We start from the raw sequence: 57,362 nt of genomic DNA on the forward strand, positions 1-57,362 counted from the left end.
AAGTCTAGGTGACCATCATCATCATCTAGCCCTTCCGTGAGAATCCTAAAGCCAAAGAGGACTGTTTCATTTATGTTAGGTAGAATGCCCAGAGGGGACTGGGCGGTATCATGGTCTGGAATCCCTACAGATTTTATTTTTTTCTCCAGCCGTCTGGAGTTTTTTTTTTTTCTGTCCCCTCTGGCCATTGAACCTTACTCTTATTCGATGTTAATTAATGTTGATTTATTTTGTTTTCTTATTGTGTCTTTTATTTTTCTATTCTTTATTATGTAAAGCACTTTGAGCTACTGTTTGTATGAAAATGTGCTATATAAATAAATGTTGTTGTTGTTGTTGTTGTTGATCATAAACAGAGGTCTGACAACCAACTTCTCTTTGGACAGTTGATCTGAAGGGAATACATCCAGAAAATGGCTGCATGTCAGTGGTCCTGATACAAGGGTGGTCCTGAGCTGCTCGGTGTCCAGAGGCTGCATGTCTGAAGATGTCTACGTAACTGTAGTTGTAAATGACTTGCCGACGCATGTTCATTTCAATGATGTTGTCACAAACCGCACACACAATCATATTCAGTGTATCTTGCAACGGTTCAGCAAATGTTATTTCAGTCCTGAAGTTGCTTGTTTTGGTGAGTGAATCGTGTCCTGGTGATTCCATATCAGTGCTTAGGGTGAATGTAAAAAGTGAATAACCTCTAGCAAACTCTTCACGATCGACTAACAGGGCCTTATCTTTCGTACTTTTGTCTGCGGTTTCCACCAGTTGATAATATTCCTTGACACAGTGACCATTAATAAAATCAGGCTGCAGAGGCTGCTGGGTATCTGCTCTCCATTCAGGTAAAGAGCCATGAAGTTGATGTTGTTATGTTTAAAATTAAAGGGCTTGTGTGTGAAGTTACCACTGAAGGCCGCGTTGTCAACAAATCCCAAACCAACCTCCTCTGTCAGCTGTCCCAGAAACTGGTTTTCCTGGTTGCAGACTCGACTCCCAGTAGGTATGCTGAACACCTTCATCTGAACCCGGTCGATTGGGTATTTTGTATTACAGGTCATCAAGGCCTCAGCATGACTCAGTCTGATTCCAGGGTTCACTTGAACTCTTTTCACAAACAATGATGCTTAAATCCTTAAATTGATCCCCATTGCTCATCAGACCAAAGTCATCCTTATTCCGTACAAACTTTATTTTCCCATCAACCCCATTAATTAATAATTTCTCTTGAAAGAACAGATACGCATGGATGTGACCCAATAAATCAACCCTGCGGCTTCTGGCCGAGTAAGCAGCCCTTTTATTGAACCTCAAATTTAGTCCATCCAGAGCAGTGGCTTCATGTTGACCGGGTGTGTCTTTATAGAACATGCCAGCTGAAAATTGTGTTTTCAGGGTCTCGTCTCCGTAATTTATTACAGTTTCAATAAACACTCGATATGGGTAACAGTTATTACTCTGACTGATCAGTCTGTCCCCGACGGTGATGTCCACCTGAAGACAGAAGAGCAATCGGGTAGTTTACAAGGGCAACACGTGCATCGGCGGACAGAGTTGTTCCATCATTTTTATTTATTTTACAGTTTAAGTAGAGGAGTGTGTTGTTGAGGTCCAGGTATTGATCATCTCCGGCAATCGAAAACTCAAGTGTTGCACTTTCTGACAATGCGGTGAGAGGCGGCACTTCGACATAGTAGCTTTATTTAATGCTGGTTTGTGTTGGTGACAGCTGAAATACGTCCAGTTCTGATTTAGCACATTCATCTGACGCACAGTGTACAAAAGCCATCTTTAAAATATATCACCAGAATTCTGCTTAGTTCTGGATCTTCTCTTGGTTGATTTTCTTTTTCCTTTGGCAGAGTGTCGAGCTTTTTTCCTCTTTGCTCTCTTCCTGGGCTGTGCAGTTGGCCCGAGCAGTGCTAGATGTGGTGTGTGTCTTTGTCTTTTAACACCTCTCTTTATAACAATCATACCAGAACCTTCTTGTTGGGGTGTTGTAACTTTATTCATTACAGCACCGGCCATGTGACTCATGACATCATTAGCGATGCTTTTCACTGCAGACTTCACATGAGGTTTAGTAATTTCTTGCCCTTGTCTAAATAGAGGCACTGCTTTACTGAAGAGAGCTTTAAAAATACCACCAATACCACCACCGTACTGGACTGGGAGACCATGAAACACCAGTAGACCATTGTCAGCTTGTATCTTGTAATCAGATGCGTAGGTCTGAGGATCTCCATAGTTTTTTGTTACAAGCATGTTTAAAAACTGATAGATCTTGCTGGACAAAAATGCAATTCGATTATTACCTTACCATACTGGAACGGAACTGGTTTATTCTGGTCCGTCTTAATTTCAATCCTTATAGTATTGAAGCTTTGCACGGCGAGAGGTATGTAGTGTGGCTTTTCAAAAAATATGGTGACATTTGCACCGTCTTCACCTTTTATGTTTACACATCTCAGTAGTGGCGCATGCGTATCTCCAACAAGTTGTGGTTCGATAATATCTGTATACACGAACATGGTGGAAAAACCACCTGGGATATCAGCCGGGTGAAGTGACTTGTTAGACGGCTTATCAGGATCAAACCCGAGAATGTAAGACAGCTCCCCGGACACTTGGAGCAAAATGCTTTTATCACCATCAGGCGAACGGTTCTCCTGGCAGGATTGTATTTGAGTATTAGCTTAGGTGATGATGGGTTGGTGTTAATGACGTGATTCATTTATGACAACAATGCTTCTATATTCCTGAAATAGCCTTTGTTTAAAGTGTATGTCCATTTTGTTGATCTTGTTTCCTCATTCATTAGTATAAAAGGTGCTGGCTGAGTGATGGAATTGAACGTTTTTGGGTAAGTCAGTTCCACCAATGCCACTTCCCAGTCTCTGGCCAGTTCTATTGTCTTGGCTAGCTGAATGGTGAATGATGCTATCGTGTTGTTGGGAAAAGTCCTGGCCGATGAATTAATCAGCAGTGTCACATAAAAGCCATTTCTGACTGTAGACATTTTTGTTTCTTGCTTTCTCAACTCCTTATGTCTTTCACTTCTGAAGCCTTGACCCAACTGTTAAGTTTCTGGTCCCAGCCAAGCCATTTTACCAACACATGCTTGTTTCTACCACGCCCTCGAGTGACTAGAATTTTCTGGATGTGGTACACCTGGTTAGTATCGGGGTTTATTTTTGTAACTCTTCTGCATAAAACGTCCCTTGAATTTCATCACCTGCGTAATCTTTTAGTTTATATTCAGGTTTGAGTCGTTTAAAACAGTCCACGATAATAAATATTTCATCTGTAAACGACTGCTCATAGCCTTTTTCGAATACACCTTTTAATTTTGAAACTCGGACATGATCACCTATTTTCAGAATTTGTTTGCCCGGCCTTACCATAGACTGTTTTCCAAACACTCAGAGCATTTTCAGGAGTCACATCTACTGGTCTTGTTTTAATCGTGATGTGAAAACTGTGGTTATAACTCTGCAGAAAGTCTGACAGGACGTCTATGTACCGAAAAGTATTGATTGACCTATGTAAAATATTTCCACATTTTGGACTTTAAGGTTCGTGACAAAATGTACAATATTGTTCTGTCTTAGAAGTTTTTGTACCAATGTGTTATGAAATTTTTTGCCTTGGTCTGTCTGCCCAGAGGGGACTGGGCGGTCTCATGGTCTGGAATCCCTACAGATTTTATTTTTTCTCCAGCCGTCTGGAGTTTTTTTGTTTTTTCTGTCCCCCCTGGCCATTGAACCTTACTCTTATTTCGATGATGATTAATGTTAATTTATTTTGTTTTTCTTATTGTGTCTTTTATTTTTCTATTCTTTATTATGTAAAGCACTTTGAGCTACTTTTTGTATGAAAATGTGCTATATAAATAAACGCTGTTGTTGTTGTTGTTGTCTGTAGCTTCTTAGGAACTCGACCCTGTCTAAAGATCAAACTAAAACCCCGTGAAACTTCTTTCCCTGTCTTGGCCTTTAATGGCACAGCCCAAGAATATTTTGAGAGCACATCGATACACGTGATGATAAATTTATGACCATCATTGAATTTTGAGTAACAAGACATCTCGACCAACTCTGCTTGCCTCTGGTCATCAATCGTTGAAACAATTGTTCTGTTTCTCTTGAACCTGATCCGTGCTGGTTTGTGCACACTGTAGGTATATTGTCCACTCATCCACTCCAATACGTTTTTTCGCTTAACATTTTTCCGACGACTTGATACATTTCTCAACAAGCTGTTAACACCACCAAAACTGCCAGGCTCCTTGGGTGTGTAATAGATTCTCTCTAAAGTTTTCTTGTACATCCTCTCGCTGGGTCTGTCACTCACTATCTCTGTACTCTCTGTACACACACCAGCGCTGTACACAGATAGGAGCAGGATGTCTGCTCTGCCCCATTGCTGACTTACCTTTTTGACACTTTACAGGTTTCTGAAGCACTGTCTCAGCTTACAAAACCGATCACTCCATTTTTAGGACCAAGCCAAGATCGGCCGACCCATTTTCCTTACGCACGACTGACAAAAGGTCCAATGCCTGTCAAACATCGCACCCAGGACAAGGGGCAGAGACACCTAAGAGAACCGGGAAACACCCCACCCAATAACCAAGTTGGCACCAGGTGGGTACCGGAAATGCCAGGGGGGCGGGACATACACCTGTCAAAATCTTATGATGTATAATAGTGACATACCTTTACTACTTATGTCATCATTTGTAGATGTTTTGTGATGACTGCCATCGCGTGACTCTGTGATGTGAACACATGGGCACATTTAAATGGTGTCACAGTGGCCTGTGTATGCCAGCTTTTGGACAATCTACTGGATATAAAAACGACATTTACTACAGGCACTAGATTATTGTGGTTCAGGCTCTGAGCCCTGCTTAGATGTTTGGCTTTCTGATTTATTTAGCCGTCATCCTCTTGGCTCAGGATAGTTGTACCTGACCTTTAGCTACTAAATCTCTGCCTGGCTGTAGAACACAAGTCTAGGACTGTATCTTTGCTAATTATTTCCTTTCATTCCTGATGCAAACTTTCTCCAGTAATCCTCGTTAAGGCTGCTTGCCTATCTGTTTATAACACTTTCAAGGTCATGTTTCAAATGGAAACCGCATTGAAAATATGCATAAATGTTCAGTTGGGAAGAAACAACGGATTTTAACATTTTGGCAAAAAGGGGAAGAGTGGAAGCAGGACCAAAAATTGACAAAATGACTGGGATTGCCATCACCTTTTTAACAACCCTGGTGACAGCAGTAAGTTTATGACAGTCAGGGACACAACAGAAAGAAGGGAAAAAGAATGAAAAACAGCAGTCGAAAGAGGAATGAGGAGAGTTGGACAGGCGTTAACAAGACAGTGCGAATAGGGCAGAGAAGAAGATGAATTAGATTTACAGATCATCTCTGATCTGGAGAGAACTCTAAAAATATATAAATAAATAAATAAATAAATAAATAAATAAATAAATAAATATGTAGTCAATAACCAAGAGGATTTAAGAATTCCCTTGACCTCTCATAATATTAGAAGAATAATAAGCAGATGTAGCAACTGATAACGCATATTTATATGTGATATCTGTAAATATGATAAGATGGCCGTGTGCTCAAAGAATACGCCAGTCCAATGGATGGTGTCTTCACAGACATCTTCAACACATCTCTGAGCCAGTCGTCAGTCCCAGGATGCTTCAAGTAGACCACCATCAAACCAGTGCCGAAGAAGTCATCAGTGACATGTTTGAATGACTACTGACCAGTTGCACTCACGCCAATCATCATGAACTGCTTAAAAAGGTTAGTCATGTCACACATAAAGACTAATCTCCCTGCCTCCCTTGAAACACTCTAGTTCGTATACCGCTCAAACAGGTCAACTGAGGATGCCATATTCTCTGCCCTTCACCTCTCCCTGACGCATATGCATTAAAAGACACATACTGTATGTCTGGATGTTATTCAAAGTCTTTAGCACCGTCTTCAACAAAATTATCCCTCAAAATCTGGTTGTAAAACTGAGCAGGTAGGGCCTGAACACCACCCTCTGCAATTGGATCCTGGACTTCTTGAGCGAGAGGCCCCAGTCAGTTCAGATGGGCTGCAACACTTCCAGCAACATCACAATGAGCACTGGAGTGCCGCAGGGCTGTGTGTTTAGTCCACTGCTCTTCACCCTGCTGATTCACGACTGCACAGCCACGCACAACACCAATCACATCATCAAGTTTGCGGATGATAAGACGGTGCTGGGACTGATAAGCAGAGATGATGAAACAACATACAGAGATGAGGTCGAATGGCTGTCCACATGGTGTGAAGACAACAATCTATCTCTCAATGTGGACAAGACAAAAAGAGATAATTGTAGACTTCATAAAAATCACATCCCACTCAGCATCAACAGTTTAAATGTGGAGACTGTTAGGAGTACCAAGTTCCTCGGCGTGCACATAACTGAGGAACTTACGTGGATGCATAACACCTCATCACTAATCAAGAAAGCCCAGCAGAGACTACACTTCCTGAGGCGGCTGAAGCGAGCAAGTCCTCCCCCTTCCATCCTCACCATGTTCTACAGAGGCACCATTGAGAGTGTTCTGACCAGCTGCATCACTGTCTGGTATGGCAAATGCAACATATCCGACTGCAAGCGGCTGCAAATGATTGTAAAGACAGGAGAGAACATTATTAGGGTGCCTCTCCCTTCACTACAGGACATATTTTACAAACGCAGTGTCCGCAAGGCCTGCTGCATTGTGTAGGACCTCTTAAACCGTTCACATGGACTTTTCACACTTCTGCCATCCAAGAGAAGAAGATACTGAAGCATCAGAGCCACATCTGCCAGGCTGCAGGAGAGTTTTTACCCACAAGCTGTCAGAATCCTTAACACCATGCTGCCCCCTGGGATCTTCCACACGGCCTCAACCACCTCTAAAAACAGAACTCTCATACATGAGAGCCACTATCCTGCAGAGACAAGTTTGGATAGAGAAAAGAACTGAAAATCTCATACTGACCTTGAAGGATTTTGCACTTTGACATTCTTTGAAACATTCTGACCTGTCATTATTTACATGTCTTAAACAACTGTTATCATACACTGATCATTTCTGTATTATCTATATCTATTATTTATTTATTATTTTACATATTTATTGACTATATGTATCTAGATTGCATAATACCATACATTGTATCAATCTTGTCTCTGCACAATGTCTTGTCTTGTTTGTGTTTTAATTTTAATTCTATTCTTAATTTAAATTTTTTATTTGCACTTCATGCTGTTACACTGTGTACCCTGAGCTTCGAAATTTCGATTTGAGATGACAATAAAGTTCCCTTTGACTTCGACTTGACTTTGAGATGGCACGCTGTGTCAGTCAGCAGAACTGGGATCCTTATTCAGTACGGATACCAACAGTGTGAAAGGACCGGGGATGACAATGTTTTCGGGACACTAGGTGGCAGCTTATCCTGGTTTAAGATTCCCACTCAAGGTATCCTGGGTGTTGTAGTCCCAGGTGGCAGCACAATGCCTACTTTCTGGAACTTGTGATTGGCCCAGAAGTGCTTCCATCCGGTTATGTCCTCAAACCAGAAGTACTCACAGGTCCCAGATAAAAGGTGATGTTCGACTTCAGCCAGGAGAGCCAGAGTGAAGGAGTGAAGAATAGAGACAGAAGAAGTGTGGATTGATAGAACATAACTTGTAGTGTGGGAAACGCTTATCTGAGAAAGAGTTTCACACAACAAAACCCTTAGTGATACATCAGAACTTGTACTGGCTGTTTGGAGAGATGTAGCACCCCCTTGGTGACCACAGATGATTAGCATATGCTTGAGCGTGTAGAGTCAGGCCAGGTCTTTAGGGCATGTATTCCAGCTGACACCTTACCTTGTTTTTTTCATGAGCCGCCTCTGCTACGTCTAACAAGGTCCATGACATTTAAATGAAACTGGCCATTTTATAACAGGAGTGAGATTACATAAACAATACAATCAATGAGTTGTTAAAAACACAGTTGTTCACAGTTAAAAAAAACTATTGACACCCTTAAACCAGCTCTCTGTCCTCTTGATATTGTACCATGACACGTCGTATGTGGAAGCCTTTGATGTTTTGGGCCCACCTTTACTGGCCATTATTAATGATTCTATTAGTGAAGGGCTTGTACCCTCATTTTTTTAAACGTGCTGCAGTGCGTCCCTGTCTAAAAAAGGCTGAATTAGATCCTGGAGTTTTAGACAATTTTTGCCAGATTTCACAATTGCCATTTCTGGCTAAAATATTAGAAAGAATTATTTATAATCAATTGGTTGATCACCTTAACTATAAGACTGTACAAATTACAAAGGATTTTAAGTACAGTACCTTGTGGGATAGCCATGGCGTCTGAATCTGGGAGCAAGAATAAATCTACGCAGAATGAACGTCGGTGTGGTATGAATGAAAGTCGCGTTGAATACGACGTCACAAAGGACCATCTCCAAGACGACAGAAAGCCGTTCAATTCAATGTCAACTAAACTTCAGTCAGAAATGGATTACAAATACAAACAACTATCTGATACGATGAAGGTCATAAAGGATTTACAACAACAACAAAAGGAATATAACTACTGTGAAACTATAGAATTAATTAGAGAATCAGTTCTTCAATCTGAGAATGGAATATAAAAGGTTAAACAATAAACTTTTATCCCTCCAGAGCAACGAACATACACAGAAAATGCTACAAAAGGACTTTGATGCTAAAATGGAAATTTGAAATACATTTACGGGATGTACAATGAATTGGGTTTTAGAAGTACGTCAAAATAAAAGCCTCCACCAACAACCTGATTTTTCCGCTAACCAATTCAGAGATTACAGAACGACGAATGACATTCCTGACAGTATCTCTCAGATTTCCATTCAAAGTAAAAGTCATGCAAGCTTAAAGGCTACTTCAAATAGTGCCATCAGATTTCAAGAGGCAGCACAGACTATGCTGTTAGTTAAAGCGAAAAATCAAAGAAAGCAACAGGTTCTAGATAAGGAAGAAATGCAGTTAAAACCAAAAGATATCAATTGGCTTTGGAGGCAGCTATTGCAGAGTCCTATGCAAGAATGAGAGCGCTTAAAGGGTGCAATCGAAGCCCAAATAGACTGGATCCTTATAATGTGCCTCTGAAACCAGACGTGAGAAGCGCAAAGCCACAAGAAGCAAGTATTTGTGACTTTCCACGTAACAATGAAAATTAAAACAATCCTCAACAATCGCTTTATGATCAACAAAATAAAGCACCTGCACCTCTCCAACAACTGCTTTATGATAAGCGTTACGATCAACAGAAAGAACAACAGTACAAGACTCAAGTGCCTTATGTGCCATACATTAAGATCCCAAAACTTGATAGCGAGCCCTCGAAATATGTGGATTTTATTGGAGCATTTGACCGAGATATCGATGAAGTAATAGAGAATGGACATATTGGCACAGTTTACTAAAGGTTCACGTTACGAGATTGTTAAAAACTGTAAATACTTGTCACCGTTAGAAGGTTATCAAAAAGCCAGAATGAAACTCGAAAGTCTTTATGGAAACCAGTTGTCAAAAGCAGATGCATATATGAGCAAAGACAAAGGGTGGCCGCAAATAAAGCCAAACGATGGAGAAGGTCAGAACAATTATGCAAACTTTCCTGGCAGATACACAAACATTATGCCCAACTTACAAAGCGGACATCAATTTGAAAGTAATGATAACCTTCGTACTAACGTCTCCAAACTTCCTCAATACCTACAAGCACCGTGGCAATGCAAAGTTCAGAGTATTGAAAGTACGGAGAGCAGACAAGCCCTCCTTGCCAAATCAGTGAACTTTCTGGGCAAACAGACAAAATCAGCTTTGAGCCCCATGTACGGCTCAGCTCTACAAAGCCATGCCTTTGAGAAGGAAAAGGACAAAAGGATGATCAGTAAAAGTATCCATTGAAAGGTGTCCTAAGAGAAAGCAGTTTTGCTACAAACTTTTCTGCTGCTAACGAAAACATGGATACAGATTCCTCAGTCGAAAATGTGGAGACGGCTGGATGTACAAGCGGTTAGCTCGTCTTTTTTGCAATGAAATTCACGATCTTAACGAATGCAGTGCAATACAGACATTAACTTATGAAATTAAAATTGACTTTTTGAAATCTAAAGACTTATGCTTTAAGTGCCTTAAACAAGGACATCTTAGTAAAGACTGTGAAAAAAAGATTAAATGCCAAATATGCTAGTAGTAAAGGTGTGTCACTATTATACATCATAAGATTTTGACAGGTGCATGTCCTGCTCCTCCGGCATTTCCGGTACCCACCTGGTGCCAACTTGGTTATTGGCCGGGGTGTTTCCCCGGCTCTCTTAGGTGTCTCTGCCCCATTGTCCTGGGTGTGATGTTTGACAGGCATCGGACCTTTTATCAGTCGTGTGTAAGGAAAATGGGTCGGCCGATCTTGGCTTGGTCCTAAAAACGGAGTGATCGGTTTTGTAAGCCGAGGCAGGTGTCAAAGGTAAAGTGTCAAAAAGGTAAGTCAGCAATGGGGCAGAGCAGACATCCTGCTCCTATCTGTGTACAGCGCCAGTGTGTGTACAGAGAGTACAGAGAGCGTGAGTGACAGACCCGGCGAGAGGATGTACAAGAAAACTTTAGAGAGAATCTATTACACACCCAAGGAGCCTGGCAGTTTTGGTGGTATTAACAGCTTGTTGAGAAATGTATCAAGTCGTTGGAAAAATGTTAAGCGAAAAAAACGTATTGGAATGGATGAGTGGACAATATACTTACAGTGTGCACAAACCAGCACGGCTCAGGTTCAAGAGAAACAGAACCATTGGTTCAACGATTGATGACCAGAGGCAAGCAGCTTTGGTAGAGATGTCTTTCTTATTACTCAAAATTCAATGATGATCATAAATTTATCCTTACGTGTATCGATGTGCTCTCAAAATATGTTTGGGCTGTGTAAGTAAAAGGCCAAGACATGGAAAGAAGTTTCTCGGGGTTTTAGTTTGATCTTTAGACAGGGTCGAGTTCCTAAGAAGCTACAGACAGACCAAGGCAAAGAATTTCATAACACATTGGTACAAAAACTTCTAAGACAGAACAATATTGTACATTTTGTCACAAACAGCGATGTAAAGGCCAGCATAGTAGAACGGTTCAATAGAACCTTAAAATCCAAAATGTGGAAATATTTTACATATGCCAATACTTTTCGGTATATAGACGTCCTGTCAGACTTTCTGCAGAGTTATAACCACAGTTTTCACATTTCGATTAAAACAAGACCTGTAGATGTGACTCCTGAAAATGCTCTGAGTGTTTGGACAACAGTCTATGGTAGGGCCGGGCAAACAAATTCTACTCTGTGCACTTTGAAAATAGGTGATCATGTCTGAGTTTCAAATTAAAAGGTGTATTCGAAAAAGGCTATGAGCAGCTGTTTACAGAAGAAATATTTATTATCGTGGACTGTTTTAAACAACTCAAACATGAATATAAAATAAAAGATTACGCAGCTGATGAAATTCAAGGGGTGTTTTATGCAGAAGAGTTACAAAAAATAAACCCCGATACTAACCAGGTGTACCACAGACATCCAGACAATTCTAGTCACTCGTGGCCGTGGTAGAAATAAGCATGTGTTGGTAAAATGGCTTGGCTGGGACCAGAAACTTAACAGTTGGGTCAAGGCTTCAGAAGTGAAAGACATAAGGAGTTGAGAAAGCAAGAAAAAAAAATGTCTGCAGTCAGAAATGGATTTTATGTAACACTGCCGAGTAATTCATCAGCCAGGACTTTTCCCAACAACACGATAGCATCATTCACCGTTCAGCTAGCCAAGACAATAGAACTGGCCAGAGACTGGGAAGTGGCATTGGTGGAACTGACTTACCCAAAAACGTTCAATTCCATCACTCAGCCAGCACCTTTTATACTAATGAATGAGGAAACAAGATCAACAAAATGGACATACACTTTAAACAAAGGCTATTTCAGGAATATAGAAGCATTGTTGTCATAAATGAATCATGTCATTAACACCAACCCGTCATCACCTAAACCAGTACTCAAATACAATCCTGCCAGTAGAACCGTTCGCCTGATGGTGATAAAAGCATTTTGCTCCAAGTGTCCGGGGAGCTGTCTTACATTCTCGTGTTTGATCCTGATAAGCCGTCTAACAAGTCACTTCACCTGGCTGATATCACAGGTGGTTTTTCCACCATGTTCGTGTATACAGATATTACCAAACCACAACTTGTTGGAGATACGCATGCGCCATTACTGAGATGTGTAAACATAAAAGGTGAAGATGGTGCAAATGTCACCATATTTTTTGAAAAGCCACACTACATACCTCTCGCCGTGCAAAGCTTCAATACTATAAGGATTGAAATTAAGACGGACCAGAATAAACCAGTTCCGTTCCAGTATGGTAAGGTAATAATCAAGTTGCATTTTCGTCCAGCAAGATCAGTTTTTAAACATGCTTGTAACAAAAAACTATAGAGATCCACACACCTACACATCTTATTACAAGACACAAGCTGGCAATGGTCTACTGGTGTTTCATGGTCTCCCAGTCCAGTACGGTGGTGGTATTGGTGGTATTTTTAAAGCTCTCTTCAGAAAAGCAGTGCCTCTGCTTAGACAAGGGCTAGAAATTGCTAAACCTCATGTCAAGTCTGCAGTGAAAAGCATCGCTAATGATGTCATGAGTCACGTGACCGGTGCTGTAATGAATAAAGTTACAACACCCCAACAAGAAGGTTCTGGTATGATTGTTATAAAGAGAGGAGTCAAAAGACAAAGACACACACCACATCTAGCACTGCTCGGGCCACCTGCACGGCACAGGAAGAGAGCAAAGAGGAAAAAAGCTCGACACTCTGCCAAAAGAAAAAGAAAATCAACCAAGAGAAGATCCAGAACTAAGCAGAATTCTGGTGATATATTCTAAAGATGGCTTTTGTACACTGTGCGTCAGATGAATGTGCAAAATCAGAACTGGACGTATTTCAGCTGTCAGCAACACAAACCAGCATTGAATAAAGCTACTATGTTGAAGTGCCTCCTCTCACCGCATTGTCAGAAAGTGCGACACTTGAGTTTTCGATTGCCGGAGATGATCAATACCTGGACCTCAACAACACACTCCTCTACTTAAGCTGTAAAATAAATAAAAATGATGGAAAAAATCTGGCCACCGATGCACGTGTTGCCCTTGTAAACTACCCGATTGCTCTTCTGTTCAGTCAGGTGGACATCACCGTCGGGGACAGACTGATTAGCCAGAGTAATAACTGTTACCCATATCGAGCGTTTATTGAAACCGTACTAAATTACGGAGACGAGACCCTGAAAACACAATTTTCAGCTGGCCTGTTCTATAAAGACACACCCGGTCAACACGAAGTCACTGCTCTGGATGGACTTAATTTGAGGTTCAATAAAAGGGCTGCTTACTCGGCCAGAAGCTCGCAAGGGTTGATTTATTGGGTCACATCCATGAAGATCTGTTCTTTCAAGAGAAATTATTAATTAATGGGGTTGATGGGAAAATAAAGTTGGTACGGAATAAGGATGACTTTTGTCTGATGAGCAATGGTGATCAATTTAAGGTCACCATATTATCAGCATCATTGTTTGTGAAAAGAGTTCAAGTGAACCCTGGAGTCAGACTGAGCCATGCTGAGGCCTTGATGACCTGCAACACAAAATACCAAATCGACCGGGTTCAAATGAAGGTGTTCAGCATACCTACTGGGAGTCGTGTCTGCAACCAGGAAAACCTGTTTCTGGGACAACTGACGGAAGTGGTTGTTTTGTGAATTTTGACAACGTGGCCTTCAGTGGTAACTTCACACACAAGCCCTTTAATTTTAAACACAACAACATCAACTTCATAGCTCTTTACCTGGATGGACAGCAGATACCCAGCAGCTTCTGCAGCCTGATTTTGCTAATGGTCGCTGTGTCAGAGAATATTTTCAACTGGTGGAAACCGCAGACAAGAGGATGAAAGATAATGCCCTGTTAGTCGATCGTGAAGAGTTTGCTAGAGGGGATTCACTTTTTACCTTTCAACCTAAGCACTGATATGGAATCACCAGGACACGATTCACTCATCAAAACAGGCAACTTCAGGACTGAAATAAGATTTGCTGAACCGCTGCAAGATACACTGAATAGGATTGTGTGTGCGGTTTATGACAACATCATTGAAATGACCATGTGCTGTCAAGTCATTTACGACTACAGTTAAGCCGTAGACATCTTCAGACATGCAGCCTCTGGACACCGAGCAGCTCAGGACCACCCTTGTATCGGGGCCAGTGACACGCAGCCATTTTCTGGATGTATTCCCTTCAGATCAACTGTCCAAGGAGAAGATGGCTGCCAGACCTCTGTTTATGATCGTAAACACAGACCCCCATGATAAACCCGGAAAGCAGCTATTTACCTTGCAGATCACGGAAAAACTGAATTTTTTGACTCATATGGAATTCCCCCAGATTCTGAAATATTTCCTGAAGTTATTATGAAATTTTTGAATCTTAATGCTAACTGCATCACTTATAACCGCATTTAGTTACAGGGGTTTTAACCACAAGCTGTGGTCACCATTGTGTTTACTATTTGAATCAAAAAAGCAAAGGACTTACCATGAAGCAGATATTGGAGTTGGACTCAGGAGATGTTCATCTAAATGACAAGATGGTTGTTAAGATATTATCATCTAATCAAACTGAAAATATGAAACTGGACATGTTTAACCAGAAATCAGAAATAAGTCAGTCATATGTTTGCTTTTGCTGAATTTTATATACAGAATATTATATGCAGAATATTGTATTATTACTATGTGTATTCCCTTTGGTTGAAAATAAATAAATAAATGAGGTATTAACCAACATAAAAGTGTCTGTGGTTATTATAGTGAATAATCCAATTATCAGACAGATAAAAATTAAAGGGTCTGTATGTTTATATTTTATTTATTTATTTTTTAAATGTTCACACAGATTACAAAACACAGAATGAGATGTTACTATCCTTGTTTTCCAGAATATTGGGACGCATCATCAGTAGTGTTCCTCTGGCTCATGGGGTGTTTCAGCCTTTCACACTATACACCCTTATAAGAGGCGGCCAGCTATACTGTAGGGTGATCAACCCTAAGCTTACGTCCCACTCCCAATTAGTTATTAGAGTCACTTTGGTGCCAAATGACTGACATCTCATGAACCTATGTATGTCAGCCTAAGTTTGTTAATTGGGGACCACTGGCTACTTCTCTCTGCTGCCTCTGATGCAGCTTTGATGTATGCGCACTGGCTCTGGCCCCTAATTTTCAGGTCTCTAAGCAGTTTGACAGTAGATGTTGCCACAAACCTTCTGCATCCCACTTCCACTGGGCGCACCTCCATGGTCCAGCCGCGATGTTGAGCTTCAGCAGCCAACTCAGCATAGCGTAGATATTTCCGCTCGTATGTCTGATCCACGGAATCCTACAAGGGTACAGTGAGCACGATAATGTAACCCTTCCTTAAGGAAGGGGACTAGAGCACCATGTCAGGTTTCCAGGTAGTAGTGGAAACACCAACTGTTGGTGAATATCTACCAGCAGTTTCCAGTTGCGTGCTAAGCACAGCTGGCCTCTTTTCGATGGTGTGGAGTTGCTCCTGGTAACTGTAGCCCCTTCTTGGACAAAGGCAATCGTCCATGGGTGATTAGATATTGGTGGTGAAAGGGAATTGATGAAAGATCGTTTTTCCTCTATTGTGGATGCAAGGCTTTTTTGGACCTGGTTGTGGCGCCAAGTGTATCTCCCTTGGGTGAGACTGGTCTTACACCCTGTGAGTATATGTCAGAGGAAGGCTGGCCTGGAGTAAAGGGCACACCCTGGATCTACACCAATCCACTGATGGAGATTGGTTGGTGTTGGGAGAACGTCATTTTAGACCCATCTCTAACCTGCCCTTCTTAAGTAAAATTCTAGAGAAGGCAGTCATTATGCAGTTAAATGACCACCTCAATAAACCTGCTATTCTTTATAAATTTCAGTCGGGTTTCAGAAAAAATCACAGCACAGAAACTGCACTCGTTAAAGTAGTAAATGATTTGCGAGTGAATGCAGACAGAGGCCATTTATCTGTTCTCATCCTCTTAGATCTGAGTGCCGCATTTGACACCATTGATCACAATATTCTTAGAAATCGCTTTAGTCAATGGGTGGGCCTCTCTGGCAGTGTCTTAAATTGGTTTGAATCCTACCTGGCAGGTAGAAAATTCTTTGTTAATTGTCAACTCGAAGACACATGATATCCGATATGGTGTTCCACAAGGCTCTATCCTGGTCCGCTGCTCTTCTCAATCTACATGCTTCCGTTAGGTCAGATTATCTCAGGGCACAACGTGAGCTACCACAGCTATGCTGATGACACACAGCTGTACTTATCAATAGCACCTGATGACCCCGACTCTCTCGATTCACTAACACAATGTCTTACTGTTATTTCTGAATGGATGAATAGTAATTTTATCAAACTAAATAAAGAGAAAACTGAAATTTTAGTAATTGGCAATAATGGATTCAATGAGGTTATCAGAAATAAACTTGATGCACTAGGATTAAAAGTTAAGACGGAGGTAAAAAATTTAGGGGTAACTGTTGACTGTAATCTGAATTTTAAATTGCATATTCATAAGACCACTTGGACAGCATTTTTTCACTTAAGAAACATAGCTAAAGTTAGACCTCTTATATCATTGAAAGATGCTGAGAAATTAGTTCACGCGTTTGTTTTCAGTCGACTAGATTACTGTAACGCACTCCTCTCAGGACCACCCAAAAAAGGCATAAATCGTTTGTAACGAGTGCAAAATGCAGCTGCTAGAATCCTAACTAGGAAAAGAAAATCTGAACACATTTCTCCAGTTTTGATGTCACTACACTGGTTACCTGTGTCATTCAGGATTGACTTTAAAATTCTGCTTATGGTTTATAAACCCTTAAATAATCTCGCTCCATCTTATATTTCAGAATGTTTGACACGTTATATCCCAAATCGTAACCTCAGATCCTCAAATGAGTGTCTCCTTATAATTCCAAAAGCTAAACTTAAAAGAAGTGGTGAGGCGGGCAGGCGGCCTTCTGCTGTTATGCACCTAAAATCTGGAAGAGCCTGCCAATAGGAATTTGCCAGGCTGATACAGTAGAGCACTTTAAAACACTGCTGAAAACACATTACTTTAACATGGCCTTTTTATAACTTTACTTTAACTTAATACTGATACTCTATATGTTCAAATCATCATAATAACTATTCATGGTGGCTCCAAAATCCGTACTGACCCATACTCTCTCTTCTGTTTCTTTTTTTGGTTTCTTTGTGGTGGCGGCCTGTGCCACCACCACCTACTCAAAGCTTCATGATGCTCCAACAATGATGGATGGATTAAAAGGCAGAAGTCTATGTGACCATCTTCATCAAGTCCTTCCATGAGAACCCTAAATCCAAAGAGGACTGTTTCATTTATTTGAGGTAGATTGCCCAGAGGGGACTGGGCGGTCTCATGGTCTGGAATCCCTGCAGATTTTTTTTTTTTTTCTCTAGCCTTTTTTTTTTTTTTTCTGTCCACCGTGGCCATCGGACCTTACTTATTCTATGTTAATTAATGTTGACTTATTTTTATTTTTTATTGTGTCTTCTATTTTTATATTCTTCATTTTGTAAAGCTCTTTGAGCTACATTTTTTTGTATGACAATGTGCTATATAAAGAAATGTTGCTGTTGTTGTTGTCATAAGTGGCTCTGATGGTAAAGCTCAGACTCCTCATCTCCATGGCCTACACAAAGTATTTCGACAGAGTTATCAGAGTCATGATACATACAAACAAACAAAATGATCTAAATGAAAATACTAATAATAGTAATATTACACAATAATAAAACACTGTACATTAAAGAAGTTGCTTCCTTAATTTTCTAATCATTAATACAGTGATATAAAAGTATTTTCAGAGTTAACAGAGTTTTGACACAATCAAACAAACAAAATGATCTAAATTAAAATACTAATAATAGTCATAATACACAATAATAAACAGCCATATTAAAACACTATTTTTCTAAATGTATTTTTAAAATACTTTTATTCACACTGTGAGCCATGTGTGTTTTTTAAGTAGTTGACTTTCTAATCTCAATAGACTCAGATATCACTGCAAAATACATAAATAAATTGTATTCCATTATATTGTATGACATGTCCTACTGTCACATGGCGGGTCGTATCTGTCAGTGGATTTGTGCGTCTGAGTCGATCAAAGGTTTGGAGTTGACTATCAGAAGTTGCACATTCCGTTTATTTAAGTTATTGCTTTGCTTTTCATTATTTCTGTCATCTTCTGTCTCTTTAAGACTCAGGCGTATTCCTCTGGATGGCTGCCATGTTAAAGTCAGAGAAAACAAAGACGACACAGCAGTGCGATCTGAGGGTTTGAGCTGTGAAGATCTGACTTTACGACGGCTAACAGAAGAAAAGTGAGGACAAAAGTGGCAGCAGGTAAGTGTAAAAGTGACATCTGAACTGGACTGAGGTTAGTGAGCTGATAATGAAAACACACAGGAGACGAAAATCAGACACCATGTTAGAACTCCGGCCAGCACGAGGTCACCACAATCAGACCAAAGACTCGCCCTCATCTTGTGTGCCTCTCACCTTCAGGGAGGTTCTGCTGCACTGCTCTGCTTCTTCGTATTCACAGAGAGGCGCTGGCGACATGTCAGGGGTCACTTGAACTGACCACACAGTCACACAGCTAGTGACAGTCACTTGTCATGTCACACCAGATGACCAGGACAGTAAGAACTGCTGGTTTGACACTTCATTGTGGCTCAGACTGTGGCCCAGAGGGGCTCATGTTAGATGTGTGTGAAGTGTCACTGAATATACCGATAATGTCACCAATCAGAAGGACACGTGTACCCACTGGACAGACTGACATTGGTGACCAGCAGTGCTTTAGCGCCACACACTGACAGCTCACATAACACATTTGCTGAGGTCTTGTGGGTTCCTTCTTTTCCATCAATGGTTACAAAGTGAACAAATGATCTGCAGTCGCAGATGAGGACATGGCAGCCGTGTTTGCTGTCCCAGTTTTTAAGATGTTCCTTTCTCTTCCAGGTTTACTGGTTCATTCTCACACTTGCTGTTTCTTTAATGGCTGTTCACATTTGCTCAAGTTGACTATTTTTGGTGGCTGTAATGAAATCCTAATGTTGTGTGTGTTGAAGTGTTAAAGATCTTAGTGTGCTGTACATGTTGATACCTGGAGCTGTCAATAGATGGCACTGTGATAATGACGGGTATTAGTTGTACAATGAATCAGTTTTGAAGTGAAGACGCCATTCGACTGGCTACTGACGTCAGCCTCAGGCCCCCCATGACCTTCTTGTCATTATAAACGGCCCACCTGTCTGCACCTTACCTTCAGGTAGTGACCCCTAACAAGCATGAGATGCATTTCACTGCGTGACACTTGAAGCACACAACATTTCATTTAACACACACATTGTGTCCAGCAGGGGGTGCACTCTCCATGGATTGTGTTCTTTTGAATGAGAGCGGACTCGAGCCACACACATGGCGGAAATAATCAGAGTAGAGGACTATGGGACAAAAAGAGATAGATGTGTTTATGTGCTTTAAAATGTCGCTTCTACTGCCAAAATACAACGTATGATCATTTATACAAACATATCCAGGCCGAAGAGAAGCCTTAGGAACAGTACAATCATCATCTGGATCTTCAGTGTGGAGTCCTGACAAATCAAGAGTGAGATTGGCAGGGCATGTGGAAGGCTTCAGGCTTCTCGGTGATTCTTTTCTAATATAAATACTCACATATTTTGTAAAATTAGTATAACATCTTGTCAGGTTTGGGTAACTGCCACCTGAGCTGTGCTCTTCTCAGACCAGCATAGCACTTTTTACATCTGCTCTACTCATTCATGGCTTCTGTAGACTGTGGCCCTGGCCGTACATATTGATCAGCCTGCCTGCGTGTCCTTCACGTGATTCTGTTAGTGTCACCCTGTCAGCTGGTTTGTTTGATTTCAGCTCTATGACCTAATAACATAATGTGTTTGGAATAAAGCTCTGCAGACTACAGTGACACACTTCAAACTTAGTACTACACAAATAGAAATGGGCACCCAAAACTTTAATCTGGCTTTAAGGCCAACCATATGACATCAACAACGGTGACTGAAGGAATAAACCATTAGAATCAGTGACAAAGGGCACAATGTGTGCAACAAAGTCACTTCTGCTAGTGTGCACAGAGACCTACTGCTGTCTGCCCAGTAAGCCCACAGCATCGTCAGGTGAATGAACAACACAAACAGCACAGCAGCCAAATACACAAGCTGACTGTCATCAGTGTTTAACTGTTCTGGTGTTCTTTACTGTAAACTCGTTAATGAATCGTGTGAAAGACACTTGTTAAAGGGCATCAGTAATCGACTGTCGAGTCTGTCCTGTTACATTAATGACCTCAGTCTATTTGACAGCAAGGCCTGCTTTGATAAAGAACTCTCCACGCTGGCATTAGGGACTGGACAAGATAGATAGATAGATAGATAGATAGATAGATAGATAGATAGATAGATAGATAGATAGATATGAAAGGCACTATATAATAGATAGATAGATAGATAGATAGATAGATAGATAGATAGATAGATAGATAGATAGATATGAAAGGCACTATATAATAGATAGATAGATAGATAGATAGATAGATAGATAGATAGATAGATAGATAGATAGATGAAAGGCACAATATAATAGATAGATAGATAGATAGATAGATAGATAGATAGATAGATAGATAGATGAAAGATTGATATAATAGATAGATAGATAGATAGATAGATAGATAGATAGATAGATAGATAGATAGATAGATATGAAAGGCACTATATAATAGATAGATAGATAGATAGATAGATAGATAGATAGATAGATAGATAGATAGATATGAAAGGCACTATATAATAGATAGATAGATAGATAGATAGATAGATAGATAGATAGATAGATAGATAGATAGATAGATAGATAGATATGAAAGGCACAATATAATAGATAGATAGATAGATAGATAGATAGATAGATAGATAGATAGATAGATATGAATGAAGGCACTATATAATAGATAGATAGATAGATAGATAGAGTGAAAGGCACTATATGATAGATAGATAGATAGATAGATAGATAGATAGATAGATAGATAGATAGATAGATAGATAGATAGATAGATAGAACTTGATTTGTCCCAATGGGGTAATTAAGCTTTTTACAGAAATTCATAATTGAAGTAAATTTATATTATAACAAACAACAAACCCTTACAAATATACACCAGAAAGACTGAAAAGAAAGAACATTTCCGATTTGGCCGTTCCAGTCCCACTGAGGCCCTCTACAGGCGTATTGTTGTTGTTATAAAGGAGCCCCAGTCGAGTTTCTTGCCACACTTCTGCTGATTACTGTAATTTGTTGTCTGAAAGTCCTCAGTGTTGTTGTGTCAAAGCAGAAATCTGAGACATTAAAGCAGAAAGAATTCAATGAAATCTTGAGAACACAAACATCAGAATCAGAATCACATTTATTGGCCAAGTATACACCCAAATAAGGAATTTGACTCCAGTTTTAAAGACTCTCCAAGTATAAGTTATATAATCGACATACATTCAATTGTTAATGACATATATTGCGATAGCCGTGGGAGGTTAAACCCGTCCGTCGAGGGTTGTCTGCCAAGGCCCGCAAAGCAACAACAGGTTTCCTGCATCACCAAGGCACCTACAAGTTTGCAGCTCCACTCGCAGAGTTCGCAGAGGACTATCTGTGCCTGAACTGAAGGAGGGAGCCAAGGCAGGACGACTAAGGATGTCACTGCTTGTTTGCTGTGCCTGTGTGTAGTGGAGTCGTAGCTCCCATTTCAATAAGCACACTTGCTCTTCCTGTTTTGAATTGAATAACAAAGCTGGTGTCAAAGATGAGACAAAAGCCATACAAAGATTTGGCACAGCCACCCGTATAATGTTTCCTGCCTGCAAATGCAAGTTGGTTAGTCCAGATGTGTACAGGTTCGAGTCCAAAACAGAACTAATTTGTTGAGGTTGAGATGTTGGGTATTTAAAGTGAGGCAGAGGAAGTGAGGTAATTATGACAGGAACTGGAAGTGACCTCATCGGGCTCGTGTCCGGAAGGGCGTCTTCTAGTCCAGGAGTTACGTCATGGGGCTCCTGACTGGAAGTGATGTCATGAAGGCCAGTAAGAATTTCCCGTAATGGGTCTGCAGTGGAAAAAGAGAAAGGATCAGCACACCCTGCCACCCCCTGGTCTGGTGTGGAATTACCTTTCTTTGAGCCCTTTAGCTGCCTCCTATATGCACGTGTGTGGCAAAGCTCCCCACTCTGACCATACCCATCAGGATGGGCATTCCTGACTGACAGGTCGTGAACCCAAGAAAGGACATCAGCGTTGGTGTGTAGGGATCCTTTCCGATGAACAAGCAAAAACATGCAAGGCTGCAGGAGAAGAAACCACCTGGTGACCCGAGGTTTCGACTCCTTGTGTAGAGCCATCCACTGTAAAGGTAACACGATCAGTAAGTACCCCAAAGGTAGTACCTCAGTTGTGTCATCGCCCATTTGATCGCCAAGGCCTCCCTCTCCACCGCCACATATCTGTTTTCTTTTTCCAGCAGTTTCCAGTTCAGCATGGCCCCCAGGCCTGTGAAGCGTCCATCTGGACAATGACAGCTAAATAAACTGGCGGTGATGTAAGGGCCTTCATTAACACTAGAATTACCAGAGCCTAAGAAAAAACTCGTAGATCCGTCCCACCTTAAATCGCTTCTTAAAACCGTTCTCACCTCTCCACCAGTGTCTTTTGTAATCTAAATGGGCTGATAAAGACAATCTGCAAGCAGCCGGCTATTCCATCCCCCCACTGACTTAGAACGTGCACGAACTTCTCTCAGCTCATGCCTCGATTATCTGGGAGTGAAGTGGAGTTTTAGAGTGGAAATAATAGATCGTTGTTTGGAACACCACGCATTTCATTTGTGTTTAGTTTCTACAGTAATCTGTGTACACACAATGTTAAAACAGAAACTTTTTCATATTTGTGAAGCCTGAAGGCCAAAGATCAAATAAACACTTTCACAAAAGGTTCAAGAATGTCACAACAGCTTCTGTGGTGTACCAGTAAGTCTTCATCATTCAGAGCACAGCAGACTTGCTGTACGTCACAGACCTGAGTTCGATTCGCTGCTGGGAAAAAAATGTTTTTTTAACCTTCGCCGTTCTACCTGCCTGAACTGTCTATCTATATAGTAATAACAGTAATTTTATTATTATATAGCAGCTTCCCTGTCTGCCTATCATATAGTGCCTTTCCTTCCTATCTATCTATATATCTATCCTCTTAGCTGTTTTTTTATATATCTATTATACAGTGCCCTATGGGGTGCAAAACAGGCAATTACAATGATTTTCGGAATATATAAAGTCATTCCTGAATATATAAAGTCAAAACTTAAATATATAAAGTAATTCCTGAATATATAAAGTCGGCATTGGAATATATAAAATCATTCCCGAATATATAAACTCAAAATATAAACATTTTTTTTTTTCAAACTAAAATATAATAAATATATTGATATAGTTTTACTGTCAAATAATGCAAAGAGTATGCGACACATGTTTCGCCCTAATTCTGGGCTCATCAGGCATACACACTCACTGCACCCCAACTCGGGAATCAAACCTCGGATGTCAGCGCTAGAGGCTTCCTCTTTATTTGAGACATCCAACACTGCATGCACGGGTTTTTTTTTTACACTGTCTTCCTTTAGCTGGACATTGACTTTTTCCACCGTGTGCTTTGTTTCCGCAGTAGCTGCACTTATGGATATGCTTATATGCGTCACTCGCTTCATATTCTTTTGCTGCCTTCTCAATTGTGTAATGCTTTTTTGTTCAGCGCTCTTCGGAGCTCTTGCTTTTTGTCTGCATACTGTGTTCACAGTCAGTTCATGTGAGCCGCTCGGAGTACATGCATCGAAGGTTCCCAGCTGTGCTTGTGCTATTTCATGCGATGTTGCGATGTTAGCTCAGACCTGGCAATGCATCTTCTCATTAAACTTGTATCTTGCGAATATCGTATTCGTCGTAGGCATGACAAACGCCAGCGGCAGCGTGTCCATAAACTTACTTAAACTTACGGTTTACACCGTGTTTTGTTTCCGCAGTAGCTGCACTTATGAATATGCTTGTATGCGTCACTCGCAGTGCTTCCCATGTACATACACAAAGTACAGCGATGGCAAAAGTGCATTCTTCATGTAGAACAGTCATCATAATTTGAGTTTGCCTCTGTTATAGCGCGAGAAAACAACAGTGTCAAATGGTGAGATGGGGGGGATGGAGGGCGGGGTTTCAGTTGGGATCGTAAACGCGGCTGAGAGAATAACAGAATAAAAAAAAAAGCTAACCTTTACAAGTATCATAAATTACACCGGCTGTTACAGACTGAAATCAAACGTATGTTTTTATTTTACAAATAGTAAGAATACATGCAGCTCACTTTTCAAGACGGACTCATCTGGAATTGAACCCGTAAAGTTCAGGCTATCAGTCAAGAACTGATACCGTTGCGCCACCATAGCACTTTTAACAAATGTGTGTCAATATCGCACTCTAATGTGGGTTGTTTTTCTGTAGTTATATTTTTGAATAAAAGTGCACTTATTCTGTTATATTTGTACTTTTTGTGAAACTGTTTCTTTGATATTTGGACTTCAGGCTTCACAAATTATAAACTTCATGTCAACATTTTGTCAATTCTGACTAAAACATGAAAAACTTTCTTTTTTAACGATGTGTGTACATAGATCTATGTAGACATGGAACACACATGAAATGCAAGTGTTTGAAATAACGATATAGTATTTATAAAAGGTGTCATTTTGCTTGACTTCTCACTCTATACAACTCCAAGCAACTGACACGCAGGTAAACAGACTTGAGCTGAGAAAACTGTGCGCCGGTGGAGGATGTGATAGTAGGCTGCTTGCTGTTTGCTGCTTAGCCACAAATTTAGAAGACAAAAGATGTGACAGAGAGGTGTGAAGCGTTTTAAGGTGGAACAGATCTACGAGTTTTTCATAGGCTCTGGTAATTCTAGTGTGTGGTCGAATAAACGACACAAAGTACAAAATAAAGATTTGGGGACCGTCCCCGTATATTGTCGTCAGACAATAAGAAAATGAAATGATTCAAAGCCTTGTAAAAAAAAGTACAATGAACAATAAACTTTTTTCAAAATGGCAGTTATATAGGAAGCAAAACACATGTGACAGGAAACGGTTGGCAATATGGTGATGTGGCAACAGGATCCGGATGTGAGGTGTTTTGTGGGGGCCGGAAGTGACGTCATCAATGGTGGCCGGAAGTGACGTCATCATGGCCATTTTGGAACCCGGAACTTGCAGTATTACTTTCCTTCTAGTTTTCTGTTGATGAGAGAAAAGAGTTCAAGTAAGTACCATGTGACAACCCCTTATCTCGCGATGTTTTACTCACCTTTAGGCTCTTTGACTGCCTCCTAATCGCCCATGTGTGACATGACTCCCCCCTCAGCCCAGACCCCTCATGTCGGGCGACCTGCACCGCGAGGTCGTGGACACGAGAGAGAGCATCTGCATTGGCTTGCAAGGAACCTCTACGATAAATGACACTAAAACGATAAGGTTGTAACTCCAAGAACCACCTAGTGATGCGCGGGTTCGACTCACGATGAAGGGACATCCACTGCAGAGCTGCATGATCCGTCACCAGAGTAAACTCGCGTCCCAATAGGTAGTACCTTAAAGATGTGATAGCCCATTTGATCGCCAAGGTTTCTCGCTCCATGGCAGCATACTTGGTCTCCCGTTCCAACAATTTCCGGCTAAGGTACATAACGGGGTATTCAGCACCATCGACGGTCTGGAGAATAAAAGGAATAGAAAAATCAGGAGACTTTAATACAGGTCCTGACGTAAGGGCCAACTTTAAGTCACAGAATGCTTTGTCAACCGAATCATCCAATACCACTTTTAAAGGCGCACTTTTCTTTGTTAGATTAGATAAGGGCGAAGCAATTTCAGAGAAATGCAGTACAAAACGGCGATAGTAACCCACCAACCCTAAAAATGCCTATACCTGCCGCTTATTCATCGGACGGGGCCAATTCATGATGGCATCAATTTTATTACATTGCGGTTTAACAATACCCCCATCCACCACGTAGCCTAAATATTTGGCTTCTCTTAAACCGAAGAAACATTTCTTCGGATTAATACGAAGCCCTGCTGATGCTAGTGTGGAGAGCACTGTTTTAACCTGCGATACATGATCCTTCCATGTCCTGGAATAAATGACAACATCATCCAAGTAGGCGGCACTATAGGAGCTGTGTGGCCGTAATAGTGTGTCTACCAGACGTTGAAAAGTAGCTGGTGCCCCGTGCAAACCAAAAGGAAGGACCCTGTATTGCCAATGTCCACTGGGTGTACTAAAAGCGTTATTTTCTTTAGCGGAGTCCGTTCCCTAACCGATCAAGTAAATCATCCACTCACGGCATGGGATACGCATCGAATTTAGAGACCTGATTAAGTCATTGCAGAACCTCCACAAACCATCAGGTTTAGAAACTAAGACAATTGAACTAGACCAAGGCTATAAATTTCTTCAATAACCCCTATCCAGCATTCGTCTATTTTCCAACTCCACTTCCTTTTTCTTTGCCTCCGGGAGCCTGTAAGGTCTCTCTCTGACAATCACTCCAGGGTCCGTAATGATGTCATGAACAATCAACGCTGTACGTCTAGGTATCTCATCCACAACTTTAGGGAAAGACAAGATAGCCCATTCGAGATCTTGTCTTTGCTCAGGTGTCAAATCAGGACCAAAATTAAGATGGGCACATGACGTGAAAAGGCTGTCCGGAGGAGGGATCAATGTCCCTATCCTTCCACGGTTTCAGCAGATTAATGTGATATACTCGTTCACTCTGTCGACGATTAGGTTGTTTAACCAAATATTCCATGAGTCCCTTTCTTTCTTTTATTTCATATGGGCCTTGCCAATGTGCTAACAATTTTGAATGGGAGGTTGGGACGAGCACCATTACACGATCACCCGGGACGAACTCCCGAATGGTGGTGTTTCTATTATAATAGCGAGACTGTGCTGCTTGTGCTTTTTCCATTGTCTTTTAGAATTGGTCTAATTTTCTCAAGTCTATCGCGTAATTGCGCGATATATTCAAGAATATTTGAAGTAGGGAGGACCTCCTTCTTTTAACATATCCAAAAGCCCTCTGGGTTGTCTCCCATACAATAATTTAAAAGGAGAGAAACCTGTAGAGGCCTGTGGGACTTCCCGGTAAGCAAACAAAACCAGGGGAAGTAACTGATCCCAGTTTCTTCCATCCTCAGTAACTACCTTACGTAACATCTGTTTTAAGGTTTGATTAAAACATTCTACCAGCCCGTCAGTTTGGGGATGATAGACTGACGTTTTCAGATGTTTTATACGGAGTAATTTAGCAATTTCCCTGAACGTCTCCGACGTGAAAGGAGTCCCTTGGTCTGTTAAAACCTCTTTGGGGATCCCAACACGAGCGAATATCCCTACTAACTCCTGTGCGATGTTTTTAGTATTAGCTGAGCGCAATGGAACAGCTTCTGGAAAGCGAGTGGCATAATCAACTAATACCAAAATATATTTAAATCCTTTTAACGAGGGTTCCAAGGGTCCTACGAGATAGATTCCGACTCTTTCAAATGGAATATCAATAAGGGGAAGAGGACCTCGAGTCCTTCTTGGAATCTGGCGAAGTTGACACTCCGGACAAGAAGCGCAAAATCGTCGGACCTCTTCATTTATTCCCGGCCAATAAAATCGGAGTTTTATCCTCTCTAAAGTTTTTTCGGAGCCTAAATGGGCTCCTAGAAGGTGAGCATGTGCTAACTCACACACTTTTCGCCGAAAAGTGCGTGGGATTAACAACGATGCTCGCACTTCACCCCCGTGATCTGCCACTCTATATAATAATTAATTTTTAATAACAAAGAACGGCGTCGGTGGCATGGGATCCAAAGTTGTATAACCCTTGGTGGATACAATAGCATTCCTGGCAAATTTTAAGGAATCATTGTTCCACTGTTCTCTTTTAAATGACAAAGGTGTTAAAAGGAATTGGGAAGTTAAAGTTTGCATTGGGTCTTACGTGACCTCAAGGGGAGGGGCTTCTGCCTCCACGTCCTCCACGTTAACTGTATTAGCTCCCGCAGAGGGCGATGGGACATCAATTTCTTCACATTGGGTGCTATTATCAGCCCGTGCTACTGTGGGACATGGCGTGGAGGCAGTCGGATCAATATTTTCCATTATTAAGCCTACATGTTTCTTCGGTACAGTTACGTTTTTACCGCTGGTAATTTCACTCCAATCTCTACCAAGTATGACTGGGAACGGGGGATCCGGTAATACAGCCATAGCCATGCTCGTCAGGATACTATTTACTGTCACTACACATCTGGCTGTCTTATAATACCGGATATCCCCGTGAATACATTTAAGACTAGTTTTGATCTTAGTCCACTGTTGCGGTAAAACGAAACGGGCAGCAACAATAGAAATGTTGCTCCCGGAATCAAACATAGCCCTTACCTTTCTGCCATTTATAATAACTGCACCTGTATAAGGAAGAGACAAAGGGTTATTCACTATGGCACAATACCTTTCTCCCTTCACCAACGAACAATCAATGGGCTCTTATGTACAGTTAGGGGACAGATGTCCAATCTCGCCACACTTGAAACAGCGGGGGGGATTAGCTGGTTTATCCCTTCTACGGACGGCAGGTTCGGGAGCTTGTTGGGAGGGCTCAGAAGCTGCCCCTCATGTCTGTTGGGTTCGGCAAGAGAACCGTTCTGATCGCCACAACCCCTTATCTCGCAATGTTTTACTCACCTTTAGGCTCTTTGACTGCCTCCTAATCGCCCATGTGTGACAAGTGTTAAATGCAGTGTCTGCCTTATTAGTCCATACCACAGTATTCGGGGCCCTGTTCCTTGTTAAGTCAGTCAAGAGCGCCTCTCTCACAGAAAATGAGGGAACAAACCGGCGGTAGTAACCCGCTAAGCCGAGAAAGGCTTTGACTTGCCGCTTGGTCATCAGACCGGGCCATTTCAAAATGGTATTTTTTTTTGGAGCACTGTTTTGGAGAGTCCCTACAGGTCCTGAGAAATCTCCCTTTTGACACGCTTGATGATTATGAGTGCCTTAGGCAGCAGATCTTCCTCCATACAGCCATGATCCCCATGGCCTCAGGATGGCAGTTTCATCTGTGGCGCATTGACCCAGATCGCCATATTTGGAGACAGGTTCAGGACTTAGTGGACTAGATTCAAATCTGGTTTCACTGGGACACCTTCGAGAGCATTGTGGAGAAGCTCGCTATTAATGCAGTCCTGTTGGAGGTTAACGAGGACCTTTGTAATGAGATGCTCCACAACAACATTCACTTGTTGCTCAACCTGACCCAAGGGCTAGAGGGTGCCCAAGCCACCTGGAAGGCCCCGACTTCAACCCAACTTGAACAACCCCACCAGATAGCCTTATCATAGCCTCCACCTCCAAACCGGGCTTGCCTCTCCTCAGGATAGCATCTGCTGTGACTCCTTCTTGTCCTGCCCAGGCTGTTTGGGACGGCAGTGCCACAGGTGGAAGACACTATTATAGGAACTCCAAAGTGCAGACTGAGCACAGATATTTTCATTGTGATCAACTGGGATATCTCGCTCAGGACTGTCACCTCTCACCTGCACAGTCCATGGACTTCAGTCTCCCCCAGGATTTTAGAGAAAGACAATTTTAAAGTCACTATTAAGTTGTCCAGATGCAATATTCTGGTGGTTGTGGGCCACAATGGGCTGACAGAAGCTGAGACTTTGCATTTCCATAATCTCATATCGTGGGTGCATCTTACTATATGGAGAGTTCAGGTGTGAACTTTAAAATACCACACTTATTAGTTAATGGTGGATTCTTGCATCAGGTGATTTCTGATTGGTTGGAGGAAGAGAGGATTGAGTAGTTGGTGGGGTCAAACAAGCAGAAAGTGACAGTTTTAAAAAGAGGTCACACCCTCGTCTTGGGGGTCATCGGTGAAGATGAGGGAATGCATTCAAACTGCTTTTATTGGCTGAATATGGGCCGAGATGTATTGCTGTTTTGCAGGGCGTGTCCTGACTTTCAGGTTGTTTCCGCTCATAGACCCTCTAGGGCTCCCCTCTCACCAATGCCTATTTTGGATGTCCCCTTTGAGAGAGGTGGGATAGATATTGTGGCCACCTCCCAAACAGTACTAATGGTTTTCAGTATTTCCTCGTGTTGGTCGATCATGCAATAGTTCAGGACCTGTAAGGTGGGCAGACTGGCAGCAATGATAATGTTGGCAGACCTGACTATTCTCTGTAGTCTGCTTAGTCACTGATCCAAATCACAGTTATGGATGAGCTGAGATCAGACTCAATGACTGCTGTGTAGAACTGAATCAGCAGCTCCTTTGGAAGGTTGAACATCCTCAACTGTCGCAGGAAGTGCATGCGGCGGGAGATTATGGATTTCAAAAATGGGAAGGTTTCCACAACTTCCACATGTAGTCTTAAGTGTGGAGAGGGGGGATAATATTGTGGGACCTCTCCTAAAGCCCACTGTCATCTCCTCAGTTTTGAGAGTGCTCAGCTCCAGATTGTTCAGCTCAGTTGATTAAGTTGCCCTGTGGGATAATCTGAGACTTTGCAATATTCCCCCATAGTGGCTGGACATCACGGCTGGCCTGTAGACTGGTACTGTGAGTGCTATGCATAGTAGAGGCAGACCCATCTGAAATTTTCCCAGTTGATTCTGGGGTTTGTCAGGGGTGTGATCTGCTCCTGCTCTCTTCAATGCTTGTATGGACTGGGTGTTGGGGAAGGTCATGGGATCCAGCGGCTTTGGGGCATCTGTTGGTGAAGAGAGATTCACTGATCTCAGTTTTGCTGACGATGCTGTGATCTTAGTGGATTCAATGGAGGATCAGATCGGGGCTTGTGAGTGTCCTGGTCAAAACCAAGAGCCAGGCCTTTAATGACCTCTCGGGCACAGCCATCAGCAGTGAGTCTGTCTGCGGAGAGAGTGTCGACCTCGTCGAGAGGTTTACTTACCTCGGCAGTGACATTCATGTCTCTGGTGACTCTTCCTATGAAGTCAGTAGATGGATTGGGAGAGCATGGGAGTCTTGATGTAGCTTTAAAAGGATGTGTGGCGCTCCTGATATCTATGCAAAAGGACGAAGGCCCAAGTCTTCAGAGTCCTGGTGCTCTCTGTTTTTGCTATATGGGGTTGAGACATGGCCGCTATCCAGATACGAAGACTTGACTTCTTCAGTACTCTGTCTCATCTTAGAATCGTTGGGTACCGCTGGTTTAAATTTATGTCAAATGACTGGATGCTCACTGAGTCCCGAATGTGGTGCATTACCTGCATTGTGAGGGAGTGTCAGTTACAGCACTACGGCCCAAGAGTGGTCCAGCTGGCAGGACCTGAACAGTTTGACCAGGCCAAGGGAACGCCCAAGTAAAACCTGGCTGAGGCAGATACTGTAGATGGTCATTTCTGGAGGGTGGGACTGGACTGCGTGTCTGCCTGGGGGTTCCCAACCAGGATCCCAAGATGTTTCGTTGTGTGGTGGGTGCGGCAACGTGCTGTACCAGTGCATGCTAACCAACCTGACCTGACCTGACGTGAAGAAGTCTCTGCAGTATGCTCCATATTAAAGATAACATTTCAAGGGTCAAGGTCACGTTTAAACAAGAAAACAACATTTACCTACAGAATGACATCCAATAACAGAAATAAAAGAGCTTTAAAAAGACCAAGAGACAAGACTGGCAAAAACTTAGACAGAAACTCTAAAAGTAGCACATCATGTGGAAACAGATTCTTGGTTGACTACATCTAGCAGTTTGATGGCATGTTTCTACCTAAAATGATTACAGGATACTGATGAAGTACTTGTGAACGCTGGCCCCGGCACAGACAGACTGGAGCCCGCTGCGCTCCGGCGATGTCAGATCCTCCTCCGCACCCGGGGAAAGCCATTCCGCTGTCCGGCGGCGGTTTCTGGGGCGAAACGCTCCCGAGGGGTTGTGCACGGGCCGCTCTCGCGGCCAGTGTGGGGTCCGCTGCTGCGCCGGGCCGTTCACAGACTTTTTTGTTTTGATGCAGGTCCCCGCCTTGCACCTGGCAGAGCATCCTGCCGGCTACGCCACTGTTAACGCTGGCCCCGGCACAGACAGACGAACAACATATTTTGCACCCACACACTGTTTATTCACTATATGCAATTATATAAAAGTTACGTGCACTCACAACCCCAGTGCTGCTGGCACTGAATCCCCCAAAGTCCTGGGCCCACAGTTACTGTGCCTTGCTTCCTGGCCGCCTCCTGTCCTCTTTCAAGCTCCGTCACCACTGCCTCCCGACGTCCACTGCTGACTGGAGGGAGGCGGCCCCTTTTATGGGGAGCCGGATGGGCTCCAGCTGCTTCCTGGCACTTAACGGCGGCCACACCCCTGTGTGGCGAAAGTGCCGGCCGTGCATCCGGAAGCCGTCCGTGTCTCCCCGGTCGTCTTCCCCCCGGCACTTCCTGGTGTGGCTCCTGGGATAAATAGGCACTGGGGCGCCGCCTGGCGGTGGCCACGGGTCCCTACAGGGCTGGGTTTCCAAGCCCTGTACCCGAGGCCCCCTGCATAACCAGGATGGACGCCCCCACTCGGTCTGGAGGAGGCACTCGCCCTCCTCTGGTCCTCCTAGGCGTCCCGGCCAGACTCCATCCCCGGCCGAGGGCCGCACGGGATGAACCGGCATCGGGGCGCCGCCTGGCGGTGACCACGGGCCCCTACAGGGCTGGGCTTCCAAGCCCTGTACCCGAGGCCCCCTGCATAACCAGGACGGACGCCCCCACGCGGTCTGGAGGAGGCACAAGCCCTCCTCACGTTCTCCTGGGCATCCTGGCCGGGCTCCAGCCCCGGCCGGGGACCACACACTCTACACTTCTGATAATGTTTTATTATGTTTAATATTCCTTATTAAAAGATATATGGCACTGAAAAGAGGAACTCCTACAGCAGTCTGTGTGGGCCTGCGAGGCGCCTGTCCTGCCTGATTTACAGACGGTAGGCTCTGCGAGTAATGGCTGTCTGTCATCAGTGGAGATGATTTCCAGTTTCTTCACCACCATTCTCTGACACACACACTCACACTTATCAAATCCTCCACCTCAGCTCCAATCACTTCAGGTGAATGTCTGCTGACCTGCTGGAGCTTTTTGAAAATTTGGTTTGTCGGATCACTAAGACAAGACAAAGAAGATGAAAGTGAGGACTGACCAGATCAGATGGCAATAAAAGGACAACATGAGGTTCTTGACCACTTTAAATAGTCTGAGATTTTAGAGGAGAAATAAGCGCTGACTTCATTTAGAGAAGATGCTTTTTATATTTGAGTGTCAATGAAGATTGTTATCTAGCTGAGTTCCTAAGTAATTCTATTCAGTGACCATTTCTACCTCCTGCCTCAGAACAAGGAGGGGTGAACATGAAGATTTCCACCTCTTAAAGACAAATCTCATTGTTTTTCTTGTCCTTTTTCTCTTTTTCTAAAGTACATTTTTGAATGACTTCTTTACTTTGCTGGAGTAATAACTTTTTTACATCACTGTACTTTTACTTGAGTGCCAATTTGGACTACTATATCCATCTCTGAAAGTAACAATAAAACAAGGAGGAGAAATAAATAAAACCTGAAAACAGCAATAAAGTAGTAAAATGTCGCAAACACAACCCTGTGAGCTTTAATGTTGAGACTAAAACTGTTCTTGTGCTGATTGCCAGACCATAATGATGAGCAAAGTTTGTGTCCACCATGGCTGGAGTCTTCAGTACGCCACTGGTTTAATTTCACTGTCTTCTGGAATCTCTGTCTTGTTAGACTCATTCACTCTGTGAAGATCTTACAATCCTAGCAATGGCCATTGAGATCTGAAAAGCAGAATAAGAAGAAAGATCTTCAGAAGTAGAAATTTAAAAGAACTGAATGTGACTTTGAAACAAACACATCCAGTTCACGGTAACAGAACACACACCATACTTGTCCAGTTCAGAATAATTACACAATGGAGACCCGGGTTCGCTTCCCGGGTCCTCCCTGTTAATGGATGGTTGGATGTTCTGACGTAAGAACTTTGATTTGTTTCTTTTGCTCATCCTAAGCCATTTCATCTGCTTGCTCTTCCGTTACAAATTAGATCTGATTTGAAATTCCTTTCCCCCCAAGCAGACCCCACGTCTGTCATTTAAACTGGTCACCTGATATGTGATATAAGGAGCTGGACCAGGACAAACATCTCAGTGTCAGCACCACCATGAGACTCGCCGCCTTGCTGCTCCTGCTGTGCCTGTGCTCTGCTGCGATGGCTTTGGTGAGTTTGGAGAGATGACATCTGTACAGTCGACATCTTTAACATTTAGGAAAGTGCACAGGATAAACGAGAATTCTGAAGGTTTCCTGCGGTTAAATTCTATTTAGTTTTAAACAGATTTGTTTTCCAACAGCAGTGATCGCTGATTCATTTTATGATTACTAAAGTTGCTCTTTACTTTACATCTTCATTTTTCAGCCATCTCAATCTCCAACCAAGCCAGCAATCAAGTTATCTACTTTGGGAAAGGAGCATCCAAAACCTAAGCGGTAAGTAGAAGTGATATCTGCTGTGGAAAAATTAAAGTCAGTGCCATCTGTGATCCATCAGTCGTGTGGGATACTAAAATAGGATTCACCCAATCAATTCCATCTCATTCATCTCTCAGACAATTTAAACCAAACTTGTCATGTCATGGACGTCACCTTGTGTTGTATTTTCACAAATGTGAACCATCAGATCAGAGGTGGCAGAACTACAGAAAGTCTTTACTTAAATGACAGTACAGAAACCCACTGGAAAAAACACTGGGCACAAGTTGGAGTGCCAATCAGTAAAACGGACTTAAGTTAAAGTAGAAAAGCACACATTGTGGCATTCGGTTAAAGAGTTCATTCTTATAATTCCTTTCAGCTGCAAGTGCAGTACACATTTTGATGTGTAATCTAAAGTTCCTTAAATTTTGCGTCATATAATTTAAATATTTTCAGGTTGGGCAAAGAAAAATTACAAGGCAGGGTAGTTCTACTCACTAATCATGGAGCTAAGGGGGCATGGCATGTTGATTATGATATGCAAGAAAGAATACAATAGAATACACCCCCCAGGCTTGACTCTCTGAGAAGACAAGAAAAAACTCCCAAAAAAACCTTTGTAAGGAAAAATGGAAGAAACCTTGGAAAAGGCAGTTCAAAGAGAGGCCCCTTTCCAGGTAGGTTGGGCGTGCAGTGGGTGTCAAAAAAAGGTGGTCAATACAATACAATACACAGAACAGAACAAATCCTCAATACAGCATTAAAATAAAAATTTTAGAAGTACGGAGCAGAATTTAACTGTAGATGATATCACATAATAAGATTTGGATACCTGGTCCTGGAGACCTCATCCATCAAGCTGCCTCCCCATTTGGCCATTCCACAGCTGAAACAGTTCTGGGCCAGCCAATCTGATAAAAAGATCCCTCTTTCCCATGATTCCTGTGACCCTCCATCAGAGATGACTTTACCATAGGCAGGCAAAACAACTTGGCAGGTGGGCAGTGGCACCAAGTGCCACATTTGAGTACCAAGAAGAGAAACAGAATAGATGAGGGTTAGTAACAAATTCTAACTATCATGTTACTTCCATTTTACCGCTAATGTTTAACAACAGAGATGCAGTCTGCACAGTTAATCAGCAGCTCTTGTCAGGGTGTGTTAAACTGAAGTAGTGAGTCTTCAGCCGGGATTTGAAAGCTGAGACCGAAGGGGCATCTCTTATAGCAGCAGGCAGACCACTCCACAGTTTAGGGCCCCTGTAACTAAAAGCTCGACCTCCCACTGTTATTTTATTAATCCTTGGAATCATAAGCAGACCGGCATCTTGAAATGTTAATGTGCGCTCAGGTTTGTAAGTCATGATAAGTTCAGACAAGTAAGCCAGACCTCAGCCATTTAATGCTTTATATGTTAAAATGAGGATTTTGAAATCTGCCCTAAACTTAACCGGGAGCCAGTGTAAGGATTTAAGAACTGGAGTTATGTGTTCGTATTTTCTTGTTCTTGGAATAATTCTTGCAGCAGAGTTAAATGATGACAAAATATTGTTGTGATTAGCGTCATTCCCTCCAATAATTAACACCTCTGTTTTATCGGTATTTAAAGTCATGTAGTTCTCATCCATCCACTCCTTTAATTCACTAACACAAGTAATTAAAGACAACATCAGAGAAACTTCTTTTGGTCTAAAAGAAAGGTAGAACTGGGTGTCATCTGCATACGAGTGAATGTTATCATGATGTTTTCTAATGATAGATCTAAGTGGAAGCATGTCAAGTGAAAACAGTAAAGGTCCCAGTACTGAGCCCTGCAGGACACCATATTGAACTTCTGTGTATAATGATGGAGTCCTGCCAGCACATTTCTGTACGTATTGGAATCAATGTGATAAATAAGAACTAAACCAAGAGAGTACAGTGCCTGTGAGCCCAACATCATTTTCTGGCCTGTGCAGTAAAATCAAATGGTCAATGGTGTAAAATGCTGCGCTTAAGTCTAACAACATAATTACAGTGAAGTGTCCTTCATCAGAGGATATCAGAATGTCGTTTACAACCTGCATTAGTGCTGTTTCTGTACTATGACCAGGGCGGAAATCAGACTGGAATTTCTCAAATAAATTGTGATATGTAAGGTGTGACTGAAGCTGATTGGTGATTACTTTTTCTAGTATTTTAGAGAGAAAGGGTAAATTTGAAATAAGCCTATAATTATTTAGTATGTGTGGGTCTAGGTCTCACTTTTAAGTAATGATTTAATGACTGACACTTAGTGCATCAGGTACTGTGCCATGCAATAATGAACTACAGATGATGTTTAGAATAGGTGCTGCAAGAACATCCATTGCACTTTTTATGAGTTTTGTTGGCACTGGATCAGGGAACAAGTAGTGGGTTTCATTTTAGAAATTAAAGTCAAGACTTCCTGGTCTATTACAGGATTAAAATTACTAAAGTGCTGAATGCAATATGAGACAGGGTCTGCTAAGCTAGGGTGTGGTTTGCACTGTGATGCTGAGATTTGGGATCTTTTATTTTTAATTTTCTCATGAAACATGTTCATAAAGTCTGTACTGATAATGTCTGTTGGTATTTTGCTCTATAGATCTGAATTCCCATTTGTTAAATTAGCCACTGTTATAAACAGTACCTGAGGATTATTATTATTGTCACCTATTATTTTACAATAGTAGTCCGAGTGAGCTTTAAAGAGAACTTTTTTTATATTATATTATATTATATTATATTATATTATATTATATTATATTATATATATTTTTATTTTTTTAACCCTCTCTGTCCATGAAATTTAAATGACCGGCAGCTTTGTTGTTGTCCATCTGCGCTCCAGTGTTCGACACTCTAATTTAAGAGCTCGAGTGTTTTCATTAAACCAGGGTGACTTTCTATGTGCTTTGATAATTTTTGTTTTAAGGGGAGCCACTGCGTCCAGAGCATCTCTCAAAGTTGTATTATAATGTGATGTTAGTTGATCTAAATTGTTTTCCATGTTTACATTTGATGTTAAATGGTTTTCTACAATTACACTTGACTTATTCAAAGTATAAATTTTAAAGCAGAATTACAATTTAGATGTCGCACTGTCTTTGTTTTAATCTGTGAGTGTATTGTGTTGTGAGGTGAAGTCCGTGGCTCATTGCCTTTTAAAATAAATAATCACTGCACTTGTGGCTTAAGGAAGGGGCATAGTGGTGTGGCTGGAGCAGTTCCCTGGCACAATGTGGTGCAGATGGTCTGACCAAGACGGGAGTTGGGGGATGAAGTTTGTGGCTGCTGAGACTCTGCCGATAGATATAGGTGAGCTGGGAAGACGAAGAAGGAGGTGGGCTGAGAACTGAAGGAGCCAGTGAGAGCATTTTTAACCTCAGTTTTTTTATGGATTTATTTATTGTGTTTTTATTCCCCACTATCCACTTGCTTTTATGGATTATTTATTTATGGACTGTGACAAAAAGGAGCTATATGAGCGCCAACCCAATACAGACAGACACGGGAAGCACAATGATAAAACAAATAAATGTTTAATTTATATTTCTTTGGCTGTGGGCAACGCCTTCATCGTTCCCACGGGCACAACCTCACACAATACTTTTTGTTCCTTATTCTTCCTCCACTACTTCTCCATAAGCTTCATCCTCCTTCTTCCAACTCTGGCCTCCAGAGTAGTGGCTGCTGGCTACTTTTATAATACGCCCTAAGTGCTCCAGGTGCTTGATGACTTCATTTCTGGCAGCACGTCTGGGTGTGGTGGAAGGACTACCCATAAGGGCTCAGCAACTCCAGCTGCAGTACCTCCTGGCGACACCTGCAGATCCCAAGGGGGCTGCACCAAACTTCAACTACCTTGAAGCCCTGCGGGAGTCGGACACTCCACTGCAACCCAGGGGGTTGCCACCTAGCGTCCTGGGGGACGTAATGTACTGGCCACGCTTGCTCCCCTGGTCCTCTCAGCATGGAGGCATCCCGGCTGGGCAAGGTTTTTGAAGCACTACACTGGGGACAATGTGTTTGGTTTTGTTTTGATTCTTTGTAATAAAAGAATGGAACACTTTTTACACCATCCCCTTGCTCCATCGGTGATTTGTCCCCATCAGTCAGCTTATTCGGTCATAACTATCGATGGTGTTGGGTTCGAGAAGTTCCCAAATGTGAAGAGAGAACATCGAGCTGACCTTGAACATTACATATTGGTAAGGGCAGAACCAAATCAAATGTAATTAAGTAGTGGTTGAAAATAACTTTGAACATTGAATGGAGTAATACTTAAATTTTGAATTTCTACTTGCAAAGTTATAATTAAATCTAATGCTTGGTTATGTTTATGAGTTGAAACTTGATAATCTCACAAAATCCTACTGAATTTAACAACTAAATAGAACATTTGCTAAAAGTGTCAGTTTCCATATCAAAGTGTACATTAAAATCCCCCATCAGTACTACGTGATCATAATTTATAGCCAAATCAGGTAAAAGGTTGCCAAATTCAGTCATGAACAATGAATATGGCCCTGGTGGTCTGTAGACTAGCACTACAATTATGTTGGAATCTGTTTTAATATTTTAAATTAATGCCTCACAGGGCGTGAAGTTTTAGAAGTGATTTGCATTTTGTCCCAATGAATTATTCCAAGGCCTCCTCCTCGACCATAATCTCTAGATTTATGAAGGAACGAGTATGCGTCTGGTGATGCCTCAGCTAGGGGAACAGTGACAGATTTACTAAGCCAGGTTTCAGTGAGAAGACACGGATCAGAGTTTGTACTTAATATCATTTACCAAAACAGCTTTACTGCCAAGAGAGCAAATGTTCAATAAGCAGCATTTAAAACTGCATTGTTCTTGCTGAACTGGTGATATATTTTTTGTTTTAATTTGAACTAAATTTCTATTACAGGCGCCCCTGGTGGAGGGTCTGATTTAATCCCTTGGTCTAATTATACCCCTTATTTTTTGGTTATCAAGTAATTTAAGATCTGCATCTTGACTAAACTTACTGGATACCCCACAACAGGGATTATGGGTATCAGCTTCAGGATAGTGACAGGTGTGATAAACAACAGCCTGTGATTTAAGATCACATGACTGCGGCCTGAATTGCACTCTGATCAGTCAGCCAGGCCATATTTTGAGGTAATACAAAAGAACCCCTCCAGTTAGGATGAAGACCATCTCTCTTGAACAATCCAGGCCTTTCCCAAAAATCATCCCAGTTGTTCACAAAGGCTATGCTTTTATTTGCACACCTGGTTTCTAACCAGCATTGAAGGGAACTCAATCTGCTATAAATCACATCTTGATAAGGTGTCAGATACAATTAAATTCTGACATTCTTACCGTACACCAATCATGTGACAATAAAGACCCTTTACACTCAACCAAAGACTAGAAACACTTGGGGTCTGCTGACACGCCATACAGTTCCTCTCTGGGCTCATGGGGTGACTGGTCCTCTTCATCTCCAGTAGAATTCTTCTTTCTCCTCCTTCCACAAACACTCAGGTCTCTCATCCTCCCTGTCATGTGAGCTCCTGACACTCCTCCTGTCTATCTATCTATCAATAAGCACTAAACACAATGAAGCTCAGCCAACACCACACAAACAGTAAACCTTATCCGCTTCTTCCTCCTCCAGCTGAGTGTTGCCAACAGGGTTTCATGGGAAGTGCAGCTTTGTCAGGGTCAGAGTCGGGAGGCGGTGGGCTCCTTTAATACTGGACCCAGCACAGCTTCTCATGACCAGCATGACTTGTGGGGAGTTCTTCTGAGTTGTTTGGGACCCTTGGTGGTCCTCCACTGTCAGTGCGGCCTTATGGCACTCGGGCACTTCCCATGAACCCCTGGCACCTTCCACTTTATCCTGAAGTCATGTTGTTGTCCAGCGGGATGCCTGCCTGTCCTCTGTGTCACTCACACCTAGCAGGTTGTCTCACTTTTGAAATCACATAGTTTTTAATTTATTTCTTTATTTTCAATTTAGTATTGTGTTGTGCGTAAACATCGCCATGTCACGTACAGCAATACTGCCAATCGTGTAACGCACATTGCACAACATTTTCTTTGTCATTGTTCTGTGTATATAAAACATTGAAGTGCACTTGATTTACAGTCAGAGTTTTTAATCAAATTTATTTAAAATCTTTCATTTTTGCTCAGCAGTAGAGGAAGCTAAAAGGCACTTCATTGAACAAAGTGGTGTTAGTTGTGACTTTTCTGCTCTGTTTACTTGAATTTGCGTGTTTAGATTTTTATTACCAGTTTTTGACCCAAGCCCGACTCTTTAGTGTTCTTTTTCTGTTTGTTCCTTTATTTTTTAGATTGTGACTGTATTAACAGCCATATTTATAATTAATTTCATTATATAAATCATTTTAGAGTAATGTTTCTATTATTTTCATCCAAATGTTCTTCATCTCCTAAAGACATGAATTCTTTTTATCTAATCTTGATCCACTTCAAATCACAAAGCTAGCAGATTCTTCACTTGATACCCCAATTCCTCCACAATAGTCACATTTAGCCCACCCTGCCATGAATAAGAGCAAACATCCTGAACGTGACGGAATTCTGTCTAAACATTGAGGAGCATTTTGAGAGTAGACATCCAGCGGTGAACTTCAGATGCTTCACTCGTCCACTGCCAGCTCTCACCACCATCTGGCCTGAACATGAGGTCACTTTACTGCTGACACATGGCAGGGGTCTTACATCGTGATGATTGTTGTCCTGGCCCAACTGAGTCAGCAGGTAGACCTCTTCTCTTCTCTATAAGTCGTTTCATTATTGTTAAAAATGAGTCTTGAGTGGCCAAGTAACAATGAGATTTAATGATGAAGTGAGCCTTGTGTGCCCACACAGTCATAAGAGGGGCTCAGCACACCAGCCTGTGGAGTGCCAGTACTGGGGGTCAGCTTGGAGGATGTGACGCTGCCATTCACACATGCTGAGGTCTGTTGGTTAGGAAGTCCAAAACACAACAGCAGTGGCACTGAGTCCTAAATTGAGGAGTTTGGTCATCAGGTCTGCCCGTCCAGCAGAATTAAATGCTGAGCTGTGGTCAGTAAACACGACTCTGACAGAACAGCAGGGCTTTGGACTCCAATCCCAATACTGACATATTGTGTCACTTTACCTGCCGGTGCTCCACGTGGAAATATTAAAAAGCAGTAACGGCGTACTGAGTGATAACGTGCAGTGAATACACTTGACTTAACAGTTTTCATCCTCGTACGTTTACCATTCGTTTCCTCAGAGGTTGATGCGCTTGCTTCTTCCTGAGCAGCTCTTCTTTTCTCCACTCTAGCTGCCCGCTTCTTCTCTTATTCTGTCGACATCTTTTCCCATTAAAACTGATCAAGTTAGTTTTTGTGTTGCAATTACTTGGCACGTTTTTCACTTGAGCTGGCACTTAAGTGTTCAATCTGCCTCAAGAATGATTTAAGATATGAAGAAGTAGCAACAGAAGCGTATTATATAAGAAGAAATGGAACAGATTGTATCTTAAATGTTGAAAGTTACCTTGCATAAAGGTGTGAGCCAAACAATAAGTAATAATAATTATCAGGATGTGCCAGCAGGTATGAAGTGCAAAGGAGACAGCATTCACTGTGGAGCTGTTGTGACAATATGCACACTGGAGACGATCAGGACATTCTGGAATGTTCTGCTAATGTGTCTGTTAGAGCACTTCATCACGACTGAAGTGAGACCACCACCCTGGAGTCATACAGAGAATCTTCTTTTTTACACACAGACATAATCATCGATCTCTTGATGCAGACAGGCAGCACAGATTCTCTGAAGGAAACTAAAAAATATGAGTTAGAAGATGGCTTGGGGTCCAAGAAAACAGACTGGATTTGACCCACGGGTACTAAATGATGATCTGGGGGTTCCAGTTACCAGACCCCATCAGGCTTGATAGTATTCTCTTCTGTTATCTTCCCATAAGATCGTTTGGACTTGGACTTTCACCATTTAGTCAACACTAAGTTTAGAGGAGACTTGTGTTCACACTGAGACGACAGAAACGATTGTCAGCATTTGATAAGTGATGTGCGCTCGATGTCCTGATTTGTTCTGATGTGAGGACCCCCTTGATCAGGCCCTCCTCGGGGTCTCCAAGGTGTTTTATTGGCTTCTAACTTTGAACATTTCAGGAGCTGCTTGAACCTTTAAAATGCCTTCCCCTTTGTTTTCTTTATCAGGAGCCCTGGTGGTCTCTTACAAGTAACGATTCTTGTTTCTAGTCGTCTTTCTTTACATCCTCGGTGTCCGTGTTTGTGTTAATATAAACTGTTTCTGTCTCGGCCCGTTTTGTGTCTCTTTGACTTTTTTTCTTTTTTTAAATACGTGTATATACAGTATACAGTACAGTGGTCCGGAGCAGAGGGGGTCTCAGAGCAGGTCTTGAGCTTTGAAGGGGTTAATAAGTTTGGATTTAATGGCTGTTTTGGTGTTCAATCCACTGTTATGAGGTTGGTGTTTTGTTATATTTGAATTTATCACATTGCTGTCTTTAACTTTAAAATAATAAAAAGTTAATCATGCAAAAAAAAAAATCAAATTTTTCCAGTTGAAAGTTCAGTGCCATCACCAAGTCTTTAACATACTTATTGAGCATTAGAGGACCGCTGGATAGCTGAAGTCCATAAAGTGTGTGTGTGTGGACAGCCGTGGTGTTGAGGGCACTGAAATAGACAGCCTGAGCCTCCATACTGTGATGGGCACAGCAAGAGGGTAAGTGGGGTCTGATGGAAGGAGGCTTTAATGGCAGCCTGCCCCCTAAATGGTGTTTACACGCAGAGGAGCCTTTAGCACGAGGTGGCAGGACTCTGTGATGGACAATTTTCATTTGGTTTAGATAAGGAGCAGGCTGTGAAATGTGGTGAATTATGTGGTGAGAATAAAAATGTGATTATTTACTGTGCCAGCGATCAGACAACTAGAAATCATCTTCTCAAGGGACAGAGGAGACAGACAGGGATGGAAATGCACTCCTAATTTGTCATCTACGATGAATCTTTACAGGGGATACATGAGAGCAGGAGGATTTAGAGGAGGATTTAGAGGAGGATTTGGAAGAAGAAAAAGACAAGCAGGAGGAGCAGGATTTGGAGTACCATAAGGAGGATGATCTTTCAGGACTTGGTAAACTGGAAATTATACTGTATTTTGCTAAAGAGCAAATGTTTGTCTTAATGGAGGGATGATTTTACAGAACCTCAACAATATATATTAGGGCGGACGGCCGGGTCCCATTCCCGGCTGGGATGCCCCTTTGACACTGGGTCCTGGGGAGCAGCCATGGGATGCACACTACGTCCCTCAGAATACTTGGTGGCAGCCCCCCTGGGTTGAATTGGGGCCATAATTATGGAGCACTGGAGCTCATCCCTGTTGGGCTCCGTGGCCACTGCCAGGGGGAGCTGCCCGGCTTCCTGAGCCCCAATTATCACCTGGAGCACTTCCGGGTGGATGATAAAAGGAGCCTGCGGGCACTACTCAGGGCACCAGAGTCGGGAGGAGGAAGACCAAGCTGCCAGGGAGGAGTGCAGGAAGAAGAATATTTTTGATTTGAGGGACACGGGGAAGACATGAACCCCAGCGGAAGAAAATAAAATCTTTTTTGTTTTATTTTAAACGTGCTTCCATTGTCAGTCTGTGTCGGGTTTGGTGCATATATAGCGCCTTACACAATATATAATACACACACACACACACATTCAATTGCCACTTTATAAGGTACACCTGTTCAACTGCTTGTTAACACAAATATTTAATCAGCCAATCACATGGCAGCATCTCAATGCATTTCAGCCTGTAGACATCCTCAAGACGACCTGCTGAAGTTCAAACTGAGCATCAGAATGATGAAGAAAGGTGACTGAAGTGACTTTGAATCGTGTTCTGGTTGTTGATGCCACACAAGCTGCTCTGAGTATTTCAGAAACTGCTGATCTACTGGGATTGTCACACACAGCCATCTCAAGCGTTTACAGAAAATGGCCGAAAAGGAGATAAATATCCAGTGAGCGGCAGCTCTATGGGCAAAATGTCTTATTGATGCCAGTGTTGAGAGGAGAATGGCCAGACTGATTTGAGCTGATAGAAAGGCAACAGGAACTCAAGTAAGCACTCGTTACAAACGAGTAAAATCAGAACAGAGAACTGATGCTACAATTTGTACGGGTTCACCAAAATTGGATAATAGAAGATTGTAAAAATGTTGTGTGGTCTGATGAGTCTCGATGTCTGCTGTGATATTTGGATGGTAGGATCAGAATTTGGTGTCAACAACATGAAAGTACGGATCCATCCTGCCTTATATCAACGGTTCAGGCTGCTTGTTCTGCTGTAATAGCGTGGATGATATTTTCTTGGCACACTTTGGGCCCCTTAGTACCAACTGAGCATCATTTAAATGCCACAGCCTACCTGAGTCTTGTTGCTGACCATGTCCATCCCTTTATTACCGCAGTGTCCCCATCTTCTGATGTCTCCTTCCAGCAGGATAGTGGGCCATGTCACAAAGCTCAGGTCACCTCAAACTGGTGTCTTGGCCATAACGATGAGCTCACTGGACTCCAATGACCTCCACAGTCGTCAGATCTCAATCCAGTAGAGCACCTTTGGATATGTTAGAAAGGGAGATTTGCATCTTAGATGTGCAGCCGACAAATTCACAGCAACTGCGTGATGCTTTCATGTCAATATGGACCAGAATCCCTGAGGAATGTTTCCAGCACCTTGTTGAATCTACACCATGAAGAATTACATCAGTTCAGAAGACAAAAAGAAGTGAACCCGGTGCTAGCAAGGTGTACCTAATAAAGTGGACAGTCAATGTGTAAGCGTTGTGTGAAATAGATGCTATATGGTGCCCGACCTGACACAGACTTGACACTGAGGCACTGTAAAACTCAACAAAAGACTTTTATTTCTTTCTTCAGCTGGAGGGCATGTCTTCCCGTGAACCCTCCAGCCACAACACAGTCCCAAGCACAGTAACACAAACCACAACCCTTCTCTCTTTCACCACCACTCCTCCACAGCTTTGTCCTCCTTCCACCCGACTCTGGCCCTGAGTGGTGGTCGCTGGCTCCCTTTTATCAGGCACCCGGAAGTGCTCCAGGTGGTTGATTGCCAATATCCGGCTCATTCCGGGTAAGGCGAAACCAGTGCCCAAAAGGTGCAGCACCCCCTGGTGGCGCCAGCAGAACTCCACAGAGCTGCACAGAACTCCAACCCCCATGAAGCCCTGGGGGAGTCCAAGGCACCACTGCAACCCAGGGAGGCTGCCATCTAGCGTCCATGGGGAGATATTGGGCTTTCCCCCTTGTCCCCCTGGCAGATGTGGTGAAGAGGCGTCCTGGCCAGGCATTGGCTCCGGCCATCTGTCACAGTTGTCAGAGAAAGGTTTGTGGAATTGCCCCCTATATTGTACAGAGTACACATCAAAACAAATCAAACTTTCAAGAAATGGCTCCAGAGTAACGTCTGGTTCGCGTCCAAAACAGGGACAACTAAACACAAAAGGAGCTGGGCTTTTATAATAGCCAGGGAGGAAGAGGTGGGGTCCAAAATTGAAACTGGAAGTGACCTCAGTAGGAGGTGTGGTTATGCAAGGGAAGCAGGAAGTACTTTATGTTGGTTTCCCTTCATAGCATCCGTATGAGAAGTAGAAGAAAGTTTAATGCACTTTGAAAAAGCCTGCTCTTGTTTTCCGCCTTCGGTTAAGCCCTTAGCCTGCCTCCCAAGCACACGTGTGTGACAGTGAAAATATAAAAAGACACATCAAAACCTCTGGATTGGATAACAGAGAGCTGCTGCTGTCAATAACAGGGTTCATGGTGCCAGTAACTTGTGTTTCAGCCATGAGAATATTTGAGAATCCCACAGGTGTGACGTGAGGTGACGTGGAGATGGAGTTTCATTATTGAAAACTTGCCTGTACGTTTGTTGTAATATCAATACAAGTCCTCTTTAAATTTAGTCTGACATAAGGTGAGTCCTTGTTCAGGACTGTAATGTTACCCCCACCTGTATTTGACAGCTCCACCAGCTGTTTGATCAGACGCTGCTCAAGGCCTTCACTCTCCTCACTTTCTATTAACTCACGAGGTCACAGGGCATCAAAAAAGTCATCTATGAAAGTTCAAGGTTTCTGATTTCTTGTACTCATTTGACCAGATGTCTCCTTCTCTTGTAGGCCAAAAGGACCAAACCAGACCAATCATTGCCAAGAAAGAAGAAGTCAAAGAATGTCTATTAGTTTAAAATAAAACCAAACACATTGCATCAAACTAGTTGGATCCTTGTCCACTTGTGTGATTTTCCATCTTTGATTGTCTACTTGATTTCTGTTGTCTTTGGTGAACTTCAACAGAGCAGACTTGGTGTTATGAAAAGCTCTGAACCTGACTGGAGGGACTCCATTAGATTATCAATACCAAGGGGAGACAGCAGTTGGGAAAAAATAAACTTTGCATGAATTTAGAGAGGAATCACAATTTAGAGATAAGACAGAAAGAAACTCGGGTCAAGTCCATGTTTGTAAGCCCAGGCTGACCACTGCATGTTTAAAGGATGGAGGGACAGTAGCAATGGCAGGTCAACAATAACATCAAAAGTCTCTCTGAAGAAACGAGCTGGAATGACATCAGGAGGGGAGGATGTGGGCTTCATAGTGGGCACAGTTTGGGCAAGAAAGGGAAGACAAACAGAGTCAGACTGAGTAAAGACTCTGTGCTCATAATTGGCGATTCCATAGTGCGGAATGTTAGAATTCCAAACTTTGTTAAACCAGCAGTTAATGTTAAGTGCCTTGCAGGGGCCAAGATTTCTGGCATAAAGGCGATTGGACCGTGTTGCCGATGAAGTATCTACCTTATTGCTGCATGTCGGCACTAATGATATTTATTTACAGCAATCTGAGGTATTAAAGCGGAACTTCATCTCTCTATGCACCAAAGCTAAAACAAAATGTCGGAATTTAATTGTATCTGGTCCCTTACCAAGATTATATAGAGGGGATGTGATTTATAGCAGATTGCATTCCCTTCACTGCTGCCTAGAAACCTGGTGTGCAAATAAAAGCATAGCATTTGTGAACAATTGGGATGATTTTTGGGAAAGGCCTGGATTTTTCAGAAGAGATGGTCTTCATCCTAACTGGAGGGGATCTTATGTATTATCCCAAAATATGGCAGCAAAACTGCCTGGTTGACTGATTAGAGCACCATCCAGGCCGCAGTCATGTGATCTTAAATCACAGGCTGTTCTTTATCCCACCTGTTATTTTCCTGAAGCTGTTACCCATAATCCCTGTTGTGGGGCATCCAGTAAATTTAGTCTTGATACAAACCATAAATTAATTGATAACCAAAAAATAAGGTGTATAATTAGACCAAGGGATAAAACCAGACACTCCACCAGGGGCATCTGTAATAGAAATTTAATTCAAATTAAAACAAAAATATATCAGCAGTTCAGAAAGAACCATGCAGTTTTAAATGCTGTTTATTGAACATTCGCTCTCTTGGCACTAAAGCTGTTTTGGTAAATGATATATATTAAGTACAAAATCTGATCTGTGTCTTCTTACTGAAACCTGGCTTAGTAAATGTGACACTGTTTCCCTAGCTGAGGCGTCACCAGATGGATACTCGTTCCTTCATAAGTCTAGAGATTCTGGTCGAGGAGGAGGCCTTGGAATAATTCATTGTAACAAAATGCAAATCACTCCTAAAAATTTAGGCAACTTTACATCCTTTGAGGCATTCATTTTAAATATTAAAACAGATTCCAACACAATTATAGTGCTAGTCTACAGACCACCAGGGCCATATTCATTGTTCATGACTGAATTTAGCAACCTTCTGTCTGATTTGGCTATAAATTATGATCACGTAGTTCTGATGGGGATTTTAATGTACACATTGATGTGGAAACTGACACTTTTAGCAAATGTTTTACTTATTTGTTAAATTCAGTAGGATTTTGTCAGATTGTCAAAGGTCCAACTCATAATCATAACCATACATTAGATTTAATTATAACTTACAAAGTTGAAATTCAAAATTTAAATATTACTCCATTAAATGTAGTTATTTCCGATCACTTCTTAATTACGTTTGATTTAGTTCTGCCCATGCCAGCACTCGCAGATTAAAACAAAGACAGTGCGACATCTAGATTGTAATTCTGCTTCAAAATTTATAGATACCTTGAGTAAGTCGAGTGTAATTGTGGAAAACCATTTAGATCAGTTAACATCAAATGTAAACATGGAAAACAATTTAGATCAGCTAACATCACATTATAATGTGACCTTGAGAGATGCTCTGGACAAAAGTGATCAAAGCACATAGAAACTCTCCCTGGTTTAATGAAAACACTCGAGCTCTTAAATTAGAGTGTCGAAAACTGGAGCGCAGATGGAGAACAACAAAGCTACATGTCTTTCAAATTGCATGGACAGAGAGTGTTAAAAAATATAAAAAAGCCCTCTTTAAAGCTCGCTCAGAATACTATTCTACATTAATAGATAGCAATAATAAAAATCCTAGGGTACTTTTAGAGCAGTGGCTAAGTTAACAAATGGGAATTCAGATCAACAGTGCAAAATACCAACAGATATTAGCAGTACAGACTTTATGAACTTCTTCAATGAGAAAATTAAAAATATAAGATCCCAGATCTCAGCATCACAGTACAAACCAAATACTAGCTTAGCAGACCCTGTCGCACATTGCATTCAGCACTTTAATAATTTTAATCCTGTAACTCACCAGGAAGTCTTAACTTTAATTACTAAAATGAAGCCCACTACTTGTTCCCTAGATCCAGTGCCAACAAAACTAGTAAAAAGTGCAATGGATGTTCTTGCAGCGCCTATTCTAACCATTATCAATAGTTCATTACTGCATGGCACGTACCTGATGCACTAAAAGTGTCAGTCATTAAACCTTTACTTAAAAAGTCAGACCTAGACCCACACATACTAAATAACTATAGGCCTATTTCAAATTTACCATTTCTCTCTAAAATACTAGAAAAGTAGTCGCCAGTCAGCTTCAGTCACACCTTACGCATTACAATTTATTTGAGAAATTCCAGTCTGGCTTTCGCACTGGTCATAGTACAGAAACGGCACTAACACGGGTTGTAAATGACATTCTGATATCCTCTGATGAAGGAAATTCCACTGTAATTATGTTGTTGGACTTAAGTGCAGCATTTGACACCATTGACCATTCTATTTTACTGCACAGGCTAGAAAACGATGTTGGGCTTACAGGCCCGTGCTCGCTTGGTTCAGTTCTTATTTATCAAATCGATTCCAGTATGTACAGAAATGTGCAGACAGTACTCCATCATTATACACAGAAGTTCAATATGGTGTCCGCAGGGCTCAGTACTGGGACCTTTACTGTTTTCACTTTACATGCTTCCACTGGGATCTCTCATTAGGAAACATAATGTTAATTTTCACTCATATGCAGATGACACCCAGTTATACCTTTCATTTAAATCAAATGAAGTTTCTCCGATGTTGTCTTTAATTAGTTGTGTTAGTGAATTAAAGGAATGGATGAATGAGAACTACTTGTCTTTAAATACAGATAAAACAGAGATGTTAATTGTTGGAGGGAATGACGCTGATCACAGCAATATTTTGTCGTCATTTAACTCAGTTGGAATCCCAATTAATTTTACTGAATCAGCCCGCAATCTAGGAGTTATCTTTGACTCTAGCATGTCATTTAAAGCACATATTACAAAGTCGTCCAAAACATGTTTTTCCATCTTAAAAATGTTAGGAAATTAAGGCGCTTTCTAAATAAACAGGATTGTGAGAAATTAATTCATGCATTTATCTCTAGTAGGATTGACTACTGCAATGCGGTGTTCACTGGCTGTTCAAACTGTTCTCTATACAGCCTCCAGTTAATCCAAAATGCGCTGCAAGAATTATTACAAGAACAAGAAAATATGAACACATAACCCCAGTTCTTAAATCTTTACACTGGCTCCCAGTTAAGTTTAGGGCAGATTTCAAAATCCTCCTTTTAACATATAAAGCATTAAATGGCCAAGGTCCGCTTACTTGTCTGAACTTATCATGACTTACAAACCTGAGCACATTAAGATCTCAAGATGCCGGTCTGCTTAGGATTCCAAGGATTAATAAAATAACAGTGGGAGGTCGAGCTTTTAGTTACAGGGCCCCTAAACTGTGGAATGGTCTTCCTGCTTCCATAAGAGATGCCCCTTCAGTCTCAGCCTTTAAATCCCGGCTGAAGACTCACTACTTCAGTTTAGCATATCCTGACTAGAGCTGCTGATTAACTGTACAGACTGCATCTCTGTTGTTAGTCATTAGCACTATAACATAAGTAACATGATAATTATATTTGAATACTAACCCTCACCTATTCTGTTTCTTTTCTCGGTACCCAAATGTGGCAATTGGTGCCACGCCCACCTGCCAAGTTGTTTGCCTGCCTATGGTAAAGTCATCCCTGATGGAGGATCACAGGAATCATGGGAAAGAGGGTCTTTTCATCGGAGCAACTTTCAGCCGTGGCATGGCCAAATGGGGAGGCAGCTAGATGGATGAGGTCTCCAGGACTCTAAAAATATCCAAACCTAATTATGTCATATCATCTACTGTTAAACCGTACTTCTAAAATTTTTATTATTATGCTGTCTTAAGGATTTGTTCTGTTCTGTGTATTGTATTGTATTGACCCCCTACTTTTGACACCCACTGCACGCCCAACCTACCTGGAAAGGGGTCTCTCTTTGAACTGCCTTTCCCGAGGTTTCTTCCATTTTTCCCTACAAGGTTTTAATTGGGAGTTTTTCCTTGTCTTCTCAGAGAGTCAAGGCTGGGGGGCTGTCAAAAGGCAGGGCCTGTTAAAGCCCATTGCGGCACTTCCTGTGTGATTTTGGGCTATACAAAAATAAACTGTATGTATTGTATTGTATCTTAAGACTGCTGTAGTTAAACCCCTTCTTAAGAAACATAATCTTAACCCCTCGGCTCTTGAAAATGTTAGACCCATCTCTAACCTGCCTTTCTTAAGTAAAGTTCTGGAGAAGGCAGTCATTATGCAGTTAAATGACCACCTAAATAAACCTGCTATTCTTGATAAATTTCAGTCGGTTTTAGAACAAATCACAGCACAGAAACTGCACTCGTTAAAGTAGTAAATGACTTGCAGTGAATGCAGACAGAGGCCATTTATCTGTTCTCATCCTCTTAGATCTGAGTGCTGCATTTGACACCATTGATCACAACATTCTTAGAAATCACCTTAGTCAATGGGTGGGCCTCTCTGGCAGGGTCTTAAATTGGTTTGAATCCTACCTGACAGGGAGAAAATTCTTTGTTAGTTGTGGTAATTACAACTCAAAGACACATGATATCCGATATGGTGTTCCACAAGGCTCTATCCTGGGTCTGCTGCTCTTCTCAATCTACATGCTTCCGTTAGGTCAGATTACACAATTTGAGCTACCACAGCTATGCTGATGACACACAGCTGTACTTATCAATAGCACCTGATGACCCCGATTCTATTGATTCACTAACACAATGTCTGACTTGTATCTCAGAATGGATGAATAGTAACTTTCTCAAGTTAAATAAAGAGAAAACTGAAATCTTAGTGACTAGCAATAATGGATACAATGAGGCTATTAGAAATAAACTGAATACATTAGGATTAAAAGTCAAGACGGAGGTAAAAGCTTAGGGTAATTGTTGACTGTAATCTGAATTTTAAATCGCATATTAATCAGATCACTAGGACAGCATTTTTTCACTTAAGAAACATAGCAAAAGTTAGACCTCTTATATCACTGAAAGATGCTGAGAAATTAGTTCACGCGTTTGTTTTCAGTCGACTAGATTACTGTAACGCACTCCTCTCAGGACTACCCAAAAAAGACATAAATCGTTTGCAACGAGTGCAGAATGCAGCTGCTAGAATCCTAACTAGGAAAAGAAAATCTAAAACACATTTCTCCAGTTTTGATGTCACTACACTGGTTACCTGTGTCATTCAGGATTGACTTTAAAATACTGCTTATGGCTTATAACGCCTTAAATAATCTCGCCCCATCTTATATATCAGAATGTCTGACACCTTATATTCCAAATCGTAACCTCAGATCCTCAAATGAGTGTCTCCTTAGAATTCCAAGAACAAAACTTAAAAGAAGTGGTGAGGCGGGCAGGCGGCCTTCTGCTGCTATGCACCTAAAATCTGGAATAGCCTGCCAATAGGAATTCACCAGGCTGATACAGTAGAGCAGTTTAAAACACTGCTGAAAACACATTACTGTAACATGGCCTTTCTGTAACTTCAATTTAACTTAATTTAACTTAATCCTGATACTCTGTATGTTCAATTCATCATAACAACTATTCATGGTGGCTCTAAAATCGGTACTGACCCCTACTCTCTTTTCTGTTTCTTTTTCCGGTTTCTTTGTGGTGGTGGCCTGCGCCACCTCCACCTACTCAAAGCTTCATGATGCTCCAACAACGATGGATGGATTTAAAGGCAGAAGTCTACGTGACCATCATCATCATCAAGCCCTTCCGTGAGAACCCTAAATCCAAAGAGGACTGTTTCATTTATGTTAGGTAGAATGCCCAGAGGGGACTGGGCGGTCTCATGGTCTGGAATCCCTACAGATTTTATTTTTTCTCCAGCCGTCTGGAGTTTTTTTTTTCTATCCCCCCCGGCCATTGGACCTTACTCTTATTCGATGTTAATTAATGTTGATTTATTTTGTTTTCTTATTGTGTCTTTTATTTTTCTATTCTTTATTATGTAAAGCACTTTGAGCTACTGTTTGTATGAAAATGTGCTATAGAAATAAATGTTGTTGTTGTTGTTGTAACCTCCAATTCCTGTCCTTACTTTTCTTTCCCCAAAAAACCAATCGCCACACAATCAGCTCTGTAATAGACGTTAAGCCATCTGTAAGCTTACAATGCCGATTCTTCAAAACTTTTAATGAACATTGAAATATCTTCACATTACGTGTTTAATTTTTCTATCCGTCTATCCTTCCAGTGTCGAGCCAGCCTCAGCAAATATACAGCACGAGGCAGGAACAATACGTGAACTTGCTAGCACTGCGCCACAGTGTCCTCACATGTTTAATTATTAACAATACAGATTATTTAAATGAAGTTAAAGTTTCATCTGTATAATTTAATAAACATATTTTTCTGCATTTCATCTTAAAAATGATACCATCATCATATGTAAATACGCACTTTATAAAGTGGCTCGGATTGTGCGATATTATAACTATAGTGCAAGTTTACAGTTAGGGAATTCTACTTATAAGTACAAACAGTTCTACAAGGAGCAATTGATTGAGTGCATTTATAGTTCTTAGGATTAAACTGTTTCTGAACCGCGAGGTCCGTACAGGAAAGGCTTTGAAACGTTTTGCTGTGGCTGAGGCAGCGTGTGCTTGATGCTGTATACCGATAATTCTCTTTCCGATCAGCTGCTGCTGTGATTCACACTCAGATACAGTGATATAAATACTCCGAATGCTGCAGTGAGAGTAATATGGAAAAAGATGATCCGCTGTGGCAACCCTTAAAGGGAGCAGCTGAAAGAAGAAGAAGAAGGTGCAGTGAGAGTAACAACGCTAAAGCAGTTATGGTATTTGGAATACTATGGCTATTCTCTGGACCATTATATTGTTACAAGTAATTTACAATCGGATGCATTACACTAATAAACAATATGCGATTAATCTCAGTGTATTTATAAAGCCGCGTCAAGAAAAAGAAAGGATAACCACACCGGAACAGTAGCACTGCTTTGACGCTGGGTGCCATCAGTCTGCAAAACCGAGTGGAGAACTTGCGTATGAGAGGGTATGAGGTACCGTGGAAAAGTGCGTGACTTTACGCCAAGTGTAGGTTTTATACATCGCGATTTGAATGTGGAAAAGTTCTTACTCAACATTTCTGTGCATACACACCGCTTATGCATGAGGCCCCTGGTCTCTCAAATGTCATCCTATCCTGAACTGACAGTGCAAATGGCATTCCAGGTACAGATCTCAGTTTTGAGGTTCTTCCTCCATGGCTGCACTGTAAAGCCTCCATGAAAGCCCAAATGCTTTTTCAGCCACTGCAAATTCTCCAATATATCTGCTCTCTCGAGTGGCTCTGGGTCAGGGAGTTCCATCGTGTGATCCTCAGACTGAGACGCCATCTTCCAGGAGCTCTCCAATATATATCATCCTGGCCAGAAGAGGTGAGATCTTGGTGGCCATGGCCATGGCCATGTCTTCTGTTGTAACTTGTTAAAGCTGTTCATTTTATTAAGATTTGCAGTTTAGCTCCATCTAGTGTGTATATCTGGTATTTTCCCTACCTTCCCTTGCTTCCTGTCATGTGACGTAATCAGGAAGTTAGTTTAGATTCAGGAAGGCTGCTGTTCCTGTGCATGGAAGTGCACCAGTCGCAGTCCTCTGTCATCTGCCCTTATCTTCATACTTGTGATAACATCGTCCACATGTATTACTTTATTTTAAAGTTACCTTTCCTTTTATACATATTAGCAGACAGAAGATACTCCTTTAGAGGTTGATTTGTGTATAATGGTACAGTAATTTATATTTGAATGACATGTTTGCTTTTTAATATAAAGCCACTTAGTGCTTTGTATCTTTTTTCTCTGTTTCAGTTTCACCCTTTTAATTTCAATAAACCTGTGGACAAAGAAACAACAGTCTATAGAGTTTTGGATAAAGAAAGGTGTTTATTGGCCTGTCAAAGCACGTCGTCTGTGTGGACACCAGGACAGTGAAAGGACGGCTTTACAGCAGGAAGATAGTGCTGTGTATTCTGAGCACAAATCATGGAAGAAAAGAAGTCAGTGTCACTAAAACCAGGGCCTGTGCTGAGGGTCCTGTGAGAAGCTCGAGAAGATCTACTGAAGCAGCTGCTGCTATAAAAACTACAACATGTATTTATAAAGACTACTTTCATACAATTGGTGTAGCTCATTATGTTTTACAAGATAAAGAAAGAAAGGTTTATGTGAGAAAAAAATCAAATTAGACAACACTAAGTAACAAAGAATAAAGTAAAGTCAAATGGCCAAGAGGACAGAGAAGATAGACTGGAGAAAAACACAAAATCTGCAGGGGCTCCAAGGCCAAGAGACCACCCAGATCCACTGGGCATTCTCCCTAATATACTGTACATGATCTCAATCAGTCCTCATGGCTTTCAGGCTTGATGTGAAAGAACTTGATGATGATGTTCATGTGGACCTCTCACCTTCAATCCATCAATGGAGGGACTGCATGGTGCCCTGATCAGATGGTGGTGGCACAGAGAATAGTAGGGGTTAGTATGGATTGTGGGGCCTTGATAAAATAATAATTCAATGCACAAAGAGTTTAACAGGGATACACTAAAATGTGGCCATGAGAAAGCCATGTTAAAGTAGTGGGGTTTCAGCAGTTTTTTAAAGTGCTCCACCATATTAGCCCGGCAAATTTCTATTGGACAGCTATTCCAGATTTTAGGTGCCTAAGAGCAGAAGGCCGCCTCACACTTCTTTATAGTTTAGCAAGTGGAATTATAAACAGATTCTCATTTGAAGATCCAAGGTTACAATTTGTAGTGTAAGGTGACAGGCATCCTGAAATATAAGATGGAGCAGATTATTTAAGTCTTTGTAAACCATAAGCAGTATTCTAAACTCAATTCTAAATGGCACGGGTAGTGACATCAAAACCGGAGAGATGTGCTTGGATTTTATTTTCCTAGTTAAGATTCTAGCAGCTGCATTCTGTGCCAGTTGTAATCAATTGATGTATTTTTTGGGTGGTCCTGAGAGGAGTGAGTTACAGTAATCTAGTCGACTAAAAACAAAGGGGTGAACTAATTAAGCCTAATGGATCAAGTTTATTTCTAATACCCTCACTATATCCATTTTTGCCAATAATTAACATTTCTGTTTTCTCCTTATTTAGTTTGAGAAAATGACTACTCATCCATTCAGAAACACAAGTAAGACATTGGGGGTCAGTGAGACAAGAGAGTCGGGGTCATCAGGTGCTATTGATAAATACAGTTGTGTGTCACCAGCATAGCTGTGGTAGCTCACTTTATGCTTTGAGATAATCTGACCTCATGGAGGCATGGAGATTGAAAAGAGCAGCGGACCAGGAGAGACCCTTGTGGACCACCATGTGGAATATCAAGTGTCTCTGAAGTATAATTACCACAACTAATAAAGAATTTTCTACCTGTTAAGTAAGACTCAAACCAATTTAAGACCCTGCCA

General features: G+C 41.7%; 1 long non-coding RNA gene across 1 annotated transcript; it reads left to right on the forward strand.

Moving 5' to 3' along the window:
- Nucleotides 1-18,521: 18,521 nt before the first annotated feature.
- LOC120522247 lies at nucleotides 18,522-47,315 on the forward strand. The gene is made up of 5 exons (XR_005632328.1): nucleotides 18,522-18,638; nucleotides 34,592-34,736; nucleotides 34,935-35,005; nucleotides 44,041-44,160; nucleotides 47,222-47,315. It is a non-coding gene; the product is annotated as an uncharacterized LOC120522247 (long non-coding RNA).
- Nucleotides 47,316-57,362: the final 10,047 nt, after the last annotated feature.

Source organism: Polypterus senegalus, chromosome 2, assembly GCF_016835505.1.
Source record: "Polypterus senegalus isolate Bchr_013 chromosome 2, ASM1683550v1, whole genome shotgun sequence".
Lineage (NCBI taxonomy): Eukaryota > Metazoa > Chordata > Cladistia > Polypteriformes > Polypteridae > Polypterus > Polypterus senegalus.